Here is a 60,948-nt window from a genome sequence, read left to right as displayed (position 1 = left end):
GTGTGTGCTGCCTGCAGGAATATGTGAGCAGCTTGTTTTAAATGTTGGCTCTGTCACTCTCACATCAGACTCATTTATTGTATTTAGAGGCAGACTTTCACAAAGTTTTTCTGCAATGGATGAGACTCATGTTAGTGTGCAGTTGTGCCTCCAAGAGTAGATCCATTTTTCATCAGACAGACAGACTCAATCATTGTTCAAAATCTCCTCTTCTCTGTTCTCTCATTCTCTCGCCTCGGGCCACAAAAAAGAAGGTTGTCAGCACCTGCTTATTGCAAAGCTTAATCATATCACTGGTACGGTGGAAATGGTCCTGCTGCCGAACAACTTGGCTCCACTTACATGATCATTTAAGATGCAAAATTACAGGCTTAACGCCAAGAGAAGGCCTTAACACCCCTCTGCCACTGTTCTTATTGTGTCGCCCTCTGCGTTGCGTGACGTTCACGGCTGACAGTATAATTACTGCAGTGTGGGAAGGGATAAAAAGGGATGTTGCCTGCTCATTCTCCCACCTACAGTACTAAACATCCAGCTGCACCGCACTGGCCACTCAGTGAGAAGAGGAAGGCAGTGGACAGCAAAATGTATTTAGTCAAATTGCTGGAATATGTTACACGTAGAATTTCATGTTATAAACTTAATTAGAAATTAATAATATTCTTTGAAGTAATTATTAGATTGTTAGCTTTTTTGCTAAGGGCTAGGCACATATAGCCTATATACGATTCTGTGTGATATAAAGCAGAGCCAGTTAGCTTAGCACAAAGATGGGAATGAGGGCAGTGAGCTTGGCTGATCCAAAACCTTCTAAAGATCCCTAATAACATCTTATATTTTATATATTTTTTTGTATAGTATTGTTTTTGTATTAATTAAATAAATAAGAGACTTTATCGTTCTGTGAGCTTTACAGGTGTTGGTAGACATGTATTGAACATTTCTACCCCTTTATTCTTGTCTTTGTGCTAAACTAACCCTTGTCTGTAGCTTCACAGAGAAGGCAAACATATTTCCCAAAATGTCAGATTATTCCTTAAACACTGAGACTTACCAATAGAGCATAAAGGAAAATACACAACACAGAGCCATTGTAGTTGTGTTGGTGTGAGATGGTATCTCTGGCTCTTACAACTAAGATTGTTCTGGCCTGAAAGTTTGAATATGCAAGACTAAGACTTTACAGTTTGTATTTGTTAGCAGATACTCTTGAAAGTCACACTGCTATGGCTTAAAATGTTAGAAGGCCTTGCTTCTCAAAACCTTGGCTTTAAAAAAATATTAGTTTTAACTTTGAAAATGAAATGTACCCAAGAGGCACTTTTAATTAATTATCACCATAACTTCAAAGTTGATTCAGTTAGTTTGAGAAACTGGCCAATGGCACATTTAGAGATCATTGAAACTGTTGTTTTAATGAATATGTTATACTATAACTGCAGGCATTAATTTTACTTTTCTTTTTTTGTTGTTGTTCAATTCAAATATTGGCTCAACAGAGCAACTGCTAGCCAGATGTTAGCCAGTTACAGAAGGACAAAGAGTTTCAGAAGGAGGCTCATCATTTTATTCAAGTGTGTTATGGCTTCACCCAGGCATTGCAACCCAGTGAGTCATCCACACCAAATCATGCACACATACCCAAAAAAAGGAACAAAAAATACAAATGTAAAATGTTATGTAAAATGTTAATTTAATCCTGACAATCTCTTCTCTTTGTGTTGAAAAGAGAAGGGACCCATACTGGAGTGTACTGTACAATCAGTTTCAAAAGTGTGACAGAAGACGTTAGTGGATCCAACATGACCATGGATACCAATGACATGGGATATAATCTCTAGTAAAGAATATGGTACATGGTATTATTTGTTCATCAGACCTACAGAAGAACCTATTGCAAAGAGTATTTCACGAAGTGGTGGAACACAGCCTTTCTGTTATATTGTATTACACAGATAGTAGTGCAATTAGTGTCTCATTGTCCCTGTCATAGGAAAACATGGCACTGTTGACAGAGAAATAGCCTGCACATACTGCCACATGCAGTAAAGGACGCCTGGAAGCCAAGCACGACTACATACAAAACACTGAAAAACAAATGACAGCCAAAAAGAATTCAATTCATCTTCATGTTGTTTGATGCCACGTGGCAGGTAGACAGAGAGAAAGCAACATGATTGCACTGTATTGTCTGCTGAATGTTGTGTATGTGTGTGTGTGTGTGTGTGTGGGGCTGTTTCTCTGCACCATCTGTGTTATAGAGTAACATTCAGTCGAGAACCATCAGTATGACATGTAGCATCATGGCAGACAAATCTAAGTAATATGTGTGCATGTGGGACGGATAAGAAAAACTGTGTGACTTGAACATTACCAAGAGCAAATGAGTTCATTTGTTTGCTGCTTCTTTAAAAAAATCCATTATGGCTGATACATTCCCCAAAATGTTGCTTGAAAAGTTTGACTGTGGAATGAGTGGAAGGCAGATGACACTGATTAGCATCAGTGATACTTATTATAGGTAGATAATCACTCAACCCTATCAGTATTCAAAGTGTTTAAGGGATAATTCTTCTTTTTTTATACTTATGGTCATTGTTCCTACAAGTATAATAGCTTAATATTGTATTTGTTAAACTAATAGCTGAGGCTGGGGAACAAGGCAACATTACTACGACGAGTCCAATGAGGCACTTTTTTACCAATTGCCTTTCTTTTCCAAGGAAGTTAGACTAACTTAGATTGTTCAAAGCATAAGGTTCTTGTTTTTCTATACTTTTATTATTGTCAGTGAATCCATTCCATAAAAAGACCAATATCACAATTTATATGTCTAGCTGTCAATACTTTCTAAATTTCCTTTCTTCTTTGTGACACTCAGCCCAAAGTTCATTTGTAAATCCTTAATGTGAATCTATAAAGCTGCACTGGTCAATATAGGTTATTATATTAGTTGTCATTTAGCAGATGTTCTTATAAAGCGGTAATAATTACAATCTACCTGTAGATGTTATTGCACATAACTAAAGGAGGAGAGGACCAGATTTGACCTGGTCACTTCCTCTCCAGCACCAAACAGCAGAGGGACAAAATATCCAAGCAGCTGGTGGATATTACAAAGCAATTAGCAATCTAAGGAGCTTAATATTTTTCTCTGCGTTTGGTTGAAAACAACACAAGAGGAGGGACCCAGATGCCAACTGTCCTCAAACAGGAAAAAAACAAAACCAAATTTGTTGAAAAAGTAAGCTGTAGTGCACCATGAGGCAACATGTCTCCTAGTTCCCAAATGGTGGCTCAGTGGTGCTTTTAATAGTTTTTGGGCAACATTTTTACACAAGATATATGAGTTTTTAACCAGACAGACATACTTAGTAGTAGGATTTTATTGTTGATTTTGGTCTTTTCATGGGATTTGACAGAATATTGCCAGCCTTATTCTTTAAACTTGTCTAACCACCAGACTCTTTGTGTTTTTTGCACCATTTCACTTTCTTCCATTTCCCAGATCTCAGCAATTACCTCAGTACAAGCTCACTTTCACTATTACTTATTGGAGTAATGGCCAGAGCTGTGTAAATAAGACATTTGCAGACAGAATTAGCAGTCATGTCTTTCAGGAGTAAGGACGTGGCTCCGTCTGCTTTGGTGCTGGGTGTGTTTCTAGTATAAGGTAGGTAGATAGAATATCACGTGTAGATTTTTCATCTCATTGTCAACTAACTGACTCAGATCTGTCCATACTTTAACCACACCTACTATATTATTAGCCCTAAAGCCAGACTTCCATAAGCTTCTGATCAGTTTGCTGAAGTGGAAACAGATCCACAGTCGTGATATTTAAATGTGCCCACTTCGACAGTTAACTGCTGTTTCTTCAAGGCACGTATGCTACTGTGGAAAAATACATATGCATTTCAGCCATGAAAAGGCCTTTTTATTCCAAAGGTTGTTATAAACATATTGTACAGGATATTTAGATAAGCTAGTATAGTCCAATAATGAAACAATGCTTTTAGGGCTTATCTCAACCTCCATGCCTGGTTACTTTTGTCACGTCTGAATAGGATCCATGGCATTTTACCATTTGCCCAAACAAAGTGGCATTCATCATTAGGCATGCTCACATACCCAGGAAATTAACAGAAGCCTGTTAAACACTAGGCTGCAAAGGATACTGAAGGCAATGCTTCTTTAAAGTCAATTTTTGTTGGGCAAACTAACACAAATGGTGGCTTGGGCTTTAAAAGAAAATTTCTCACATACTTTCCAGCCTTTTGGTTTTCACAAATGTCTAAAATGCAAATAGACAGTCAGTGTACACATCTGTTTCAGATGCCACGCAGGCCTCAGTGATACGATGCATCTTAGTCGCATTTCTCAAATAATTTCAAAGAGTGTTTCATATGAACATTATATTGTGTGAGTGATGGATTTCTTAGATTTTGTTTGTTATAGGTGAAGAAGAAAAAAAATTAATTCAAACCTGAGCACAAATAGTATTGTACAGTTTGAATTAAACATTAGAAATCAAATAAATAAAGTGTATTTGTTTAACTACTGGCAAAAGAAATAGCAATGTTGTAAATCATTCTTAAGACTATTTCCCATTAAGATACTTCTAAAGTTATTATGGAATTGTTTCCATATTCATCATACAAAGTTCATGCACCTTTCATCTTTCAGACATAAAACAATATTTTACAGAAAGTGAAAGGATCATACTGATGTTATTAAGGTTCTCTTATCTCTGATCTTTACCTGTCCACTCACATTAGCTCGTTCCCCCTATTTCTTCTCATTTCCCTGTTGATGAGTTTATCAGGTTGTATTTCCCTAATGACTCTAAAGTGCATCCAAACCTCAGGAGTTGTCAGTTTATATTGGCCTGTTCTACTTTCAGTGCTTTGTGGTTAGAGCTGACTTGCTCATTTGCTACAGGTGTGCATTACACTACTATGCTGGACTTGTGAAGCACAATTATGTATGTCCTTAGATTGAAATTAACACTGTTGATAAATTTAGATGGAGTTACTTAATTGTTCTTTGGTAGCTGCAGGTTAAAGGAAAACTCCACCTTCTGATCTATTTTATGTCATCAGTCTGGGATGCTCACTTTATTAATTTGAGTCATTTGATAATTTTCCAGGAACCTTACCTCAGTCTGACCCAGCAGCTCAAGCTACTGTAGATAGTCACGGCCAGCATTTCCCATAATGCTTTAATTTGTGCATTTATTTTACTGCATAAGCATTGGCGTGAGGCGCACCGCTCAACCTGTAAAGACTGAAATTATGAAACAAATAGCAAACCTGGTGATATCACAGTGATGTCATAACAGAGACCCACAATATGTAAAACAGTCAGTGTAGAGAGGAGACAGTCAATGAGCTAAAAGTAACACAACCAACAAAAAAATTGTGTAGTGAGGAGGGTGAGTTTTTCTTTGCTGTAGTTCAGTTTAAACTCTTATTATTAAAAGGGCTTCATATGAAATTAAAGCCTTCGTCGTGTGATGTGATGAGGGGGAAATATAAATAACAGCAGCATGATCCTTTGAACCCAAGATAGATATTTGTCATACAGCTCTTCTGGAAACAGACTATAGAATGTCAAACAACCATTATACACTCATTAAATGACATATAATGCACATGCTAATATTGGCAACAACATTTTGGCTTGATGTGTGGTGAATTGAAATATATTGTATGATTGCTTTTTGAAAACAATACCTGATGCTTTAAGTTATTTAAAATTTTCTGTAGTGAGGCAATGGAATAGTACACAACAGTAAACGTTTCTTCAAGTTAAGGTGAAACAAGCATACTCCCTTTTTGAAAAATAGCATTTCCCCAAGTGTGCATTATTTGGTATGTAACCAAAGTTAATATATCAATTTTGTACTGTAAATTTGTAATAAGGAAGGTCCTGTAGTTCATGACATGTTTTAAATGGAGCAATCTCTGAAAAAATAGACATCCATGCTTCATGCTTTGCATCCCATTCTGGCCACTCTTCCTGTTCTGCAAAGAGTTTTTCATCTGTTTCCAAGAATACTTTTTATATTACATACAACCAAACAGGGAAAAAGTGCTGAAATAAGATTTGTGAGGAGCAGCATAGGAAATGTTTGACCTTGTGTATAAAACATGGAAACTCATTTGTCCAGCATGTGTCAGGGGTTAGATAGATTTCCTTCTCCTCATGAGCTGGTGATTGTCTGTGAAGCTGTGAAGGCCCGGAGACACTGAGCTGATGGGCGATGGGAAGAAGCTATTTTTCAAGGTGCTGGGCGAGATCTCCTCGATCCTGTAGGAAACTGAGTGAAAGTACTGATTGGGATTCAGCTGCGAGCTGAATGAGTTCTGATGAGAGAAGGCACAGCCCAGACCTCCCATCCCTCCCCCAGAGCTGCCGAAGTCATGCGAGTGGTAGTGCATACAGGAGCAGACTGACTGCAAATCAGTCACTTCCGCCCGGTACGGCTCACGTCGCCGGCGACCACGTTGCAATGACTCATCCTGGATGTGGATGATCATGCTGTTGCGGTTTCCAGCAAGTGAGGCCCGTTCCTCTGCATCCCGCCTCTCATCCTCGCTGTTCATAGTTAGGAAGCGAAGCACCACCAGGTTGAGGAAGGCCCCGATGACTGTCAAGCCCACCAGGATATACATGAAGCTAAAGGCCACATACAAGGGCTTCTTCTGAAGGGCCCGGTTCTTTTGGAGAGCCACAAAGTCCCCAAAGCCTATAGTTGTTAATGTTATGAAGCAGTAATAGTAGGATTGAAAAAAGCTCCAGTCCTCGTAATGGGAGAAGGCAGCAGCTCCAATGCACAGCGTGCCGATGCAGGAGAAGAACCCCACCGTCACCATGTTCTCCATCGAAACATCAGTGATGCTCATGCCACAGCACTTCTTGATACGCTTCAGGAGGTACTTGACAAAAGTATTCATCCTCTCACCCAGACTTTGGAACATGACAAGAGTCAAAGGGATTCCCAGGACGGCATAAAACATGCAAAAGGCCTTCCCTGCGTCGGTCCCTGGCGCTGCATGGCCATATCCTAAGAAAAGAGCAGATGGACAGCAAAAATTAATGATAAGGAAAGAATTTACTAAAGTGCTGGGTGCGTCAGTGGCAGTGGCGTCACAAGTGTTAACCCCACCACTCAGAAAGCCCCAGATCAGCTTTTGTTTACAAACATGACCAAGCAAGAAATCTCCCTAAAAGTCTGTGAGCACTGCCAAAAGGGCTATTGAATAGGGGCACGCCACAGAAATGTGTCTGCTCATTAATCTTATTTGGGCTTAAAGATTATGGCGAGTAGGGCGTCCAATTAGTCAGAAGTTTCCGGTGAGGTAGAGGAGTTTGTAGGAGGATTGGAAAGGAGGCATGGAGGAGCCAGTGAAGCTTTTAGCTTAATTAAACTTTATCTTTAGACCACAAACTGCTGACTCACACACAAATAGACTTTTTTTTTCTCAAACTTCATCTTTGGGGCTAACAATAGGATTTCTACATTATATGACTTTTATTTTCCAAATGCAGTATAAACGGTTTTATGTGCTTTGGAGGATATTTACAGAATTATGCCAGATGTTGCAGAATTAACATGAATGAAGCCCACTGCTCTTGAACATGCAGAACTGAAAAAAAGAGTGTGTTATTGATTACCACTCTTCTCCATAACTGAGAATATTAAACACCAACACTATAGCCAAGAAACACCCACCATCGGTTGGCATGTGTATCACTTAAAACCTTCCAAATGGAGGGATAATATTTTTGGTGTACTGTACAGTGTTTTATATTTATTTATTTGTTTGTTTTAGATATGTCCTGAGCAAGTTCGGTGTTTTGCACTCTCAAATATTGACTCCATGTTTTCCCATATGGCTTTCCTCCCACTCAAGCATGTGTTTACTTATGCAAAAAAACAAAAAAGAACAAAAAGACAACTATCACTTTGATTTCATCTAGCAACCACATGTCTTATACATGTATAGCGATATATATGTCCATGTGTATTTGCATGTAAAATGCAGGTTAATTGCCTTAGGTTTCATCAGTGAAAAGTATAGAAACAAATCATTTACGAGTACACTTATATGCATTGCATTATCACTTATCACTTTCCACTTATCACGTATTAATTCACCTTAATGTGTTTTACTCTAAATTGTACCAGTGTATTCTCTTAAAAGTGTCCAAGTTACACCTACATTTAGTAATAGTCATAACTGTGTAATGTAAAAAGACTTGCTTGTAGTTCAAAGCAATTATGCAATTTCACTCTTTTTCCCCATCAGTAACTTTTCTCTCATCAACATTGATTCCAACTTCATCCAGGAAGTTCTTTTTTCAAGAAACAACTTGTGCAAAGTCACATCCCATTTAGCGACAAATAATACATTTTGAAATTTGTTAGTGTGGAGTGAAGAGTATAAAGAGTTGTTGGAGACCAAAACTGAGTAAAACAGAGAGAAAATTATATTACATGTGAAAGATGAAAGAAAGATGAATGTTGATGTTTAAACAAACATTTTTGTTTGTTATGTTTGCCATCACAATTGATTAGATAATTATGTATTGATGTTGTGTTTTAAGCTTTTCAGCTCCAATTTATAAAATGCATTATGCAGCTTTAAGTTTCCTGAAATGTAATATTTGATGTAAATGTATAGTAACCAAATGGCCTCAACAAAAAAACTACATCTTGAATAAGTAGCGATAGCTCTAAAGCATGATAAAATAAAACAATTGGAACCAACATTTCAGCCTTCTTGCTGCAGTGCAGAGCATACTGTATCTCAGACCCACCACTGCTATTAAAGTGGCTGCCTAATTTACAACAAAATATGCAGTAGAAATCAGACTCTGTAACTTGTTTGCTTAGGAAAGAACAAATGGAAGTGGAATTAAAATACAATCTGAAGTCTTTATCATCCTTTTAGCTCTTAACCTGCAAAAATGTTATTTTTGCATTTGTTAGGAGATGGAAGAAGTCATTCATATTGTGTTTCTGACCAATTTAATAATTGTGTTTTTCCTACCATATAGTGTTTAATTTCCATGCTCTGCAACAACGATTAATGGTCTCCTATTGTGACAAGTTACATTATGGTGCTATGACACCCACATGTGATTTTATACCATAGTGCAATCTGAAGTCCCAAGAGTATAATTATTCACCAAATAAAAATAAGAGTCCTTTTCATCATGCACTATCAATATTTTAAAGTTATTAAGGGTCAGAATGTCCCATCAACCTGGTTCAGTAGTATTTCAAGTTTCAGTAAGTCTCTAAAGGATAATGCTAAGCTGAAACAAACATAGTGGGCTGCTTGTGGAAAACAGGATAAAATCTAATCACTGTGGAGTGCTGTGGAAAATGGACGGCATAAATGGTAAGTATAAGAAATTATAAATGCTTAAAAAACATGTAGGACCACTGGTCGGCCATTGAAGTTCAAGGTCTGCAGGAAGCTAAAAGAACAACTGCAGTTCAGGAGTAGCTGACTGTGTTACTGGTGTGTCCTGACTGCAAATGAGCTGACTGAATTATTTGAACAATGAGCAGTTATGCTCACTAATATTTCTTCACATGCACAAAAGAAGAGCATCTTTTATCAACATTTGTATTAAAAATATTCTAAACACAAATCTTAAATGTGCTTTTATACAAGACAGTTAGCTAAGCCAAATACGAGAGAAGTCTGTAAATAGTGGCACTATCATAGTAATCAGAGTAATTGACATGTTCTTTTGCATACTGCTTGTGCAAAACCAGTTGTATAAAAGCAAACACCATGTGCAAGATGCAATAAAACATGGTTTTAAGATCCCAAAAGTGTTAGTCAAATATAATTACATCTCAGGACAGATTAGTATTCTACCCAGCCATCTGTCTTCTTCCCTCCGTGCTCAAAATTAGCAAATTAATTGATATTGATTCTTATTGCTTAAATTTGTTCTCATGCCGTAATTAGGACATAATGAATCATAGTGGTGGCTGTGAAGAAATGACAACTTTAATTTGATTTGCATTACAAACTTGACTGTGCAGACACAGTACCACAAATATTCACTGCAGAGAATCTATCAGCATTATGTGTTATGCTCAAAGACACGTCAACTATTTCTGACAAGTCACTGGAGGTTTTTGTGCAACTGTTGCTGAAGTATAATTGGCATCAATTTACCGGCCACCAAATGCAGGGTCGATGGTATGCACAGTATTTCTTATCAGGTTTGCTATGATCTTTTTGATTAATTAAGCGATTACACTAACACAGGAAGTCATGAAGGCTGTATGTTATGCAAGAACATACAAAGGGCAGCAAAGGTATTGGAACATGTAGACTTAAAAGAGATTGGTGTAAGACTTAATATTTAGTTCAAATCCTTTGCTCACAAAAACTGCATCAAGTCTGTGACCCACTTACTTTTGCATTCTTTTTCTATGATGATTTTCCAGGCTTGTTTTGGGGGGGTTACTCCCCTTCTGTCTCATTTTTTAGTGGGTAAAATGTTCTTTAGGGTTTAAGTCTGTAGACTGACTTGTCCAGTCTAAAACCTTCCAGTTCTTGCCCCTGACACAACTCCTTTGTGATTTGGGACATTATCTTGCTGCAGGATGAAGGATCTCCCTGTCAGTTTGGTTGCATCTTTCTTTCTTTCTTTTCTAAATTGGCAGACAACATATTTCTGTAGATTTCCGAGTTCATCTTGCTGCTGCCATCATGTGTTAAATCATTAATGAAAACTATTGAGCCTGTCCCAGAAGGAACCATGCAGCCCAAGTCATGACATTACCTCCACTGTGTTTCACAGATGAGCTTGTATGTTTGGGGTCATGAGCAGATCGTCTTTTTTTTTTCTTCCTTAGTGTACCAATTTGTCAGTTACTTTGGTTTCTTTCTTCTTTAGCACATTTCAAATGGTTACACTGGCTATGGCCAGTGTTTAGGTGTTAGGCTGTTTTAGTGTTTAGCTCTGATTGATTTTCCATCTCCTCTCAGCTTGTATTTTGTCAATAGTTAGCTCTCTGGTTTTGGTCGGTGGTTGAAATGTTGACCTTTTGTCTTATATTCATCTTTTAATGTTAAACGCAAATGTTTTCAGTCTACAGCAAAATTAAAGCAACTGGCCTTACTTTTCCAATACGTTTGGAGGGAGTGTATGTTTTAAAGTAAGAATCTTCTGCTGCACATGTTCTGATGCATTTCTCTGCTTGGTGTTATCATTCCTCTCTTTCAATCTGGCCTTTAAGAGAGGTTTCCAATGCAAGTGACGGAAACCTCCTCTGTGCAAAAATGTACTGTATGAAAACATTTATTGTGAAGAATCAGCTTTATATAAAGTTTTAGTCAGCTAAATTATTAGATGTCTTCCCCAGTTGCAGCCTTTTTAGTATTAACATTCCTCTTTTTATGAATATTTTTCTATTGCAACTCAACAGGAAAACAGGAAGAACAAGAACAAGGACTGTGGATGTTGCCTATGACTTCTATTGTAAGGGCTGCAGGAACTGGCCTATTCATGGCAAGTATGAACAGGAGGAATGATTACTGCATGAAAAACCTTTTTCACTCTACGTATGGACACACGTGAAAAATTGTGGACCTATTTTGGAGACAGTGTCCACAAGTATTTCTTTGATGTTGCTGATGAGATATGTGGTTTTCTGCGACAGCACTGCGTTCTGTAATCTGTTTGTCTTGTTATAATGACTCTATTATCTGCTGTTGTCTTGGGAACAGACATATTTGCTCCGCCACATTGAGTCCTGCCATGCACAGGTGTTTTTGTTAGATGTGTGTACAGGTGAATGCATGTGTTTGTGTACAGCCCAGTGTGTAGTGCAGCAGGAAGAGACTCACACTCTTTAGTCAATGATAAAAGCACAAGAAAGGCATGGTCACTGAAATATTAAATAATAAACACATTTTGAAAATGGAAGGCGGTGTTCTGGATGTCAATGCAGGCATCATGAACAAGAAAAAGACGTGTGACGTATTTTTATTCTATAATTTCCTACAGGCTGCAGCAGGCAAGATTGTTTATGAAGGCACACCAATCTTATCAGCCAGAAGCACAAAGTTATCCTGCAACAGAGAAGAGCTCCATAATTCCATAATTGAGATGCTGTAAATTTGCCCAAATGTAAATCTGATGTGGATGATGCTGAAAATAACGCTTTAAGTGTTTTAGACCTCCATTTTTATTCATGTTAGTCATGTTAGATCTATGAATATAGCCTACTGTCTTAATTTTAAGTAGTTGGATTATAATAAACAATGCAACAATTTACTTTAATGAAATATGACATGACTTTTAATTAAAACAAAATGAAGCTAAAATGTATTGGTGTTAATTTATAGCATTATTCTATAAGCCTGGAATAAAACTAAATCAGCTGGACATCTGCAAAAAAATAAACAAAAATATCTGTGTATCTTAAAGAACAGAAGGGTGCTGCTTCTCTCATAGAACTTTCCAATTTAAAGTTTGCAGTATTGATAAAAACCTGTTGAGTCACTCTTCAAATGTTTGAACAAACCTGAGCGGGAAGTGTGATAACACCTCTAGACAAAGGTGCCCCATGAAAATACAGTAGTTGTGATATGTTGTGTTTGCAAGGAAAGGGTAAAAACTGTAGCACAGTATAGCTATAATAATGGCATCACAATAAAACTCATTATGATTCATTATCTGAGAACCATTAATGTCTGGAATATATTTTGCCAATCAGTCCAAAATCCCAATAACAATAACAGAATCTATGACTTGCTGTAATTATTTGTAACATGTAATGTCAACCTACCCAAAAGCTATGAAAGCTAAAAACTCAAAATCTCAACATAAATGTACCAAAGGGAACTTTAATTTATCTTCTAGAGAGTGAATACCTGTACAATGTGGCAAGCTTCACCAATTACTGGTTTGATTTTAAGTTTGTAAGAAAGTGCCTGATACAACAACAAGATGTATATCAGACAGAAACAGGTAAACATAGTCTCTCAAACAAAATGCACGTCTTTCCCAGCTATCTTGATTGAATAGCTGTAATACACCCCCCCTTGTCCACAGTCAAGTCCAAAGCGCATCTAATGTTTTACACATACAGCTCTCATCATAAACTGCATGACTCAACCTTTATTTGGCTTTGTTCCCCCTTACTATGACTTATTTTGAATGTCTGCCCACACCCACAATGTGGGCTCCATAGGTCTGCATAATTGAGTGTGACTCACTGCTGCTCAAACTCAAAATTGACATAGCTGGCAGCCTAAATTTAATTATTTCACGATTCTATTATTATATCAGAAATATTAAATCATTCCTACATTGAAAGGAAAGAGATTATCTCCCAGCCATATAGTGTAATTAACATGCTTTCAAAGAGTGAGAAATGGTTAAAGTTACATAGTTACAAGTTGCAAAGGTACACAGTTACATACTTGGGTATTAAAAAGAAGATAACCGTTTAAGGTGACACAGTGGTGTAGTGGTTAGCTTTGCCATCTCACAACAAGAAGGACCTGGGTTCTAACCCACCGCTCGGCCAGGTTCTTTTCTGTGTGGAGTTTGCATGTTCTTCCCGTGGGTACTCCAGCTATTTCTCACATTCCAAAAACATGCATGGTTGTGAGCAGAACTGGTAACTCTAAGTTGCCCATTGGTGTGAATGGTTGTCTTTCTCTGTAATAGACTGGTGACCTGTCCATGGTGTACCCCAGCTCTCTGCTGGGATAGGCTCCAGCACCCCTGTAACCCTTAACCCTTAACCCTTGAGAGAATATGTGGAAAAGCCATATAAACATACTATATATGCATAAGGAAGATGGAAAGCGGTATAAGCATTCAGTTATGAGAGTTATTTCCTAGCTTTGTTTTATTTTTACTTTTTTTATTTTTGCTACAATTCAGAGGAAAGCAATGCACTTTTACTCAGGTACATGAATTTTAAATATTATTATTACTTATAACCATCTAAGTATGATGTATTATTAACCACAGCAATCTCTTTTCCCTTAGTAAGTTTAGTTTCACTGGTTTATCCCCCAACATTTGCCAGCTGCTAATTTCTGAGCACAATTTAAGTTATTACAGTATTTTAATGATTTTTCAAATGTATTTTAAAGAATACAGTTTATTTTATTCTCTCCTTGAAAATGTGCATGCAATGTATTACTTCATATCACTTAATTTTTCAATGAAATATTTTACCACTTAAATTCCTGTTCCTAGGAAGTGGATACATATTTATAATCAACTCTATGATGGAAAATTATAATAATCACATGAAACTATAGTTAACATAGAAACATGGTTGATGTTTGCATAGCATACCTACAAAAAGATCATTTTGTCAGAGAGTACAGCCGTGTAGGTGATATCCACTGCTGGTTTTCATTTATTTCATACGAAGCTGGTTATATAATATGTATCATCCATTATTCATAATACTATCAAGGTAGTCCCTCATTAGTGCCCACACACAACACCCTGGGCAGTTACTTTACAAGTGTCGAGCAGTTGCTTAAACCAACACCTTTTGCTCATTTGATCCACAGGTTAATCTGTCTCATATTATTTCAGGTGCCCTGGTGGCATTAATTGCTACAGGCCATGGCATTTTAATGAAGGTCAAGACGAGCAGGGAGCACAGAGGTGAGAACACCTTGTTCAGCTCTCTGCCTGGGTCTCCACCACGTCACCGACAAGAGCTTAATGTGTCTGGGAAGTGGAAACACCATGGTTACCTACTACAGGCAGGGAACCTTTCACTATGAGTGCTTTTTGAAACACTAAGTCTACCTACAATTCCACTTTGTTATGGGGCCATAATGGTTATGGTCTTTCAGCTGCCAGTTGTCTAAACTCTATTGTTAAGAGAAAAATGTCAAACATAAAATTCTACAATGACAAAGAGGTAATTCCACCCATATCAGAGATGCCTGGCAGCCGCTTAGAAAGATCACATTTACATTTTAAGTGTTTTGTCCAATGCCCTTATTCAGACGACTTACAATGGGTGCATGATCGCATAGAGCAACAACTAGAATTGCAGACAAGAGCACATTCACCTTCCAGTAATCACCCAACATAGTCTCTTAAATCAATGGTTTGCCCAATTTACACTGATCATTCACAACACTAACACAAGTTGGCGGTTTTATTGTGTTGGACTGAGGTCAGCATGGACACTCTACTACTCAGCCCCATTCACAGTGAACTGCAGTTCAGTGAACCCTGTTGACAAAGTCAAATGTAACCAATAGGAAAAGAGGAAAAGTAAGCAAAGTTTCCCTTAGTGTAGCTTTTGACAGCATAGCAACCACTAATGTGCCATGCTACAGAAGACACAGTTTACTAATGGGTGCCAGACTATAACCTTCAAAAGGACCCTGTTCTTCCACAGGGAGGAACAGGGTCTCTTACTGTATGTTTCTAAAGTGGTTAAACCATACCACTATTATTAGGGTGAATGGAGGCAGGTTTGGGGCCAGGTTTTCTTTTACTGACAGGTGTCTCAACATGGGGCTGCAAACGCCTCATGTCTAAAGTAAAAATGATTTTTTTGTCAACATTTTCTAAATGAAAATTTAAAGGCCTTTACACATCTAAATATGTGTTTTAGGATAGGGACGGATATACATGGTAGACAAATGCAGTAGCATTAACGCAGTTTTTGGAAGTTTTTCAATGACAACCTGCAGTTAGAGACAGGATACAGTACATGCAATGAACCACAACAATACAATCTATAGGTGCCTCAAAACCAAAACAGTAAACCTGAAAGATTCTTAACGTGGAAAGGTACTGTTGCTGCTTTCTTTAAAGTCAGCCTCCAAGCATTGTTAGTTACTGTATGGTAAATTGACAATGACTAAGATTACCAGCTGAAGGACTGTGCAGAGCGTGGTAGACCAGAGCGACAGTAAAAGAGGACAGCAGAGCATGAAGAGGGATGACTAGGTAAAGCAGGGTGCATTGATTTTTCTTTTGATGCTAGCTGAACAATGAGACCTAAAATCAGCAGAGTGTATGCAAATGATTGCATGATGCAAAAATCCCTTCAGTTAAAGAGTGGCAAAAGTTGTTTGAGTGGCAGCATTGACTTCGAAAACCGTGTCCTGCAGAAACTTCAAAACAGAGAAAAAAGAGATCAGAAATATCTGAGTGCTGAAATCCAAAGAGTGGAGCTGGGCTTTATGTATTTTTCCAGCATCAAAATTAGCATTAGAGTTAGAAATAGGAAAAATCTTACTACATGCACTCAAGTTCAAAACCACATATCTCTATGAAAGTCTTTGAAATATATATATTCTAGCTTTAAGTTGTATATTGAAGATTTTAATACAGAAAAGACTCCATGGTAGAAGTCAATAAAAAGATTCAAAAGGCTAACACTGTATTACTAGCCAAACTGTTGCTGTACTTCCACACATTAAAACTAACACTGTCTGCATTCACAGTTACACATTTCCTCAGGGAGTGAAGTTAGAGAAGTTCTTAAGGTCACTGCATTGCTGAATTGTCTGCACCTGCAATTAAGGCTAAATAAACAGGAATGAATTCTGTACGTGAAGAGTCATTTTGTTTTTGTGTGCCAAGTGAAAAATGTGATATGACATGGATTAAGAGATGCAAGTGAACTCTTTCACAGCCGTCTCACAATAAGGGCAGCCCTGCTTGGAATTTGGAGACGCACAGTTATCTGTTTGCTCTGGAGAGCCCAATTTCTCTTAGGCAGTCAAGGTAGACAGTGTACAGGGGGGAGTCTGCCTAAACAGAGAAACTGATAATCCTCAGTATAGCTTGTGGAAGTCGGGTACTGTGGCTCCACAGAGAATTTGAGATTGCCTAAATTTTGAGTTAGTGCCATTGCATGCTAGGTATGTAATCCATCACGTGATTAAGTCCTGTTATGTCTGTCCTCAATGTAATTCTCTGAATGACACTTGCATCAAAGGATAGAGATCCATTCATTCCATGAATTGTTATGCCCTTATTTTGTGAAACAGGCTCATCTCATGCTCCCTAATGAATCCCAGCAGCAGTGCAAGATTCAGCGGGAAGCACAACAGACAACCCCCTAAGGCGGTGGAGAACAGAAGCCAACAGACACACGTCATTGAGATATGGGATACACAGCATGCACAACGAGCGATGCCATCGCCAAGTATGGTAATGAGAAAGTAGAACAGAGAAAGCTGGAATGGTAGAGCAAGAATCAAGAGATGTTGAACCCAATAAGCATCGGTGGCATCAGGAGTGAGAGTGACAGGTTGAAAAAAAAAAAAAAAAGAAAAAATATACATATAGTATTATCTTTGTCTGACATAGCTGATCACACAGTAAGATTTGTTTGTCAGAAAACATCTAGATGTTAAAACTGGACTATATTGACTTATTTTCACTGAGACGTGGTAACTCAAACAGTTAAATGCAGCCTAAAATTTTTAATTTTATTTTTTACTTTTACTCCACCACATTTCTCTTAACCCGTTTAGTCAATAGCATCTGTCCCAGGTCTGCCAGAACTTGTCCAAGTACCAGAACAGCAGTAGTAGTTCTTCTGAAGCCTGTAATATCACAGAGTAACAGCATGTCATAAGACTCAGTGTTGCTCAGAACATATTTCAATTTTGTAAAAACTATTGATGTGAAATGATGGCTGAATTATTTGTTCATTCTCATCTCTAATCAGCCTTCTGTGAATTACTTCTGATATAGATTTGGAAAATCATGATTGGTCAGAAAAGGTAAATGTGGTAAATGACCGTGGTTTCAAATCATCCTTGTGCTGCTTACTCCTACAGTTCTCTGTTTATCTTTTTGTCACACACACATTCTTTCAGAAAGGGGCCTTAAAGGCCTACCTATTGTCTGAAAACTACTAATCAACACCTTGTCATTGTAGCACTGCTCTTCAGTCTCCTGTTTTTCACTTGTGCTCCCAGCACAGCACTGCCTGGGAGCAATTTAAGTGACAAAACACCACAGGAGAGATGAGTATTAACAAAGGTGATTCATACTACTACAACCTTCAAGGCAAATCATAATTCCAGATTTCATTTAAAGGATGTTTCAATAATTTTCCCCTTTTTAAATGCACGCTGTGAGCTGTCTTTGAAGTCTCCTCTCTGAAGACTGTTTGTGCTTGTCCTCTGCCAGTGATCTCAGACTGCGAGTGAGCTACTACAGAGGCTCCCAGTGATAAACACAACGAGAGACGTTTACTCAGAGATGTTGAGCGGCATGCCGCAGTTAGTTTCACAGCAGGCGACAAATGTGGGGAGCATTTTGGGAGACTACTTGGGTCAAAAATACTGTATGTGGTTTGGTTTTGATGTGTGAATTAATGAGTGAAACCTGTATTAACCCTTAGGGAGCTAAACCCACATACAGCACACAGCATGAGCTCTTTTTAGATTGACATCTGGTTTGGTCACAGCTCTTTTGTACACTGCATTGGTCCTCTTGATAATTAAAGCCTAGGCAACATTCTAGCAAAAACTAGGAAGCATTATGAAGCTAACATTCAGGAAAAATATATCCTTTGGTATAAAATTGATCACAGACAAAACTAGTTGCAGAAAATGAAATGTTGAAGTGTGCAGTGTTGATGCAAAGTCCACACAGAATGCACACGTTCTGGATCCTTGAGGATTGATTACTAATCTCCGTCTTCAGCATTTTGGCATGCTGGACTTTGTTACATTACTATTTTGCCATATTTCCATATCATTGTAATTGCTTTAGTAAGTACATAAAGCTAGCACCACTCCAGGCACCTTCTTGTGGAATTATATTTGGTTTATAGGAAAGGGTGTTACCTTATTCAATGACATTTAGCAGTGAGAGAGCTGCCTGATTACTCAGACAGAAACAATTAACAGCAAAAGCAAAAGCTATTTTTAGAAACACTCTATCAAACTTTTAAGTTATTTTGCCGATAAACAGTGAATGAAAATGTCAATGGACTGGCAATAATGTAAAGGCCAGTAATTAGTGCTGTGCAGGGGAGGCTTACTTGTTTACAGCTGACAATTTTAGGCCAGAGCCGTATAGATTTCTGCTATATCACCGAAGAGCGATGTTCTAGACTGTGCCACACCACACAGTTTGTACCTGGTTTAACAGCTTGAAGCTTAATTTGTGGTTATTACTTGTGCTCAGCACACACTGTACATCTAGTGTACATGTGCAGCTGTGCTCAGACACTAGCAGGAAAATTAGCATCCCTGTTAGTCACATAGGCAAAAAAGCAAATGTTAACAGACAGAACACTTTATGTTAATGGGGATGGGGTTAGTCATCGGTTAGCTCTATAGCTAAGTGAACAATATGTGCAGTGAGGGAGTTTCATCACTACTAATGACCCCCTTTATTTGCAATGAATAATGTATCCCGTTGTTAAACATTACATTTTGATCGTAGCTGCTTTATAACTACAGTGAACTTCATTGTCATGCTCGCACATCCAGTAAATGAACTGGCTTCATCTTCCTTATTGACCGAGACATGGTGACCGTTTATTCCCTGAAATATTATGGTACACATTTATTGGATGCCAGTTGTAATCACCTCAACATTTTTACAAGAATTGTCAGTGCATTGTTTCTTATGTAGTTATTACATTAAGTGTTGCAAGTGCAACAGCCCCAGAATGAATTTATTTTCGACTCTGTTGATAGAGATACAGACTCCTCTAAATGTGCTTCAGGCAAGATTAATAGCAGGGTTATGTTCTACCAGATGAACTAGAGAACCTCTTGCACAGTAACAGCATCAGCATCTACTCAGTGTTGATAAGTTTCATTAACTTTAAAGCATAATCTCCTTGCTTCCTATAAAATGTCAATTAAACCTGTAGAGAACATTACACTGAATGCACTCCACAGCAGCTGTAACCCAGTGTGGTCATCAGAATCAGAATTTCTTCAGAAATTTAAAGACACATCACAATCACATCTTGCAGCCTGCTACTGGCAGGACTCTGAGCTGTCCCAGGTGTCTCTATATCCCGTTAGGCTTCACCTAATGAAGCTCATTGCCCGGCATCGGGAAATACGGCCATGGGGTGCTGCTAAGCAACAAGCTCTTGCACTGTTCTCACTAAAATCACCTCCCCAGAGAAACTGACACCACTTGGCCTGGTGTGCCCCGCTGCTTCTTCGCCAACAGACTTGTACAGACACAGATATGTTTGGCTCGACTCAGAAGGTCATCTCAAACTGATGTCTGGTTCTTTTTTTGCAAGATGGAGACATGTGATGTTAGTCCCAGCAGGTCTGCGATTATGTTGAACCGCAGCAGCCGGGCAGCCTCCACTAATGGTCAGCTAGTCGCCTCTTGGCTCCAGCTTGTTCATCACATGGCAAGTCAAGGATTAAGAAGCAGAACAGCAACAAAGTAGCTTTCCTGGTTTGTGGCTCTACTTCAGTTCAGCATACTACACTTAGCTATTTTGTGGCAATGAATTCTGCAGCAGATCAGCTTTAATATTAACACATGCAGAGAGCTCAAATTAATCCAGCTTTTTAATTACATAAATCAACATACATATCATAATTAAGTTGCACAAACTGAACACCTGCAAGCATATCACCAGCAGCAATCACCAATCAACTGGGCAGTTTCAAATAGTACATGTTGTATATCATATTGCATAATAATAATTCTGCTGCGTGTCAACATAATTATTTCATTCATCATGTATTAATTATCAGAACAAACTATGTTAACATGCACAGACAACAATATCACTTTATATTACAGACAAGCTGGTGATGCTGTGAGAATTATAAGCCTTGTCCTGCAGCTTTATTAGTTTTTTTCCAACCTATGTAATTCTACTATGACTGTGCTATCACACTGTATTTGTTTTCCACCCTCTGGGGGTACTGCATTTAGTATCAGAGACACTACTCATGTATCAAAAATGCTAGCGGACCACACACTGTGCACAAGCCGCCGACGCTGATTTCATGCTGCTGTTCCACGGCAATAACTCATACAGGAGACCACACACTCCCACTCTTTCAACAGATGGAATAAAGTGGTTGTGATAAGACCATGTGGGAGTGCATTATAGTGCAGCGCTGCAGAGGGAAGATGATTGTCGGGGTCCGACAGGAGAGAATTAACAGCAGGTGGTAGTGATAGAGTAGCAGTGGTCATCTGCCCTCTTAATGTACCTACTGACAAATAACATACAGTACCCTGGAGTTTTACATGCAGGTGATTTGAGGGAGTGACGCGTCAGGGGGGGAAATGAACACATTGTGTGGCTCCTGGAACACGTTGTACAAACATAACAATAAGATTAGATGCAAATCCATCTTGTGTCTGAGCTGCAAAGACGAACACCTAGAAGCTTGGCACATAGGTACTGTGTCATGCTGACTCACAGCCTGGGGCTGCCGTAGTGGATCAAAATGCAACTAACAGCCAACGGGTGACGTGAGGTAGATGTCAGAACTTGTTTTGTAGTGCCCACTTGACTTCTGGGAAATATCTTTGATATTCAGGTGGTGACATTCCAAGGTCTTTATGTGACAATGAAAGAGCACAGTAGATATCTTCACAATGTAACTTACAAGATGGTGTTATTCTACGTTTTGTCAGTAACTTTGCAGAAAAGACAGAAAGTCATAATGACTTTATATCTCAGTATTATTCTGCAACTAAATTTCCCACGGATGGATTGTTGCTCCCAGACCTAAAATGAAGAAATAGTTACCTTAGCTGTGCATAAGGTAATTGTCTCTTTGAGGGAGGCAGAGCTGTCTCTGTCCATATTATCTGTCCACAATCTGAAAAGTAAAAATTATATTTTATGGTCATATGTTGTCTAAATATAGAGAGGAAAGTGAAACCAGAACCAGAAAACATCATTCAGGATCTCACTACCATTTATGATAATATGGTCATAATGGTAATCATTAAAAATGTATGCTTACAACAGAGCTTCTCTCTTCAGCATGTTAAGTTCACTTTTTTGCCTTAATAAAGATTTTTTCTTATTTCAACAAATGCATTTTTTTATTAATCAATGTTTTAGCAGACTTTAATAAACCTATTTTCTACACATAGAGTCACAGAAGCTAATGGCTCAGACTAGTGTTGTTTCCCTCTGTTTCCAACCAGAAAAAGTATTTTCAAAACTGTCAGCTTACAAATACACTCCCTTCCAGAAGTATTGGAACGATGAAGCCAGTTGTTTTTATTTTTGCTGTGGACTAAAAAAACATTTGGGTTTGACATAAAAAAATTAGACAAAAGATCAGAATTTCAGCTTTTTTTTCCAGCTTAAAATGTTCTATAGGGTTCAAGGAGACTGACGTGTCCAGTCTAAAACCTTCCAGTTCTTGCCCCTGACACAACTCCTTTCTGTTTTGGGTCATTATCTTGCTGCATGATGAAGGATCTTCAGTTAGGTTGCATCTTTTTTTCTTTTCTAAATTGGCAGAAACAAAAAGTTTCTGTAGAGTTCCAAGTTCATTTTGCTGCTGCCATCATGTGTTACATCATCACTGAAGACTACTGAGCCTTTCCCTGAAGAAAACATGCAGCCCAAGTCAGATATCACCTGCACTGTGTTTTACAGATAAGGTTGTATGTTTGAGGTCATAAGCAAATTCTTTCTTTTTCAAAACCTTAGCCTTTCCATCACTTTGGTAGAGGTTCATCTTTGTCTCATCAGTCCACAAAACTGAGAGCCTCATTTCTGTACTTTTTGGCAAATACCAGCCTGGCCTTCCTTTTCTTCTTGCTAATGAGTGGTTTGCATCTTCTGGTGTAGCCTCTGTACTTTTGTTCATGAAGTCTTCTGTGACCAGTAGATTGTGATACCTTCACTCCTGCCCTCAAGAGAGTGTTGCTGATGCAGTTGCTTAAGGGACATGTTGGTTACATCTCTTTTAACTATAAAAGCAGTTTGAATAGGCAAAACCAAATCTAGAGACATACAGTGGACGAATAGACATTCAGTGCTACTAATTGTTTGAATAATCAATGTAATAGGACACACCTGTCAGTCGCATGTTCCAATACTTTTGCTCACGTGAAAAATGGGTGGGTTCAAACAAAAGGTGTTAAATTCTAAATTGCTTATGGGATCCAGACATATACATGTGGAAATAAAAGCTGAAATTTTTTTATGTTAAAATGTTTTCAGTCTACAGCAATAATAAAATCACTGGCCTCACCTTTCTAATACTTTCAGAGGGCAGTGTAGGTCACACACTGTATGTGTAGTTTCATTTTTATAAAATGTATCACAATAGACTAAACAGTGGATTTGTTAGGAACTATTTTCACTGTAAATATACTGTAAATATTCAGTTTTTCATCATTCAGCAGTGTTGAATTCAGCCACTAACATAAGCTCTACTAAGGTTTTAAAGCAGGTTAGCCAGACTAAAATAATTTCACACCCAAAATGTAATCTCTAATTCACTGTACACAGTTCTAATAAACTAAAAGTGTTCATAACATCTGAGATATTAATTGAAAAATATTCTTGGTTCAAACAACTTTGAAACCATCTTTCCTTATATTTGATCTCATATACATATTTCAAAGATGTAACTGGCTTAGAATTATGTATAATTAATAAGTAGACGCCATTTGCAGCACGTCCTTCATGTAATTTTTATTTTCATAAAAAGTAATGAGATCTTTAGAAAAATCCACTGCAAATAGAGAAAGCACATCCAAATACAGACATTTGGTGGAAAACTACAAAACACAACTGAATACAAAAACATTACACTACATGTACTTATATTATTAAAACCTGCCATTAGAACATTCACATAAATGTTAGAAAAACTCTAAAGTTTCATTTCCATTGTCATCTGTGCTATTTGCAGCGTTTTGGTATTTGAATTGCATTATTGTTATATTTGGTTGTGGTTTCTCTTTTTGGAGTTTTTTTTTCCAAATGTTTGCACCTGTGATGTCAAATTGGGGATTTTTCTTTTTTTTTATTTGCTTGTGTTTCAATGCACCGAGCTCTGAGGGCCACTGCACATATTTGATAAGAAACTGGTGAAATCAGATCAGATTCAGTGACAATTTTAGAGATTCTGAAAACCAAACATTTGCACAATTTGCTCATGGTAATAAGTTGCACAAATGAACACTGTTCACCGTTTTGTCCTAAAGTACCACACACGCAGAGTTAACTGTAATGTGAGCCATGTGCAAACAGCTCCATTTATGTGACAGTCAGATGCCACCATCTCATTCCAGTTTGACTTGAACTGAAGCTTCTCTATAAATTTCCAACAAATTTCTAACTTCCTTATGTCTACATTTGCTCCTGTTGCTGCTCTACTTCATTAATCTATACATATAAAAGCTCATGTTTGTTTTCCTTCAAATAAGGAGCAGACTATTTATTAAGGATTTCTCGCTCAGTATTTTCTTTCCATTTTTGTCCTCGGCGGTCGTTCAACATAACTTTTCTCTGTAGGCTGCCCACCACCTGGACCCGGGTCCCGTGACTGCAAAGAGCCACTACAGCTCATCAAGCAAGAGCTCACCGACCCCAGTCTCCACTTGAGCCTGTATGAGTTCGCTGTGCTCGTCACTTTACTTTGCTTTGTATGTGCTGGAGTGGAACAGCCAGTGGTCGCCACTTGAATCCTCTAAGAAACTCTGAGATTGAGAGGAGCCTTCAAGCTGGCCTGTGGGAATTTGAACACATTTATCCCTATTGTTGAGGCTTCTCTCCTTCTCACAGATGAGAAAACACTCAAAGTGCCAGCACCAGCCACTGATTTTATCATGATGGGTAAAATCTGTAGAAAGCAGTAAAGCAACACAGAGGAAGCTAAGTTTATTCAGCGAAGCAATAAGAACGGTGAGGTCCAGTGAAACTAAATGTGCCCCAACTACAATCTATACAGCGTGTTTGTTTTAGATTACCTACAGTATGCACACTGGCTGCTACTTCATCTCTTGTTGTAGCCTGATGGATGTTGCTTTCCACAGCCTCAGGCTAGTTGGTGTTTTGACGTAGATAGCTCTTTGAGATGACAGACAGGTGTGGAGCTAGGAATTAAGGGGACTACAGCAAGACTTTCACATGTACATTCTGCCCAAAGGTGAAGAGACAGATACTGTGACTTTGTGTTGCATAGCTTGACACATGATTCAAACTTCTTATTAGCGTAGTTTATGTAATACCTGACTTGAATGAAGAATTGTGTCTTTAAGACATTAAGACAAATTCTGGTTTACTGCACCTTGATTCTTATTTTCCTAGTCAGTTGATGGCAATCTATTAGTTCTATGCTAATAATCGAATCACAATGACAAAGTCAGACTGGGCCATTATATAACTGCAAAAAGCTGCAATTTACCTAACAAACGTGTGAATGTGACGATGCATTTTCTGTTTGTGTGCAGTTTGCTGATTATCCGTAGTAGATGACCAGTAGTAGTACATTTTATAATGAATTCTGACTTTGATGTGTGAATTCGGACTGCATGCCCCTTTAACATGATAATATTTGAACACACTAGAGTCTTTAATATTCCTCCTTCAGCCTAATAATGTATCGGCATGGTTTTTTCAGGTACAGGGGCACACTATGCTGCACCCATGGGCCTCGTGTTTACCCTCTGAGCAGTGAAAACATACCAGCTGGCTCCAGAGCATTCACTCCCACAGAGCACATCAGCACCACAGGTACACATTCCCATCGATCTGTGTGGAGACCTCCATCAAGCTCCCGGTAGGACACTCTGGCAAAGTGAAAATAATCTACTAGCTACAAAGTGCAACTAGGGTGAACACCTGAAATAATTTTTCAATAAGCAGCAGCCAAACACTTTGTTAACAACTTTCTTGTTTCCAGAAGAAAGGCCAGTACAAATTCAAGCCACATTAGAAGGAATTACAGCTGGCTGCCAAACAGCAAGGTGCTAATTTACAGCAGAGACGTACGCTCACAAATTGGGGACATGGAACAAAAATACTCAAGTGAACAAAACCACAAAGCACAGCAACGCTCCATTAATCACTGGACCTGCTGGTAAAAGAAATCCAGTGTGGAGGATGTACAACTGAGTTAACAAATAGTCCTACTTGTTAGTTTAATAAATGTTCCATCATTAAAGTGCTAAATCAAACGGAAACTAAGGCAAAACACTATTATTTAAAATTCCACATAGAAATATTGATGTAATAAATCTTTAAATGAAAGCTAAGTAGTATTGCTATGCATCCATGCTAGAGGAAATGTCAGAGGATTACCAAAGATATTTCATTTCACTTGTTTTATTTAGATGATAACTAAGCGCCTCCGTGGTATTCACACTTGCTCCTTTAATTGGATGAGCTGTAATAGGACAATAAAAAACATGACATAAGCCGTTAATCATTAAACTTGTGCCATGTGTTCTGAATAAGCAAACTGCCTGGATTTAAAATACACTCAGGCATTTAATTGACTGCTGTTCATTTCAAATCATGAAATCCTTTGTCCTTGATGCAGTGGAGATTTACATAATCAGTAGTAACAACACATACTGTACTGTATGTATTACAGCTCATCACACCGTTTTTTAAAATTAGAAATGTATTTTTTTAAATAGATGGAGAAGTGTCTGTAGCCTTAATTTGGGCGCGAAGGAACTCTTGTGCTATTGTATAGCCAGATATCCAATCAGTCCTTGCCCAGAAGCGGCCTACCATGGACTACACACTATGATAGTTTGTGCCCATTCTCATCACTGTCGACATATTCCACCAACAATCCCCATCAACATCACAGTGTGTTATCAACTTGAGGATGACAGCTGAGCTGATGCAGAGTGCAGCTTTTTGCAGTCTTTGGTTTCAGGGGCGTATCAAACGAATCACACAGCACATCTGTTATAAGCAAATGTTCCTATTGTAATACCCGTAACCTTTAAAGTTACTCATTAATATTACTGTGTGAGCCAAATGTGTTTGTTATATTGCTACTAAAGTGTGTACAAAATGCCTTCCTGTGCTCCGGGAGCAGGACTTGACAAGTGGTGAGAAGGGCTTGAACAAACTTAAAGGCCTTCTTCTTTTGTGGAATACAAAAATAAAAACATCATAAATCTTACTGTAAGAGAAGAATTTAGTTCTGCTTCTTTTTCTGCTTTATGGTCCTGGTGTTGTTTGTATCTCTGGTGGAAGTCATATATTACCACCTTTTTATCCACTACTGTATCATTTCTGAATATAAATAAAACATATATTCAATAATGAATTCTTTTGAAGTGGCTGATTCATAATGCTCTCTCATTGAGTGGGTTTGTCCTAGTGGCACAGAAACTGGGCTTAATGTGTGACCACAAGTCCAGAAATCCTGCCGTAAGACGTGCTGTAAGTGGCAGTTGCTGCGCAGCGTAATGGAAACTGTGACTGGCACAATAGGTCCAACAAAGATGGAGCATCTGAGTCATTTTCACTAAGCGCTTTCATTAGAAAGAACCGGTAATGAATGGCATCCACTTATGAAGCTCTGTAAAACAGAAGAATATGACTGGGGAGTAAATAATTGAGTATTATTTCAAGCTTTATGTTAGAAATTGTAACATGTATCTGAGATTACGATATCCAAAGTGAACTCCTGTGTGTGGGCGATAATGTTCACTGAGCATGAAAACAGTGTTTTATGATGTTTTACTATGTGTGGTCTGATCAATATTTATGTTACCAGTGGATCAAATGGTTATATAGTATGTAAGAGTTGCAGGAAGTGATAAAACTAATATCAAATAACTGACCCACTACAGTTTTCCTTTTTCTACAACCTGTTCTCAGCTGACAGCTGTTTTTAGAGGAACAGCCCTCATAAACACATTTCTACAGTATATCCGTCCTAAACTTTACACTGTAAAGAACCTTCAGGTGACTGTTGTTATAATTTGGCGCTATATGAATAAACTGAACTGAACTGAATTAAACTGTATCTGTACTGTACATATCCAGCAACAAACAGCACAGTTAGAAACTAGCAAGAGAAAAAATAAAGTGGAGCTTTAAACAAGGTAAATTAACACATAAAGCTGTGTTTACCCAGCACCTCCCTCTCCCTGCTCTGCTACACTCTTTACAAACAGTAAGAGTCCCCTAAAAACTACTAATCAAGGAAAAATAATCCAAATTCTCCAAAAGGCTAGAAGGGCCTTGCTGAAACTCCTTCAGGAGCAAATATGTCTGCACTGCTGTCAGGTAGTTCAAAGAGGCTTCAACAGCACTTCTACACATTAAGATCAATTACTGAGCCACAAGTATTTCAAAAAGATAAAAACCATATTGTATCTTACACACAGAAATAGAAGTAAAATGAGGGTGAATGTTGGAGTTGGTATTGTCCACACAGACAGAAAACACAAGTCCGGCTAAAAATGGCTAATGTTGCCCCATCGCTGCTTTTTCAGTTTCTGTGAACTAAATCAAACTCTATTTCACTTTTTATCGTCTTTCACATTGTTCCATGAGTGAACTTGGAGAATCGAATATGAAAAGGTGAAGGGGTCACAGTATTGACCTTCTCAGCCACTTTCTGCTCCAGTAAGTGAGTAAGTTGCTTTTTCATTTCCGACTGTTACTTGCTAACTAAATACTGTTATGTTAATATATTACAATCACTGAATCATTCTTTTTCAGTGGCATCAAGGAGGAACTGTTCTGTATCTGTTTGCCGTGACACATTTTATAAATGATAATGTATTGGTCAGTATTGACACTCATGAACAAAGTGATGAATGTTCTAACCAGAAATATCAGCCTGTAAAAACGACAATTCATTTAAATACTAGAACATGTTTTTCATGTAATTGTTCATTGTAGCAAATATATCCTTCGTTTAAAAGCAATTCTGTTTTGGTCTGCCGTTTAATAAGGCCCTGAAGTGCCACCCATCCTGATTAAACCTCATTAGTCTGGGTTTCAGGAAGATTTATTCTAATGTTAGTGATGGTCTAAAGGGCTCCGAGGCGTTTCTACAAAGTCTAAACGCTGAATTCCAGTGTTACAGTGTTTTGATGTAACTTTACACATGGAGAAACACGCACTGTTCAGAAACAGCACCCAGCTCAGCCGAGTCTCCACTCACCATAAAGTCTACATGTTTGCTGTAAAAGACACGTTGATATTTCCAGACGTGCAGCAGAGACGACTTTCACCTTTTGGAGCTGTTTTTAGTCTCCGGGCAACATGAGTGATTCAACACTATGAGTAAGCTAGGTGGTTGCTTTCCTCGTTCGGAGCGGAGTCTCAGCGAGAACACCTTGCACTCGCCACATGCTGTCATCACCAAGTGTCACATTCGATACATTTAGTCACAGCAATAAACAGAGTCAAGTCACAGGGGCGGCGTGGATGGAGAAGTGCTGGTGAGGGTTGGTGGGAGTGCTTACAGCCGCGTTTGGCAACGAAGACGGGACACTCGAGACAGCTGCTCTGACATGTGCTAAGAGTTTCACAGCTGAACTCCACTTTCAGACCTCTGGCTATTTATTCTCACGCTCACACAGGTTATAGAAGTGAGACGATAATGAGGAGAAGCATGATCACTAATTCCCCACAGAAGTTCCCTAAAACTGCAGATTTGACTGTGCTTAGCCTGTTATCAATACAGCACAGTCAGGTGAAGCCTCCAGCTCTAGATTACAGATTTCTTTAATCCTCCAAGAGTAAATGTGCAGACTCACATCCTCATTTTCTAATGCCGGCTTTTTATGTCACATACTGCAACAACTATCGTTATTATCAGAGGTACTTCTGCTGGCACTACAGATACTAATACTACTATACATTTATATATATATCATCAATTACATTTTCAGTTGTACTATTACTAGTACTACTGCTACTAGTAATAGTACTACGTTCACCACCACATGTATTGATAATGACTGTTGACTAATATGACACAAACACTATGCAGCTCTAAAGACTCTAACAGTCCATCCCCGAGTGATTACAACATCCGTGAGCAGCAGAAGCTCTAATGGTTTGTAAATCACTTGAGTTCATGTCTTTCTTTCTTTACAGTGTTTTGTTGGGATCATTTCCTTCTATTTGTTATTATATTACTTTATATTAATCTTATGAATTTATGATGTTCTCTTCTCTCTTTTTTTCAGAGTAAAGCGTAAAGAAGACAACGTGGGTGTAAGAGGAAGGAATATATCGTGAAACCAAAATGTCTGCATGTACTCAAATGTACATACAGCAACACTGTAAGTTCTGCAAAGACAGTTGAAACATGACACATGGTAGTAGGGTTGTGAGGCTCTTCAGTCTTAATAAGAACAGCTTTAATGATCCTTGGCAAAAATTTAAAACGTTTCTGCTCTTTCAAAAGAAGGTTTGTTTCTATTTGCTGTACACTGAGGTCAGAATCAGATCAGAAGGTGAATTAGAGTTTTAAGTTTATTTTGATAGTATACAGAAAACAAATTGGTATGTCTTAAAAAAAGAAAGAAACCACTTGTGTGCTGAGCAACAGAGAACAAAGGAAAACAAAGCTGAGAACTGTGAAGAAAAACAAACAAACAAACAAACAAACAAACAAACAGAAAGGGACACCACCAACAGCCTCCACACAGCAGGAGTGAAGGTGTCACAATCCACCATTTCACATATATTTATATATATATGTATATATAAATATATATACACCAAAGCAGCCGGTGAGGCTTAGGACTGGGTTTCTATCTATTTTAACTTGCTAATCCATCAGGATATCCTGTAAATAATACTGACGGATTTAAAGTAAACAAACAGGGAACGTGTGAATAGACCTTTTGGTATTTTTATTTGATGGATCCTGTCAGTGCACTCATCCGGCAGCTGGAATAATCTTAATGGACATCTTTGTACTTTATTTTTACAGTCCCACATGATGACACTAAATTGAATTTGTTTCCACAAACAGCTCATCGTTGACACAGTCCAAATTGTTTCCTTATCTTTGCAGCAGACTTTCATTTTGCACGAAGCCAGTTTCACTTATTTCACTTTCAGTGGCCAGAATAATTATTTGACCGTGTATTGATACAGAACAGAAGAGTAAACCTAGCTTCATTATTTCTACAAGGAAAACGTCTTTGGAAGGTATTAACTGGTGAGAGTAGCTGGACGCTATCTTTGAATCCAATCCAAGCGTCAAATCAAAGCTGCTCTGCCTGAAGACATGGACGGCTGGCTCACACACTGCATGGGAATACTTCTTAGCCTTGAATTGAAACCTACTGGAGTCCCAGATGAAACGCTTCTGCCGTATACAGTCAGACAAATGGCAATAAATGGACAGTGTGAAACTGACATCACCACCATGTCTTAACGTTTTGGTCGGACACTTCTGTCCTGACATAGTTCTGGCAGCATGTGACGTATTGTGCTCTCTGAAATGTGACCAGATCACATCTTCACTTCTCTATTTGTAGAAAGTGATGGATGCCACAGCTCGGCCACATGTTTAACAGTAAGCCTGCTGATCCTCTGCACTTCTTGTCTTAGTGAGCTTCAGTATCTGTGAATACTTCCCAACCTGCTCAGCCTGCTTGTTGCTTCCAGTCACAATCGATAACAAACCAGAGACATGCAGTCGACGTCACCATGAGCTCATTGTTCAGTCGTTTTCTAACTTGAATCTAGCCAGCTGAGGGTCAGCCACGGGTGTAAAGAGCGTCCTGTTTCCCACACACACACACACACACACACACACACACACACACACACACACACACACACAGCAGCAGCAGCAGCAAATGGAGCCACTTCACACAGCACGAATATTACAGCGTAGCCTGGAAACAACAGCGGATCCACCTTCACTGTTCTGTGCAGTCGTCCCTTGTCAAGTGTTGCCTGGCAAAGTGGAGGACAGGCCTGGTGCATTAGCCCCCCCCCCCCCCCCCCCAGCTAAAGTCCTCATGTTGAATAACAGTGTGTGTCTGTGTGACCTCTGCAGGAAAAGCAGAGAGCATCATCTAACTGGGATTCAGTTTTTCTTCTGGTTCCTTCACTCAGTATTTGATTTGGGGGTGTTTACCCGCCTCCTCCTCCTCCTGAACTACATCTTCATGACGTGTTCATTAATGAGCATTAAAAAACCAACACATGCATGAAAACTGGATCCACTGGTTTCAGGATCGCTCAGGTTGGAGACTGGATCCCACAATGTGCTGTGACTGGAGCCTGAGGACGTTAGATGAACGTTCAAATGTAATATTTAACAGAAGAAGAAGCGCGGGACCCGCAGCTGTGACGTCAGCTGTCAGTTGTTGGTCTCTGTCCGTTCAGCACCACGGCGCCCTGCTCCACTCTGCTCCACCCTGCTCCACCCTGCTCCACTCTGCTCCACCCTGCTCCACCCTGCTCCACTCTGCTCCACCCTGCTCCACTCTGCTGATGCTCTGAAGGCCTTTAACACATTTAAACCTGAACTCCCTTCACTGCCAGACTTAGTTCAGTCCTAATAAAGAGCAGCAGCAGCAGAGGAGCGGACCCGGAGCTGGGGCCCCTGCGCGCCGCGCCGCGCTGCGTCACGTCTCCGTTTTACTAAAGACACGTTTGAAAGTGGAACTCTGATGTTAGTGCCTGATTGTTTGGTCGTGACACAACGCGCCGAGCTCGCAGTACAACTCCCTCAGAGCACAGAGTGAGTGCAGCAACATGTTGCCTCTAAACTTTATCTAAAGACGAGCTCACTTTAAAGCTCGAGTTCAGCTCGGATCGTTGCTCTGAGTACGAACATGTGCTTCCGCGTAATTGCTGCCTACAGCCCGTTTTATTGCCTTGAAAATGTAATTGTCCTGATAATAAACCACGTCCTGTTGCGCAACAGTGGAAACAGACACAGACACAGAGAAGCTCTGTAATGACTGTGGAAGCTCGCTGGTTTTACTGGGTTTAGAGACTGGGACTCACCTATGGTGGTTATAACCGTGATGGCAAAGTAAAACGACCCTGCGAATTTCCACTGCACCCCGGCTCTGTGGGGCTCTGCCTCCATGATGATGCTCTCCAGTTTGCGGTAATCATCCTCGCTGATGTTATATTTCCCCTGGAGACGCTTCTCCTCGGCTTCCAGCTGCTCTTTTTCCCGCATCTCGAAGTCGGACTCCAGGGCGTCAAAGACCGCGGCCCCGACGAGCAGGTATGTAAACGTGCAAATGATCAGGGACAAGGTCCGCACGTTTTGCCGCTTCATGGCCAACAGGAACCGGCGACCGAGGGGCTCATGTCCCCTTGGATTCCCCGGGAAGGCGCAGCAAGCGTGGGGAAAGCCGTGTGGACAGCGCCTGGAGGCGGAGGCGCAGAAAGGTGCGCTCCGGTGATGTTGGCCGCTGTGAACGCCGGAGTCGGTGCAGCGGTGGAACCCCCCCGCTTTGTGGTGATCCCGGTGACAGACCCCCAGATCCTGCTCCTGGTTGGCGGAGAGACACAAGAGACTGCTCGATCGCCTGGACCAGGAGCCCTGCAGCCGAGAGACCCTGCGCAAGACCTGCCCAAACCAAGTCCTCCCGGTGCGCAGTGCCATCAACAAGCTGCTTCCAAGCTCGCCTGTTGGTCGCTGTCGTCCTCAAGTGAACTGCACGGATCTGAATAACTGCTTCCAACCAAACAAATGCTCGTTGACTGATCCTCTTCCCTCTGAGGCTCCACTCTTACTTCGCTGTGAATCTAAATGTCCTGTCACTGAGCATCTTCTCTCAAGTTTCAGCTAAACACCAACCTGTTCACTGGAGCCTCATTAGCATTAAGGCTATTTTTAGCAGCCATCCTCCATAAACAGAGAAGGAAAACGAGTCAGTTTACTGCGCGTGAAATCCTCAAATCACCCTCCCAAGCAGCGGGCATCCTCCTCAGAATAGTGCTGAGTCGTCCGGGAGCCGGGAGGGTCACGGAGCACCGGAGAGGAACGCCAAGTTGGGAACGTTACTCACACGATGCGCAGATCATTTCACAGCATCATGCCTCTGCTCAGTCGCTCTATTCCTGGATTCAGTCACCACTGGTTCAAGGAGACAACAATATTCCAAGCACGCAACAAATGGTGGTGGACAACAGGTTCCGAGGCAGAGGAGCCTCGGTGGGATGAGGAGGAACAACACACCTCAGCTGGAACACACAGCAGTGACACTCGTGCTCCGTGGCGCACTCCACAGCGCGCTCGTCTCCTACTGTCTGCTCATCACTTTCAGCTGATTTGGACAAAACAATCCATGTGCGGGGGCCTCGGACTCGGACTGAACCATGCGTGGCACGAACTGCTCGTATTTTGAAGGCTCCACACACTCACACTCTAATCGGTGGGCGTTGCTCCTCCTGTCTCTGCGTTTCTCTCTTTTTTTTATTCCAAGTGTCACGATTCATCCGAGTTCTGGCCTGAGGAGCTGCCTGGAAGCTTTCTCTCTCTCCGGGAGGAAATCTGCACCCCCCACCCCCACCCCCCCACCCATCCGTCTTCACGCAGCGCGACCCCTCCCACTCATTATGTGGACAGAGCGCTTTTACTTGAGACTCAAACTGTCACATTAGTGTTTGGAAACTGCGCCAGCAGCGGGAAACTCTGCGCTCCAGCCGGGACGCAGCTGCACACACACACTCACACACACACACACACTCACACAGGGCTGCGCTGTCCGTGGTGCTGACACAATCCACTTCAGCGTGAACTCACACTTCCTTCTTTCTGTGTGCAAATGAGAATGACCTTCAGATGACCTCTGCGTCCCGCTCGAGTCCGAATCGAATTTGAAGACGTTTTCTTCTCTGATCGATCTCTGACAGTCTGTAACTAGAACAGTCTACTATGATTTCAAGCTGGACTTTCTTATTCTAACTGTTGAAATGTCTCAGTTCAGATTGTTGGATAAGATCAGTGCTCCTCCAAACTGACCAATGCACTGAGGCTGATGTCTTATTACTGACGTCAGAGTCAGAGCACGTGCTCACAGTAGGCTGACATGTCTGACCTTTCACCTTGTAGGAATACTTGGTCATTTTCTGAGTTGGTATTAGATCTGTCCACTGATCAGATGCAGATCAGGAACGTTCACTGTTGTCGTCTGCAGTTTGGCCTCAAAGCCGCATCAGGAAGCTCAAACTCAACCTCCTGGTTTTAGGAAACAGGCCAGAAAAAGAGAATCCACAGCTGCACTTTGATACTGTGTGTCATCGCACCAGGAAATGATAGATTACAGTTTAGTACGCAGCTTTTCCAGCTGCCAAATCTGAAATTCAGTGGGTCTATGCACATTGAGCTCCTTAGGAGCTATAATATAAGTGTAGGATCCACACACCATGTGAAAGTGCTCTTGAGCAAGGCAGTCGATGCCCCACAGCAGCAGGCCCACTGTTATGTAAGCGGCACGTGAGCTGAACTTATGTTTCAGTGCACATTTGAAAAGTTGTGCTTCATGCTGCTAAAGCTAAAGGTCACAGACGGGTTCGTGTCACTTTAAACAGCCTGACCACACGTTTTCAAAATAAAAGAAATCCAGCTGTCATGTGGCATTTAGATTTTTATTTTTGCACTCGCTCACGTCTTAATTATTCAGTGCTTGTTTCGACTGAAGTTGTGAAGCATGCTGATGAGGATCACATGATGGGACCAAACGCTCCAGAACATCTGCAGTTGTAGATTATCTTATTATATCTTATTATTACAGAAACAAAGGAAAATGACCCGGTAAACCTCCAGTAACCGTCTTCTACTCAGTACATAAATTACTAATGAACCCTGGGAACAATATCCACCTACAGCACAATCCTGTACTAGTGGGGAGTAGATACTGTTTGGATGTACACAGCTTCATGCCAGCGATTACTCCCTGAGGTTCCTCACCCCTCTGACCTGATGCACATGTTCTGCTGGTTTCCTCATTTTTACTGGGAGATAATTAGACAATAAATCCATACAGTCAGAGCCTGGACCGTCCTGCTCCCTGCACCTTCATCAGTGCATGTACAGCTCAGGCCAAACCTCAGCCACATGTTCGCATTTTAAAATGCACTATCAGCTGTGTTTGCCACAAGCAGCGTAAGCTAAATGCGAGGTATGTTTTCATATCTGGATCTGGATCTGAGTCCCCCAGTGTGATATTAAAGCTGCTGATATTTCATGTTAACAGGTGAAAACACATCAACGTGAGTTTATTGGTTTTATTAAGTGAAGCTTGGTCTCCCCCAAATGACAGGTAAATTAATATTAGTATTAATAGACATTACTAAATGTAAGAAATGTAGGTGGGAGTAAAATGAACTGTTTCTCCAGAGTGGAGTGAGTCATTAAAAAGCAAATGTGAAAGCTTTTCTAAACTTTCAAAGCCCTGACGTCTTGTGTTTTGTGTCTTAGTGTTTCTAAATGTGTCGCTGTCATTTCCTCTCCTGCAGGGCTTTTAAAGCTCTGCTACAAAAGACTTGAGGGATCCCTTTTTCCCCTCGGACCCCTTTTAGATTTGAAATCAAACACTGACCCTTTACCATCATCCTTATTTGGTGTCACCCTCACGTGCACAGATGTTAACGCGCTCAACAAGAAGCCGAAACAGGAGCCAGTAGCCAAGACATCAAGCACAGCGTTTCACAAATGCAGCCATTTAGGAGTCTAAACAGCTCCACTAATCAACACATCGCTCTATATTTAGCTCCTCAGTTCTCACATCTCAAGTCCCCGCTCAGCCCTCCTACAGAACTCCTAATGCATTTCTGCTGAAGCTCAGAGAGGAAAGTTTAATAATGGCAACCGCTTAGATTAGTCTCCATGGTAATGACACCAAATTTACAGAACAATCGCACTGTTCATCATGCACACTTGCACAGACACTGAAAAATCTGCAGAATTCCTCCACAAGTGATCTAAAGTGCCGGCAGAGACATCAGACACAAACAATTAGGACTGAATGAGAGGAGTTAGAGAGGATTAACGAACTGACAGCTGAGTGTCGCTCTGCCTGAGTCTCAGTGGCGCGAACTACAAATACCGTGTGGGAATAATGACGCTCTTAGCTGGTTTTTATTGGGTTTTATCAGGAAAAGTAGGGCATCATCATCTCCATCATCACCATCATCAACCAGAACTAATTATTAGAAATGAACAAAACCACAACATACTGAACTTCAGTCATCTATGACACCGACTCCTTTGGAATCTGAAAGTATTATTTAAACGTTGCCACTGATCCAGTCCTGGTGTCACTGAACGCTCTCTTCTGTCCGTGCTCACTCAGAACACTTGCACCTGTTCAACAACATGCACAGCACAAGATGTACTGATGTTAAATGTGTCAAATAATCAAAGCAGTCAGAGGATATCGTACAATACAGTCATAGAAAATGTAGTTGGACTGATAGTTTTGCTGTTACCTTTTCTTTTATGGTACATTTGTTCAGCACTGCAGTCAAGGCTGCGCCTTTCTGTGAGGATGGAGGTCATGTTCTCAGAAATATTTTAGGGACTGTAATGACGTCAGGAGGAATTGAAACTGTACAAACTACTTGTACTCCTGATGTTGCAGAGAGGGCTTTGAAACAGACCGTCAGCAGGGAAGATGTTCACTGTAAACCACCCTGCAGGAAGTTATCTTTTCTTATGAACTCAATATGACTAATTCTGTTTGTAATTTTAAGTTAATTTTAATCTCTAGTTTTCACTTTCAAGCCACTTAAGGGGTTATGAAGATAAACTATTCTGATCTTTCTATAAGAAATGATTTAAATGAATGAACAGCAGGAAGTCCAGTTATTCAATTATTTAAAAAACTAAACGTGCAACCTCAAAGACTGTGTTTAGTGCATGTTTCATCAAGTCATGGTTGTTTTTTTTCATACTGTCCATGACATTCTGCATTTCATGTTCAGATTCTCCAGGCTCCTCAGGGAGTGGGCAGACCAGCTCTTTGAGGTGGTCCTGTCCATTTTTAACATGAGCCTTAGCCTGGAGAAAGTACCAGTACTCTGGAGGACTTCCTGCCTGGTTCCGGTTCCAAAAGGGCCCTGTCTCACCTGAAGTCCTCTGGGAGCACTGTGAGAGTCATGTTTGATTTCTCCAGTGCTTTTAACACCATCCAGTCATCACTGCTGAGGAGGAAGCTGGAGGTGGTGCAGTAGGTGTGGACCAACATGTGGCTGCTTGGACCACCATGCTGTCCACTCTATACTGGAAAAAGAAAAGGAAAAACAAACGTGTCATGACTGGAATGAAGAATCAACTTAATAAGTTCAATTGAAATAATTTGTTTTATTAAGTTTGCTTTGCTGAGTATAGATTGAATGAAGCCTGTTTTCCTTCCCCATGAATTTTACTATTGTAAGAGGATCACAGGGCCAGGGCCCGGAAGGTTAGTGCACAAGTTGAGTCAGTTACCATTTCATGGAGATTTTCACTGGGAGGAAGTTCCTGCATAAGGCGGCAGTCGCACGGCCACATTTCAAGTTCAAGTGAGGTTTCTTTCATATTTACCTGCTGGTGTGCTCCGGCAGATAGCGTATTAATTAAGTCGGAAAGTCACAATGGATCAGTAAACATGCAGCGGCTGAGGATTCCTGTGCATTTCTCTGCCAGGTTTTCTCTCTGCAGTGCTACAGGAGTGAGAGTGAAAGAGCAGTGCAGGTGTCACGTCACTCGTCTTTCTTCAGCACACATCCTAATCCCACACTACAGAGATCATTTACATATCAAGGTTGCAGATATGTACTGTTTGAATGGACGCGCCTTACCACTCAATTCTGAAAGGGATTTAATTGAAGCCTGGCTTTGCGGAGATTAATTTGCATGAATGTTTTCATGCAGGATGACACTGTACTGTCTTCGGCAGAGCTTTCTCTGACACTAAATGAAAGGCTGTTGTTTGCGCCCAAACAACTAATTTTTCTCAATGTTGTAACTATCCACTATCAGGCAGGTAGGAAGTGCATCAGTACAGATTGATGGATGATTGTTAGGGTGATTACAATCAGAATTACAGGTGCAATATGCAGCGAGGTAATGAAGGTTGGTGGCTAATAATGCACTGCTGATTTGTTGATAAGAGACCTCATTTAAACTCAGAGACAAGGCACTTGCTGTCAGTTTGCTATATACTCACTTCAGTTACAAGTCCTGAGTTCCAAATTTTATTCAACTTGTCTTCTCAACTCATTTTCTAGCTTGCTAAATGCATGTTTGCATTTAATGCCATGAGATGAAACTTTAATTAACAAATTTTAAAAAAAGTAATCTGGTTAAAGCAGGAAAAGTCAGTCTGCAACGAGTAGTCTAGTCATTAAACGATTCAGTATCTGTTAATCATACCCGACAATCACTGTAAAAGAAGCTTCCTCTTTAGTCCCTGCAGCCATCTGAAGGCAGCAGGACACATGCCGTTAGGTCCCCACGCTCTGATTTGTGATGTGTACGACTGTCCGCTGTGTTTACCTTCATCAAATCACACACAAATGGCCCCAGGCTGCTGCAGATTTCTGTTGTTCAGATGGGTTTCATATTTTAATGAGTTACACTGCTATTGTGTCACATTTTATGGTGTGATTTGATATTTGATGATGTGAAATAGTTTGGGTATAGGGCAGTAAACATAACCTGTAAGAGCTGCCAAGACTCGCGGGCCAGTTCACAAAGTTGTAAATGAATCACTAATGTTCATTAACCTCTGCCACTGTCCTCACACTCGCTACAGCCAAACAGCATCTCTCCTTCTCTGCTGCTCCGATTATTTCATTTACTTATTGAACAAATACTATTCCCTTAATGTGAGTTGAGTCTGACCCCCTCTGTCAAACTGCCAAGATTTCATGGGTCAAAATTCAGTCGGGTTTAATATCAGGGAAGCAGAATTATCATTTTGCTTTAGTGTTTACTTGCAGGTTGCTCTGAAATTTCAATTCGTTACCTTCTCTGCACTGGGAATGGTCCACGCCAAAGCCCAGAATTTAATTAGAGTGAATAAGGTGAATCTATGCTTCAATAAGTGAGCATAGGACACTCTTAATTGACGCCCCTTTTGTAATTTAGGCTGATAAAATGGAACTTACCTTGAATGAAGAATGTTTCTACAAGGGTCAGAAAACAGTACGCAAAAGGCAAAACCTGCATGTGGGAAGCGAGTTCATACAACGTTTTGGCCCCAGTACTAATGAGAGCCCACGGTTCACACTCTTACTTCCGCGTCCTTTGTAACAGTTGCATGCATGATCCTACCCACTTAGAGGGGAATTTTTAAACAACACTATGACACTTCAGACTCAGTACACACAGGACAAATAAATAGATGAACACATTAATAAGTGTGGAGGGCATGACTTTGGATTTTTTTGTGTTGTTTGCATAACTGATAAACTGATGCATTATTCACATGCGTCTACTAACACATTTATGAGTAGAAATCCTTTTTGTTACTGAACTTTAAATTTGACCTTCATAAGGAAACTTTACTAGACCGAGGAAAGATGCTATTGCTTATGCTTTTCATTGCAATTAAAGATGTATTTATTGCTGAATACAGGGAGGTAGAGATGTATAGAAACACTGCATGTTTTGTGTCATCAGCGCTGTAACTTCATACAAATGCAGACTTCTCTGTGGTGTAAGGTTTGATGGTTAGAAAGTGTGAGTGACAGGCAGTTTGTCTCTGATCCTGTCATTACATTCTCATTTCACACAAAGCCCCAACATAATGGCAGGTCAGGAGTGCCTCATGTTGAGTGTGTTTTTCTCACAGATAACCTCTTTTAAATCCACATGGAACCCATAGACTACCTCTCCCTCGACGATATGTCAGCTGTTCAACAGGGTCGATCTCCTTTCAGCATCTCCTTATTGCCCATTTTCACACTTGGCGCCCCGGTTGGCTGCTGCTGGGCCGTGGTAACTTGAGAGGCTGACGTGAGATTGTTACTGGAAGATGATTCACGTTCCCAGACTGTAAATGAATAATAGTCAGTGCTCTCCACTCACATATCGGAAACACGCTAATGATAGTACACATTAATACTTTCATGATTTACTGAGCTCTAACAATAAACTGCCATGTATCACGAGATGCCTGATTAATTGATGCATGATAAGAAGTCAGCAGCATTTTTCCTGGTAATCGCTGCTTATGGATTTTGAAGCATGTCAGTGTCACACTTGAGCTCTGTCACATGCTGAGACAGAAAGGTCAGTGCAGTGTGCAGACAACAGGCAGATTTGAAATCAAGTCAAAACGGACACTTCTTATTCTTCATTTAACATTTATTTCAACATTATGTTGCACATAATTCCAATTCATTAGTATTTCAGTGTTGTGCCACAGAGGAAAACAGATCTGTCTTTACAGCAGTAGAAAGGATTAGTGTACAGTACATGACTGGCTACACTTCGAATCTGGCAGGTCACACGTCCAGTGCTCTTTATGAAGCTCATCTCAGCCATGAGTGCTGATATGAACTCTCTTCTCTACTGATATTAAATAATGCGGACTGATAGCAGATAACCCATTGATTGTATTTCACAAATCAATCATTTAAAGCAAAAGGTGTGACAGTGATGTTAGCACCTGGCTCCACCAGAACGTCACACAGCCTAATGAAACTAGAAATCCTTGTACAGTAGGTGCTGGTGGAAGGTTGATGACTTAGTGACCTTGTGCCGTTGTGCAGTGGCTGCTTTTTGCAGCAGCTAGCCAGCTGAACTAGCATGGTAAGCTGTCTGGCTAGCCACCATTTAGCAAATGTCATCTTAACAAGCTGACCATACAACACACAAACATATCGGTACCATCCACTCCTATCGAACACCTGACTACAACCGCGCTCTGTGTTTTATGGGGTAGTACATTTTCCAGCTGCAGACGGATGATGCAAGGAAGCTAGACAATCAGAGCAAGTGTTCACACTGACTGCTCAACTGTTGATGTGGTCTGTTTCGAACAGGCCTCAATGACCAAATGCACCAACCGCACAGATGTTAGCTGTAACTATAGCAACGTACACACAGGAGTCTGTGTGGCTTTGTTTTCAGCCGGGAGCTTCAGTGATATGAGAACTCACCAGGAACTCCAGTTCTCAGTGTCATTTTCCTCAGTGTCTCAGTTTTATTCTCGTCTCTGTACAGTGTTTCACTGTGCATGCTATCAGACGTTCTCTAACATTGGCTTTAAGTTTTTATGTATTTATGGACGCCTGTGGGCTGTAACAAAAAACAAAAAGGAAAGTTTTTAATCCCTGTTGTTCACATGCTGTAACTTCACAAAATCATATTTACAAGTGATTCGGTTCTTCAGACAGTTTTTTATGTATCTACAGGCATCAATAAAACCTTCTATCCTTCATTCAGACTCATGATGCTGTGCTCCCTGGGCTCCTAGGCCCCAGCCTGTAAGGGAGTATCCAGAGCCCTTATGTGGACACTGGGCAGAGTGAACCAGGCTAAGGGAAGCTCTCGTCCACCACTGTCATCCTGAAACTTGATATTAAGGTAGAAATCTCCAGTGTAGAGGAAGAGCAGGGCACCCACGCAGACAGAGCTTTCTTTGGGTTTAACCTGGTAATGGAAAAGAGACACAGCAGAGAGAATCATTAACAGCCACCTTTCAGAAGTTTCACAGGCAGAGCAAAGCCAGCAGGGAGCAAGTTTGAAGCTCGACTGTGGCTTTGATGTGAAGCAACAGACAAGTGCATCATTTCCTCTTTATGTTAAGACCAGTTCCCAAAGTTATCCAGTTTTAGCGTTTAGGAAAATGGGGAATTCAGTCATGCTTTTATCTGCTTTAAAGACTGTAAACTCTTTCTTCTTCAGTGTTTAGTAATGGCCACCAGCTTGCCAACATTCAGTGTAGATTTTTCCAGACACTGAATCACTGTTAGGATCCTGTCTCTGGTGAGGTTCTTTCTAATTTAAAGATTTCAGTGTATTTTTGTAGTTTGAACCTACATCACTCCGGCTCTGGTGTACATGTTTCTCTTCATTTCATCTTACAATGTTCAGGGACTTAGATCATGCTTGAGTAATGTAATTCATCTAAGCAAAAGTCATGTCTGCTTCTGCCGTTTTCTCAAAGCTACAGTATGTTACTGTTTATATTACAGCGTGCACTGCAGTACTCAATGTTGATAGAATTTACAGTAGATTTAAAGACATGATCAATCTCTGTTGGCTGTTATGAATATCATCACATTTTCAAATGCGTGCATGTTTTTAGATCAGACTTTGTACATTCTTTAATGTCCATACAAGACTGTTAGAATAAATAATACTGAATATACCTGGTTTGGTCTAAATAGGTTAAATGTGCACAGCACTGACATATGATGTCGATACAGTTGTTCTGCTATTACTGCTGCAGGTAATGTTGCAGCAAGGTTCTCCTGTTTAGCATTCATAAGCAGTATACAAACACGTCATTATAGATAATTACACAGTATTATGTTGTTGTAAGCAGATGTTGTGTGTTTATTGATGTATCTGTGACCAATCATAAGTGTAGGCTGCTGTGTAGACACATAATAAATGATATTCTGCTAAAGCACTGCTGTAGTACAACATGAGGCACTGCTCCAGTGCGCCTACTGTAGTTTTCTTTCTCCTTCCACTAGTACTACTGGTGTGTTCGTGTTTCTAGTGCTGTCTTTTATCACAGCCCAGATGCAGAGAGTCACTGCACATAGCGAGTGCTGAATAACCTGTGTAAAACACCTTTCACTGAAACACATGGTGAACTTAAGACTGCTCATCAGCTGTGAGCAAAAATGTTACTGATGAAAAAATGTGTTGAAACTAGCACTTAGCTAATATCCGTCATTCTTAGTCTCTGTGACCTCTGCTACTGTGAGCTGCCAGGACAAACAACACTTCCTGTTTTGGCCTGAGTGAGACTTTTTCTGGAAAACATACTGAACTGTTCAGACTAATCCTGTTATAAGTACAAGTGTTGTGTTTTGTGTGGCTCTCCAGTCCCCACTGACCGTGTCGGTGTAGAAGGTGTTGGAGCCGATGAAGGTCACCGTGTCCTCCAGATCATAGTTCTGGACTCCATTCTGATAGTCCTGATAGGGGACCACAGTCAGAGCCAGGGGTCCCACCGAGTTCTTGCTCCGATTGGTCAGTTTCACTTCCAGGGTCACAGCGTCACCCACTTTACAGTCGGCAATGGCGTCACAGTCACATGGCTTCCCGTTCACCAACACATCTGGAAGAAAGACGGAGGGGATTAGCAGGACTAGTTGATACGGTTCCTTTCTCCATTTCTACATCAATGGAACCGAGAAAAAAGAATTAAGACCTTCAAACCAACATTTAAATCTGGCGCACGGTCATTCACCGGATTGTCATCCAATCTGCACCTCATTAGTATTCATCCAAACCCGACCTGTCCATTAATGGCCTCTCATGGTGTTTCTGCAGGAGGATCAACAGCCTTTGTTGGTCCTAAAATACATTTTATTGACATCAGTGAAGAGTGCCGGAGCCGTGGGTATTAGACTGAATTCCCTCCTGGTAATCTCATGCATGACTAATTTCTGTCAAGAAGGGACGAATGAGATTGTTGGAACAATCCCACCATGCTACACACACACACACACACACACACACACACCCAGCCCTGACTGCACTTCACTCACTTGGCTATACCTCCCTCTCTACTGTCACAACCAGCCAAGAGTGACTGAGTGAGTTCAATTCAATTCCGCTAATGTGTGGTCAGTCACTCCTGACGTGGCCTCTATTTGGCTAAGGTGCAGAGGGAGACACAATCATTTGTTTTGAACAACAAGCTCCGTGAACTGATTTCCCACACGCTCCTGGTGGGCTGAGGAGAAGACTGACTCCAAACATGGGGGATTCAGGGGTGCACCGAGAGATCACCCGAGTAATGACTCCTGTGAGATTAACAGAGGCAAACACACGCGCACATACTGGTTGTCATACGCTTTCCAGTGTTAGGCCCGCGGCTGTGATAAACACTGTGAGTCAGAGCAGTTGAGCCTGTGTGACAGCCTGATGAAAGAGCAGAGCTGTGCCGATCTGTTAGATCCAGTGAGGGGTGGCATGAGTGTGTGTGCACGTGTGTGTGGAGGGGGTGGGGTGGGCAAGGGTAGGTGTGGGAGACTGAGGCTGCGCCGTCACAGTCAGTAAGAGGGCCCTGGGGAGGCTGGAGCTACAGGAGGGTGACATTCAGCTCCACAACTGTATTAAAAACACACTTCACTCAACACAGACAACCGACAGAACTCAGAGTGGCTCAGAAGAGGTTTTTATTTTCAAGACTTTAGTTAGAAAAAAGTGGTCTCTCTAGATCTGGAATCAATTCATTTGTGCTTTTTTTTAAAAAAAGGGTTTTATTAGTCAGCAAACAGTCCTCTCTTTACACCGGAGTGCTCTATGCACATTAAGTATTCATCAGCTTGAAGTCAAATCATATCCTACTATATACAACACGTACAATAACTCCCATGATGACAACACTGTTAATGCTCAAAGCAGTTTTTTTGCACAATATCCTGCCATTCATTAAGTTATTAGGTGAAATATCACATTACAGGGCATTTAGTGTATTTACTAGTGTACTTTATGTACAGTGTTGTCACCAAGCAGATGTATATCTACATCACACTTTAACTCTCTAGTACTATATCTATGTCCAGTACTCGCTGGGTTTATTAATTTTTGCAGTTTTATCCATTTAGAAATAGAAAAATGAGAGTAAAAATCTTCTAAACTGTTTCAGTGAAGAACTGATAAAACCGTGTTTACACCTGCCTAAGACCCAATCACAGGCTTAGTCTGATCACCTCGAGATGTTGTCTGACCAATCCAACTCTAATGCATTCTGCAGTAATGTGTTTTTCCCCTATCCAAATTACAAAATGTAAATGAGTCCTTTAATTGCAATAAAAGCATGGCTGCACGCTTGGATAAATACTGTTATTTCAACAGCGTTGGTGTTTTCTAACCACCTTGTCTCACACAGTACATGAACTAATTTCTAAGAAGCTGAAAGTCATTGTTTCAAACCGTCTGTAAACATGCGACAAGTGGCGAAGTGTGAAGCAGGTGGTGATGTCATTATGTTACTGCTAATGTTGTCTTGCCTGTTTAGTGACAGTACTATATGTTCTTACCTCATTCAGTACATGGTTGTAGTAAATCTTACTTACTTCTGATGATGGTGCATTTAAACACCTTCGCACACATATGTATACATACAGACCCAGACACAGGTAACATAACTTTTTCAAAGCCATTAGCGCTGCGCCTACTGTATAGTGACACCTTAGCAAGTAGTTATATTTAGTTTGTTCAAAATCTTGTTGCTAGGAGATGTGCAAATTATAGGTAGCCAATATCGGCTCTAACACTGGAAAGCAAATTCTTTCACATTAAAAGTGAACAAAAGAGGATGGTTAGTCTGTAATGAGCTGATGAACTCCCACACACACACGCGCCTCAGTTACACACACCCACAACCTGAACATTTGCTATCCTGGATTCAGTATGAGAACATAGCACACTCAACTGATTTCTGAAGATTTACTGACGAACAAAACTGCAGCTGTGGTCAAAAACACATAGGCGACTTTTTGTTTTGAAGACAACTGGTTTTCTTCACAGACGAGATGGCACTAGCTAAGAACGACATGTTAGATCATACCTCCATTATGTAACCCTCAAAACAAACCAACCAACTAAGAATGGAGAGCTAGAGGTTTCTGATTCATTGTGGCTCTTTAAGGGGTCTCAGCAAACATATCTGCCTCTCCCCAGAGAAGACGTGGTCATGACAAAACACTGCTTTTCAAAGGCATCTGCTGCCTGTCACTACACTCATGCTCTTTAGTTTACCTCCACATCTGTCTTGACAGTAGGTATGTTGAGAAATGGAGAATAATAAGCTTTGCACAGATTACATCCTCCAGTTTGTGGCAAAAGGACAAATAAATGTAATAAATGTATTTAAATCTACCTGAAAAGCTACACGGCATTGCAGCATGTTCACATTACAGCAGAAAAAAAGTCTTGCACCGTGCATTTCGTGCTCATCAGCCCATCAACTCCGCAGCTTATCAGAGACTCAAACTGTGGTTTTGTTTTAATCTCGGCACCTAATTGCATTCAAATATTGTCCAAGTTAAATAGTCTATCTGTATTCTGGTGTCAACATAAAGCTAATGTCACTGTACAGTCTGCAGAGTGCAGAGCATCTGTGTTTTGGTGACCTACATGTTCAGAGTTTATGTTTAATGATTAGCTGGTGGACAAACATCCCAAACTGTGTGGTCTTTCCTCTAATATAAAACTGCTCCTACACAAAAACTTAATTACAGCAGCGTAAATTTACCAATCACAGATGACATTAAAGCAGTGAAATGAAAAGTTACTTTGACTTTCTCCTGCTTGATAAGACATAAAAACCTGCTTTGGAATTTGAAAATAGCAACCTAACAATCTAGATATAATTATAACCCTTGAGATGCACATTTTAAAGCACATTTTTCAGAGGCTCTAACAACAAAAAAATGAATGTTGATGCTATTAGTGCTGTAAAATAGCTGGTTTTATTAGTGTACTAATATGTCAATGTCAGCAGAAAGAAGAGAGGAAAGATTAAAGGGAGAAATATCAGTGTCACAAAACGCTGCTCTAGCAACAGGTACATCACAGGGCTAATGTGAGAGAAGATGGTTTGTATAAAGAACTGCCCTGCGAGTGTAGTCAGCTCATTTTCAACTTTCAATGATTTTGCTGTGACGGCTTCAATAATACATTCAATAAAATGAGAGGAATTTATGTGTTTATTCATTATCGGCCTGCGCTAAACTGAAGGTACAGTACTTACAGCATCTTATGTAAGACTTGTAACTGGGTTTGGTATTCATGTTAGCATGCCTGCATGTGCGCGCACACACACACACACACACACACACGCAGTTCTGCCTGGACGCTCCTGCTGGAGTCTGCAGAGACAAAGCGCTGCAGCAGGCGTCACCACAGCAACCAGGAGAGGGAGAGGGAGAGAGACAGAGAGAGAGAGAGAGAGAGATGACATCTCCCTGCTTTATGAGTATGAAAGCCACAGATCAAACTACGTCTCGGAGATTAAACAAGCCTCTCCGCCCCTCGCCGTATCGCTGTCACCCGTGAAGTGCAACTGCAGGTGAGGATAAAGCCGACGAGTGACAGTGGCAGATATGCCAGTGTTTACAAGATTATGCTGTACGTCACACTGGGTGTCGATTCAGCTCATTACGATTCACTCACAAATATTGTGCAGCAAGAGGGGGGAAGAGGACATATCAGATCAAACAAATATAGATGTTGTGTGCATCGCACCTCATATAAAATGACATTTTGTGAGTGTAGGAAATGCTCATTAAACAAAGAGGAGGTTACTTTGCTACAAAAGTGATGACATCGGCAGTATGTCACTATTTAATGTTGAATGAATGGTGAAGGAAAATCAATGGCATAAGGTTTATGGCAGATAGTGTTCACACCTGAGTACAACTTCTTCTAAGTGAACGTATCCACTTCTAGACCAATGTTTGAAAAGCCAAAAAAATTTCTGACCTTGCAAAAATACGGAGGGACAACATTAGACCCACAAAAAAATGATTATTAGTATTAATAGTAGTAATATTATTATTAAAATGTATTGTTTACTTTATAAAACCTTTGTTTCGACATTAAAATCATCCTAGGGGTTGGAATAAGTTTTTTGACCAGGACAACAGCATAAAAGAAGCTGCAGATAAATAAAGTTACTAAAATAAAGCACATACGTTATCAAACAATAGATAGGTGAGAACAGACTGATATAACACTGAGTTTACAGTGTTCCTGATTCATCGATTGAAATTCCTCTTGCAGACTCTTCTTGAGCAGCCCCAGCACAAAACAGCAGGTTTTTTTCTCAGTCTGTAGATTGGGCACATGTGATCCAAGACGATGATGATGGTAAGATCAAGAACTCTGTGAAACATGCAGACATTGGATGGTCGTTTGCTCAGACTGACTTTATAATTGAAAATTTGGATGAAGGTGGAAATCTGAATTTCCTACTTTTAAAGAAGAATCAGGATTTACCTCTAAAATAAAGGTTTATGTTATAAAATACAGCTGTTTCCATTGAGAGAATGAAAACTCCATTGGCAGCGTCTTTTCCTCCAGGATGAACATTGACAACAGCCTAAATAACCAGGTCATCAGGGTTTAACAGCTCATCCCGGCCAACGGCCACTAGCCAGCCAGGGTCATTGATGAATGCTCTGATGGAGCCAGAGGATGTGCTTTAAAAGGCTGAGGTGTGCTGCAGTAAGTCTAAAAATAACCTGGCAGCCTGACTGATGTCCCCCTAAGCAATCTGCCCCTTGTATAATTATCCCCATAACAACCACTCACTTGATGTCTGTTGTCTTTTCCTTCAACCAGTGTTTAAAGATGCCATCTGCTCTGCTGAAAAGCGGCCCAGCAACATGTGTGGATCTTCTTCCACTGACTTGATGCGGACATGAAACATTTCCACATGAATGCATTTATTTATCTATATTTTTCAAACTCGGCTACTGTTCTACAGCAACACGTGCAGTCTACTGAAGAGTAAATGGGTAAAGGGAATGTAAATCCATCAGACATTTGCAGATCTAATTCTTCCCACCGCAGCATCTTTCTGAAAATGTCTGAGTAATTGATGTCAATCTGTGTCTCACTTAGAAATCTAACACTGACTGTGTGTAATTATTTCACTGTTAGCAGGAACATATTTAACAAGCTTCACCCAGAACAAGCAGACCAGCTCGGCTGCTATAATTTCAATCAGCGTGAAAAGCCTCTGACAGAAAGATTGGGGGTTATGTTGCAGCAACAGTTTGTAGCTCGATAGACTAATATTGGCTCGTCTCCATACAGGACACCTAACTGAGCTAAGCTGCTTCCAGCCTGTACAAACTCATCGATGCATCGATGCTCTGTGAGCAGCATAACCACAGGAACAACAGCATTACTCATCCAAAACATTCAGCATCACTTTCATTCCCTATTGGTGGCTCTGTGACTTCTGTTTACTCAAATAACAGTCCTCTCTCCTTTCTTTCACCCTTCATTCGAGCTCTGTTTTCCTCTTCCAGAACAGGAGTGTACTCTGCTGGCTCACTGTTTGCCTGGTAGTGAAAAAGGTTATCATTGTTTTGCATCCTTATCCCTTACTGACAGCACCACTCAAACAGGCTTTTAGAAGCAGGCACAATGCTGCAAGAACACAAGGGTTAAGATGCTTATACACACTTACTGAGACATTCAACAATGCAACTTATTGTTACACGTCAGACAACGATAAGTGGAAGTGCAATCTGTAGGGCTTTAAAAGGGAATCACAAAATAGCTGAAGAGACTCATATAAGAGACACTAAGAAATACTGAATGAATAGAAATATGAAATAACACAAAAGGAGAAATCTCTAATGTTTTGTTTATGTTACTAATACGCTGCCAAAGAAGAGACTGACTGGTGTGTTGTTATGCAGATGACACAACCTTGTACATAATATATTGGAGCAAACCACAAACATTCAAACATTGTCTGGACCAGTCTGTACTGTCAACACGTAGAAGGAGTCGTCCAAGGTTTTGTTCTGTAAAGTCCACATCAAACCTCTACCCTCTAAAACTACTCAACACTGATGTCACAGCAGACATCAGTGTTGACAGGTTGTAGAGTGCTGTGGGCAGCTGAGTTTCTAATCACCTGCTTGTCAGCTTCCTGTTATTGTAGTTTGAATGGGTGTGAATGTTTTCTAAACACAATATAAAAGTAGATCCTGATCTTTTGGAACAGATTGCCACTGCCATGGCTGCTAGCATGGCTAAGTAGACACAGTAGAAACTTGATTGATTGATTGATCATTGAAATGATTCCAGGATGTTGAAGCTGAATAAAATATGCTTTAAATTTGGAAGTGGATCCTTAACATATCCAGAACCTGCACATACAGTAGTTTTTGACCTTTCTCAAGAACAAGAACTTTTTTACTGCCCTTACATGGGTTTTTTTAATTGAACATGCTACAGATACATATGTAATTTAAACTTTTGCAAAGATAGCTCCCTGCACATATAATGTTTTTTTTTAGTTAATTAGAAAAAAAGTAAACTTTACGTTTGGTATCTTTGCTAAAAAGCAAATTCCAAAAATAGAACAAATACAGAGTAAATCAATATTTAGGGTGGTGGCTGGGTGCCATTACACTTTAATGGCCCCATACTGAATTTGCAGTCTTGACTTGGGGGTTCCTGCTCTATAGTTAATACCCTCACTTGACTCTTTATGTGAACTAAATGTACATTTGGAATATTACAACAGGGAAATCACTATTATACGTACATTATAACCTCTGCAATAATATGTATCCAGTCTGTGGATGAGGACTGAAATTCAGTTAGTCAATTGAACATCATTTGCATGATGATGATTTGGACTCAACAGTAGTGACAGTAGATGAGATGACTAACTGCGCTCTATTTTCTTCAAGATGACCTCCCATCAGCTACATTGTGTTGTGACTGCTAGTCACCTCTCACTTTTTATAAATCTCTCACAAAGGTCTTACTGTGTGTTCTAATAAGCTCTTATTAAGTGTGGCTCATGCACAATGTAGAAATAATTCACAGCTGTATTGAGTGCCCTCCGTAGAGCATGAAGAGAAAACAGAAGCAGCAGCTGAACAGCTCGTGGAGGAATCCACAGCAGACTTACTTGAGGTACTCTTCCAACAAAAGCTCCAGCAACTTCCCACCCCATAGGTGAAAGTTCTTCCGGCGCAATTTGATTTGCCTTTCTGCAGCACGTACATCGGAATTAACCTACAGAAAAGAGCTTTATTGAAAATCTGAGTGTCATCTCCCAGCTCCAATGGCTGTCAAAAGGTGATATTCTCATTGAAGTACAGTGTATGGGGGAATTCAAAGATGAATTCTTATTCATTCACTTGGCATTACCCACAAGACAATGTGGATGATTCCTGCTAGTTTCAGGCAGCGATGAGGAGTGGGCCACAGAGGTCTCTGTCACTCATCAACTCCACCACTCTTCAGAGTCAACTGGCACTGACTTAAGTGGAGTCCTTATTTTCCCGCTTTAAGCCCTAAATCAAAACTACAATACACCACTCCATTCTTGTGTTTTATTCAGTTTCTCTAACCAAATAAACGTAATTCCCAACAATCTCATACAGTATATAAATGATACATTATAGATCTTCTTAGAATCTATAACGGTCCACAGTATTTTTGCAAATAGGTCGGGGAAATAAATGTTAATTCATACATACATAATAGGGATAATGGACGGTGAGCAGATTTGAGCTTGCACTTTGACAGTATTGGTTTGATGTTAAGGAAACCACAGCCATCCAATACTCTGCAGCTTCCTGAGTTCCTCCAAGATAAAATCAATGTCTACTTGATCAAAAGGAAATAAATTAGATTCAAAACACCATGCTCATTTAGATGAGAAAGAGCCTGGCCACAAAATGCAACTTGTTATTATCATTAAAAACCATCTTCTAGTTTTATGGTTGAGTTGCAACATAGATAATTTCCTTTCAACTCTATGCCATCTACTTATATTTGAAACTGGACAACTCATGGCCCAGAGTACTTCAAATAACTAGAGCCTGCTGGAAATTCAAGAGCGTTATGTCAGACTACAAACAGTTATGGCCATTTATAGCAATTTTGTAAAAACCAGTTATATCTAGTGCACTGGAGAAAGTGAACCATGGAAAGTTATGTACTTTCTAAAATATATTTTATTTAACCCTTGTGCTCTGTACAAACACAAGAGATTCAGAAATCAAGAACGACACTGGTGTCAAAGTTGGGAACAACAAGTATTAAAGCAGCAGGAAAATATTACTTCAACGTGCCAGAAATCTGTGAAATGGTTGATTTGTATGTGAAAATAAAATTGATTTAGGGATTATTATGGAGTTGGTTTCTCCACTGATGTTTATAATGGGCCTGTGTTACTCTCAGACATCAACTTCTGAATAACCCATTCACTTTTTGAATTGCTATTCCATCTTCATCTGATTTTCCTAGTAAACATTGTTAGATGCGATTACAAAGTATTATAGTAAACTGAAACAGTGATGTTTCTTTTTGTTTTTTTTTTATATTCCTGATGTATGTTTTGTAAGTTTGGGATTGTTGTCAGAAAACTATTAAACTAATTAATTAAGGCTAATCAAGTGTAAGGCTAATGGATGCACTTCTCTGCTTGAGGAGCAACAGGCCACATTTGCAATTTTGCATTTGTTCTCACAGGATGCTTATGTACATGATAAATGGATACAGTAGCGACACCAGACATCTTTGACCTTCCACACTGCCAGATTTCTGCAATATCACAAAATATGTATTTGTAAATTTGAGTTGCAGAGGAAAAGTTATAATTCAAACACAGTTAGTAAAAAGAGACTCGTAATCACTGTCTGGATTACGTTACGAAGTGATGTTTTATCTGAATGAATGTATTTCTTAATGTCAAACTGAGTCACCAGGAGGAGGATGGGTTGGATGGCTGACGTTCAAGAGACTAAGTAATTTCATACTCTCGTTTTCCCACAGAGCATTGAAGTCAGCCATGAGCTTATGGACTCTAAAGCTACTGATCTTGGTCCATGTCTGATCTCTCAGCTCAGACATGGACCAAGATCAGTGTTCAATAGGCCTGCATACTAAGTATATAATGTAAAGGCAAATCTCTGTTAATCCCATATGGATGAAAAATAATTAGAGCTATCTTCCTCCAGCACATGATGATAGCCTGAGTGTAGTGACAGAAAAAACAGCTGCTGCTGCTATAAAGTCTAATCTGATAGTCCAGTATGCTGATTTGAACCCTAGTAGAATTAGATTTCTCATTATCGTCTTATTTCAGTGATGTAAAGAAAAAAGAAACTAGTGAAGGTGAATTTCCAGAAAAAAAATCAGCTTATTTACTTCAAACAGACTGGGAATAGGGTCACAAACTAAAATTTAATTAAAAAACTTCAGCTTATATTGACTCTGCCACAGTCCATAAAGTCAGTCATCCGTGCACTGTCAATAGAGTGACTCCAGAAAGTGTGTGCAGATAAAGCGATGGTTTACATATTTGATTTACTGGTTTGGAGTTTGTGGAGATAGTTGTCACTGTTCCCTAATTAAAATTAAATATCCACATTCTCATTTACTTACAGAAAACATTTTATGTTTTAGATTTTATTAGAATAGTTTGACATTATGGGAAATCTAACAATGCACTCTGTTGCTGAGTTATATAGAAACATTGATATTCTTATAGAGTATATGGCCATAGCGTTAAGGCTGGTTAGCTTGACAAGAACACTGATGAAATAAGTAAACAGCTATCCTAGCTCTGTCCAAAAGTAACATAATCTAACCTTATTTTAAAGCTCAACATTTACAACTTTTTTACTAGAAATGATGTTCATGTACTGCTAAATTTTCCCTTTGCATTGCGTTGTGCTGTTAATGTAATCCTTATTTTATTAAATCAGTTTTTCTTCAGTCAAATGCTGTGCGGACTTTAACAAAACCACAATAAAGCTGTAGTTATTATTAACTCATTATTGCCCAATACTATTCTTTCAGATGGTTTTACAGGGACATTTACTCTCTGCACCTAGATGGATAATAGGTGGCCCCTCATATTGCTCTGTGTAAAATCACAATGTGTCATTTCTACACTTCAGTTTTTGTATTAGTAGGTGGAGGTTTATTCTGTTATTTTAAATTCCCTGAATATTTGGTTTTAAATCATAAATATTATACCATTTATTATTATAAATATTATTATTATATATTTTTGCCAACAAATCAGCAACAATCTAAGTCAAAGAAAAGAAAAAACTCCTTTAATATAATTTACTTTAAACTAAACACTAAATCCAACTAATTTACTTCATTAGAACAGAGAGTGATTAGAAATTATCTGGTAACATAAGCAAACAACGCTTCAACTGTTGACATTTGATTCAGACATTTTGTTGTGGGTGGAGCATGGTTGAATTCAAATGGATCTTCTGAACGTGTTAGCTAACACTGCCTGGTGAGTTCTGTTGGTTTGTATTTAAACAAAGGCGGAATAAAATATAAAGTGTATTTGCTACTGTATGTGCAGTGGGACCAGGAGTGTTACTTTAGAAAGTGCATATCAACCAACAGGACTACATTTCCTGACAACGTACTAACACAGTAATGCTGTCAACTGCTGGATGTTTCTAGATGCCAGAATTGTAATGGCTCAAGTAATGGCTCCAACTTGAAGTTTAATTGCAAAGCTTTTAAAATTGTTTTTCTGTTTTGCCTCCAGCTAACAATGTGATGTAATCATGACTTAGGCTGTATAAGGGTATATACCCAAATAATAAAAGCTATATGCAGTATATATATATACTGTACACGTCATCGTCTTAGCCATATAATGCAACAATGCTATTAATAAATTACCTTACAATAACCTAGCCTTAATTATATGAATCTAGAAAATGATTCTACTCTATTGGGAGAAAGATACACAGTGGGCTTCAAGCTCTTAGATTCAGGATTAAAACTCATGCACATCACTTCTGACTAAATTTGAATTACTTGGCAATTTGTTAGATGTGTCATTATAATTAATCATGTGCTATCTTTCATGTTGGTGTTGGAAAAGGCTGCAGATGCTCCTGGGGTGTATGGAGACTCATTTGGCTTGATAAACATTGCACACGCAGTCCATAGGGAGCTCTACAACACATAAGCAGCTTGAAGTGAATTAAAAGAAAGCATTTTACAATATTTACAAACCTCAATAATTCTTTGTGTCTGTTCATGTGCGAAATAATCAGAAAAACTGGGCACTGAACAACCAATGGAAATATAAATATATGTGGCTTCAGAGAATAATAGGCAGTTGAGAGCCTCTAAGAACAGCATCTGCAGTGTGGTGCAGTGTGGAAACAACAACAACAATCTCAAATGCTGCTTACAAGAGAAGCACATTGCTTGAAAATGGTTTCATTGGAGTACAAAGCCTCTATCACTATCAAATATTTGCTCACTGAAATGGCACGGCACTGGATACTGCAGGGACATGTTGCACTGTCAAGTATCCACCTTTTCCTCCTCTGACATAATCTCCAAGAATGGAAAGCCAAACAAAGCCACTGTACAATAGCCTGTTGTGTCAACTCTACGCTACAAATTGCAACATCAACACGTAGTGCAGGTGCTTGTTTGAGGAGGACAGATTTAGAGCGGGGGAGTGGGAGGAGGTGGTGACGACTGTCCTGACTCATCTCCAGAAAAATCAGACTCATTAGTGAACACCCCCCCTGAAGGTTTCACTGTAGTGAGGTCTAAACATGGCTGCTGTCATATGAAGGCCGCACGCTTACTCTCATTTCCCTGCCTCATTACTCTGCTCTGCCTCTATGCCTCTTCCCTTAATACATGTATGTTCCAACACTAATTATGCAAATGAATCCACTTTACCTTGAACATTAAAACTCTAATATGTGTAGATACCTTCAGGCATGGTGGTGGAATTCCTTGTTGCCAAAAGGAGAAGAGGAAGAGAAACTGCCGCTGTTGATTTGCTAATGTCTATATCGATCATTGGTTAATGAGGCAAAACCTCAGCTGACACGGTTGGCTTTTGTGAGACTGATGAAAGGAGAAATTATTTGTGATTCTTGTTTCATACACATTATCTCTGAGTTGTGTGACAAATGTATGGACTAAAGCAACAAAGGAGAACAAGGTAAATGTAAAAAAGGTCATTCTATTTCCATATTCCTTCAATCACATATCTTCACAAGTAATTTTAAATTATATAGTTAAAAAATAAATGGTAGAACTATAACAATGAAGATTTTTTTCAGACTATGAGCAGGGGATGCACCTCTCATTCCCTTTCTGCCTTCTTTCAAGCCTGCCATCATGTGGGAGGCTGAAACCTGTTTAAAAAATGCTTCTGATGACGCAGATGTAGCAGTGACTAGAAGAGGATTTCCCAGGCATAAACCAAAGAAGTGCTGCGAAGGGGAATGTCGCTTTCTTATGTAAAGAGAAGCATAACAACAAATCCCTTCCTGCTCACCCACACACAGTCTGCTGCTGCACGATGTTCCTGCTGCTGCTTTTTTGTTTCTTGAGTAGATAATACAACACACCGCACTGTGCGGTACAGTACTTTTATGTGTCCAATTATGTCCAAGACAAATTATCCCTCGGATGGAAGGAAGTCTATAATTATCTATTTATACTTTAAGAAACTGTCTAAGCAGGAAAACATACAGCACAAAAAGTTTATGCAACAAACTTTATTACTGCTGTTGGGGAGAAAGAGGAAGTGGAGAGAGGTACTGTAGCTTTTAATCTTACATGTACTGTACATTATGTTATGGCCATGCAAAATGCTGGTTTTAGCTGCACCTAAACAGACATTGATAAACAGCTTTGAATCAATTTAGTGATTTAATGTTGTTTTCACACAACCACTTGGAATGTCCTGAAAGAGAAAGAAACCACTGGTGCACAGAGCAACATACACAGGTCAGCCAAGGAAAACAACAGCTGATGAAAGGAGCATTGTGAAAGTCAGTCTGCAACATCAACAATTACAAAGAAGGTCTGCAACAAAATTTTATGGACTGTTGAGAACAATATTAACATCTACTAAGGGAAAAGGAAGACCAAAGAGGAGGAAGAGACCTAAAGCAAAAATTTGGCTTTAGTTTCTTTTGTTTTGCTGTGGTGCTACAGTAAGTAAAACAAAACATAATATATAGCATGTCCTAACTTTAAAAAGAATAATAATTAATTTTGTGAATTAAATTCACAATAAAAACAGGTAGTTGTTGGAAAATTGGGCATACCAAAGTCAGCGTGCTGTTAATGTGTGCATACAGTCACATACCATAAATCAATATTAATGCAATCTGCTGAGTATATCTGTCATAAATATTTGATAAACTCAGATTAAATAAGCAAATTCACTGTAGTGTGCTGCAATTTGCACCAGGTTGTCATCCTGTCACTCCTCCTACCCCAGTGCAGTTTAGCCACCAACAGCACGGGTAAAAGCAAACACTGATCACATTTATCTTTTCAGGAGAAACCCAAATGTCTTGAGTGTACAGTAAATATCAATGAATATATCCATTAAAATGCACCCCTACCACTATCATTTCTTATTAGCCCCCTACAATATTTACATTTTATAGATGTACTTCATCTACATTTTCTAGGTTTGTTTGTCAGTGTTATTCTACTGGTAATGTTCCTTTAATCTATATCGAGATTCACCGCTGCTGCCCAAAAGAGTGCCTTGCAGTTGTGCTGACAATAAAGTGCCCTATGTTATTATCAGTGAAAAGCAGTAACACAAAGGTAATCAGCTGTCCTGTTGTACTGCATTGGGGGACAAGTTACTACAGACTGCACAGCTACCTGCAATGTTATTATTTATTCCAAACAACGAATGGCAATCAATGTCTCAGAAAAGTCGCTTCAGTCACCTGCAGGGATATCTAGGATTCAACAAGGATTGATGTAATAAAAAAAGTCTTCTCATTACCATTATCCCTACTGACATACACACCATTGAGATTCTTTATCTTATTTTGTAAACAAAGCACTCATTACTGGAAAAAAATACTACTTACGAGTTTAATGTTTAAGTAGCATTCAGAATAAATAATGACCTTGAAGAGGTTTGACGAGGCTGGATTTCCAAGTTCTTTAACATGGCAATGGTTCATTATTTTTGTGTATGGCCAGAGTTCTTGTCTCTGTTGTGATCCCTTAGTAATGCTTCACTGCAGTTCTTGTAATGACTGCACTGTTGAATTTTAACACATTTTAATTACAATCCTTACACTGAAGATGAAGGCACTTCATTTTAGTGTGTGAGACAGCGAGCCAGCTTAAAAACAATGCTGAGAAAAGGATGAGAATATATTTTCTTTAATGCCTAACTGTGCCACAACTATTACACATTATATTTCTAGATACACTGGCAAGAAATATGTTAGCCAGTTCCAATGATGCCTTCAAATCTTTGCCTGTCACTCGAAGGGGGCAACAGAGACCTGGTGGACCATTTGGAAAATGGTGTCTGAACAATCACTTGACCTTAAATGTGACAAAGACCAAGCAGATGGTTGTGGATTTTAGGAGGAACAGAGACAGTTTTAACATTGCATTTTGGGAGAGGTAGAGGTGGTGAAGGAGTACAAATACCTTGGAGTTCACCTGGACAACTGACTAGCAGTGCAACACAAGGGCTGTTTGCAGTAAGGGGCAGGAAGCTTAAATCCTTTATTGTGTGCAACAAGATGCTACAAATATTTCACCAGGCTGTTGTAGCCATTGTAGTTTTCTTTGCAACTGCATGCTGGGGCAGATGCATCAGATTCAGTGACACCAACAAACTAAACAAACTGATCAGGGAAGGAACTGATCAACCTGCTTCCAGGACTTCACTGGAACCCTTGGAAGCATCTTGTGGAGAGGAGGATGCTGAACAAACTGCTTAACATCATGGAGAGCAGCTCACAACCTCTCCACAGCCTGCTGGTCAAACAGCAGAGCAGCTTTAGACAGAGACTTCTCCAGCTCCACTGTGATAAGGAAAGGTACAGGGAGTCATTTCTGCCAACAGCCATCACCATGTACAATGTGAGTGGGGAGCTCTGCTCCAACAGTTGAACTATTGCTGGTGAAAAATACTTGACAAACTTAATTTTATTGTATTATATCCATGTCCACATTTCTTGGTATTGACTATACAGTTTAAAGATGCTTAAAAGTTTTCCTGTTCTGTAGATTTGACAACAGTGGGCAACTTAAAGGAGCAATTTTGCTTCTGTTTTGTTTATGTTTAGCTGTGTATTTTATTGATTTGTGTATTTGAATTTGCCTTTTGGGAAAGCCTGTATGTGTGCATAAAGATATACTAAACTAAACTGATTAGTGGGTTCCTAATCAGTATTTTTCAACCCTTCAATCTATAAAACATCTAGCTGTGATCACTATCAGTATCATCTTCAACTCAACATAATTAATGGATAAAAATGCCAAGCCTCTCCAACAGTGTGAGGAGGGTCAAACAGAATTAGCCTATGCTAAGCAATATAGGTTCCTAGCCTCTGAACTGCAATACATCTCTAACCTGTCCACCATCAATTACCCAATTGTAGCATGTAGGCTGGTGCACTTACTCCATCAGCCTCGGCTCCATCTTCCCTTCTTCTTTTCCACCTCTCCAAGATCACACAGTTAGCCCTTAAAACTCTCAAGATCCTCCATACCTGGCCAGCAGTGCTGATTCATCTCCATTTTGTCACTTATCCACTCTGTCATCCCCACTCACTAAGCATTGTGGGAAGTCAAAAACGATTCCTTCAACACACTCTTGTTAATTTTCATCCCCAACCCTGCAACTTCTTCTCCATCATCCTCCAACCTCAGCATTTTCTATAAGCGTTTCCTTTATTTAGCACTGCCACTGCCAAGTCAATCATTACTGTCTTTCTTTTACTTCCCATTTGCCATCTCCTCTAAATCTGGCACAGGCTTTACTACAGTTGGTGATATTTTAACAAGCTGTTATGAAATGTTTTTTTATTTATTTAAAAAGTTAATGTGTAAAAAAAAAAGCATTGATCTCAAGAACACAAATTGATTTGTAGGGAGCAATAAGTTGTAAAATAAAATAAAATAAATAGCAAGGATACACAATTTTGTTGCCAGGTTCTTACTGGAAAAAAATACACACACAACCCAAACACACACTTTTAGTACATAATATATTGGCAATATATTAATATTAATATAATATTAATATTTAAAAAGCTGAAGAGACAATGCTCTTGTTTTCAGCAAATCATAT

At 39.8% G+C, this 60,948-nt stretch overlaps 2 protein-coding genes across 3 annotated transcripts in view; both read right to left on the bottom strand.

Annotated features, from left to right (window-relative positions):
* Positions 1 to 6,185: 6,185 nt before the first annotated feature.
* On the bottom strand, positions 6,186 to 33,569 carry kcnk9 (potassium channel, subfamily K, member 9). The gene is made up of 2 exons (XM_026349300.1): positions 32,957 to 33,569; positions 6,186 to 7,069 (listed from the first exon to the last, which is right to left on the bottom strand). Exons 1-2 carry the CDS (start codon positions 33,567 to 33,569, stop codon positions 6,186 to 6,188), a joined length of 1,497 nt encoding a protein of 498 aa, XP_026205085.1.
* Positions 33,570 to 41,256: 7,687 nt separating this feature from the next.
* trappc9 (trafficking protein particle complex 9) overlaps positions 41,257 to 60,948 on the bottom strand; it is a 174,271-nt gene continuing 154,579 nt past the window's right edge. For both annotated transcript variants that reach the window (XM_026347506.1, XM_026347507.1), the window contains 2 exons: positions 43,976 to 44,199; positions 41,257 to 42,554 (listed from right to left, as the gene is read on the bottom strand). In XM_026347506.1, coding sequence (XP_026203291.1) covers positions 42,375 to 42,554; positions 43,976 to 44,199 — 404 coding nt within the window. In that variant the 3' untranslated portion in view covers positions 41,257 to 42,374. The remainder of the gene's footprint in view (positions 42,555 to 43,975; positions 44,200 to 60,948) is intronic.

This window comes from Anabas testudineus, chromosome 11, assembly GCF_900324465.2.
Source record: "Anabas testudineus chromosome 11, fAnaTes1.2, whole genome shotgun sequence".
NCBI classification, from domain to species: Eukaryota; Metazoa; Chordata; class Actinopteri; order Anabantiformes; family Anabantidae; genus Anabas; species Anabas testudineus.
This window is presented reverse-complemented; position numbering and strand designations above follow the sequence as displayed.

Bases quoted from the DNA above. Each gene is read 5' to 3' on its own strand.
- kcnk9 (XM_026349300.1), bottom strand. From the start codon at position 33,569: ATGGCACTGCGCACCGGGAGGACTTGGTTTGGGCAGGTCTTGCGCAGG. The intron at 7,070-32,956 runs GTGAGTCCCAGT...CTCTTTTCTTAG, and splicing joins CACGGTTATAACCACCATAG to GATATGGCCATGCAGCGCCA.